The 72089-nt window shown below is 49.3% G+C and overlaps 2 protein-coding genes across 2 annotated transcripts in view; both read right to left on the bottom strand.

Annotated features, from left to right (window-relative positions):
* Positions 1–17836: 17836 nt before the first annotated feature.
* Positions 17837–49642, bottom strand: LOC124661170 (disease resistance protein RGA2-like). Its single transcript, XM_047199029.1, has 4 exons — positions 49244–49642; positions 19545–21860; positions 19320–19409; positions 17837–17953 (listed from the first exon to the last, which is right to left on the bottom strand). Exons 1-4 carry the CDS (start codon positions 49631–49633, stop codon positions 17837–17839), a joined length of 2913 nt encoding a protein of 970 aa, XP_047054985.1. The 5' UTR covers positions 49634–49642.
* Positions 49643–71433: 21791 nt separating this feature from the next.
* Positions 71434–72089, bottom strand: part of LOC124661162 (putative disease resistance protein RGA3) — a 5529-nt gene continuing 4873 nt past the window's right edge. The window contains exons 2-3 of the mRNA XM_047199021.1: positions 71496–72089; positions 71434–71455 (exon numbers count right to left, since the gene is read on the bottom strand). The exon at positions 71496–72089 is cut by the window's right edge and continues 1667 nt beyond it. Coding sequence (XP_047054977.1) covers positions 71434–71455; positions 71496–72089 — 616 coding nt within the window. The remainder of the gene's footprint in view (positions 71456–71495) is intronic.

Genomic DNA, 72089 nt, shown 5'->3' with positions numbered 1-72089 from the left:
TGTAGAAAATTCGAAAAAATCTGCCAATTTACGAGCGTGATCCTCAGATATGTACGCAACTTTCATTAGTTTTGAGTTTTTCCATTTGAGGAAGTCTGGTGCCAGCTTTAAATTCGTCTTTACGGACTGTTCTGTTTTTGACAGATTCTGCCTTTTATTTCGCATTGCCGCTTTTGTTAAGTTGAATGAGTTTCTTTGTTCCATTAACTTTCAAAAGTTATGTGCAATGTCCAGAAGTGTTAAGAATGATTGTGTCACCTCTGAACATGTGAATTTTTGATTATGCACTAACCCTCTAATGAGTTTGCTTGAAGTTTGGTGTGACAGAAGTTTTCAAGGGTCAATAGAAGAGGGTGATATAATGTGATCGAGAAGAGCGAAAGGTCTAAGCTTGGGGATGCCCCGGTGGTTCATCCCTGCATATTTCAAGAAGACTCAAGCATCTAAGCTTGGGGATGCCCAAGGCATCCCCTTCTTCATCGACAATTTATAAGGTTTCTTCTAGTGAAACTATATTTTTATTCGGTCACATCTTATGTTCTTTACTTGGAGCGTCTGTGTGCTTTTATTTTTATTTTTGTTTTGTTATCTTAGTTATCTGAATAAGTTCATCCTTGTGTGGGAGAGAGACACGCTCCGCTGGTTCGTATGAACACATGTGTTCTTAGCTCATAATATTCATGGCGAAGTTTCCTCTTCGTTAAATTGTTATATGGTTGGAATTGGAAAAATGCTACATGTAGTAATTGGTAAAATGTCTTGGATAATGTGATACTTGGCAATTGTTGTGCTCATGTTTAAGCTCTTGCATCATATACTTTGCACCTATTAGTGAAGAAATACATAGAGCTTGCTAAAATTTGGTTCGCATAATTGGTCTCTCTAAGGTCTAGATAATTTCTAGTATTGAGTTTTGAACAACAAGGAAGACGGTGTAAAGTCTTATAATGTTTACAATATGTCTTTTATGTGAGTTTTGCTGCACCGGTTCATCCTTGAGTTTGCTTCAAATAACCTTGCTAGCCTAAACCTTGTATCGAGAGGGAATACTTCTCATGCATCCAAAATCCTTGAGCCAACTACTATGCCATTTGTGTCCACCATACCTACCTACTACATGGTATTTCTCCGCCATTCCAAAGTAAATTGCTTGAGTGCTACCTTTAAAATTCCATCATTCGCCTTTGCAATATATAGCTCATGGGACAAAATAGCCTTAAAAACTATCGTAGTATTGAATATGTACTTATGCACTTTATCTTTTATTAAGTTGCTTGTTGTGCGATAACCATGCTTCTAGGGAACGCCATCAACTATTGTTGAATATCATGTGAGTTGCTATGCATGTCCGTCTTGTCTGAAGGATCTATCATTTTAGTGGTTGGAGCATGCAAAATTGTTAGAGAAGAACATTGGGCCGCTAACTAAAGCCATGAATCATGGTTGAAGTTTCAGTTTTGGACATATATCCTCAATCTCATATGAGAATAATAATTGTTGCTACATGCTTATGCATTTAAGAGGAGTCCATTATCTGTTGTCCATGTTGTCCCGGTATGGATGTCTAAGTTGAGAATAATCAAAAGCGAGAAATCCAAAATGCGAGCTTTCTCCTTAGACCTTTGTACGAGGCGGCATGGAGGTACCCCTTTGTGACACTTGGTTGAAACATGGCATGCAAAGATCCGGTAGTCCAAGCTAAGTAGGACGAGGTGCGGGCACTATTAGTATACTATGCATGAGGCTTGCAACTTGTAAGATATAATTTACATAACTCATATGCTTTATTACTACCGTTGACAAAATTGTTTCATGTTTTCAAAATAAAAGCTCTAGCACAAATACAGCAATCGATGCTTTCCTCGTTGAAGGACCTTTCTTTTACTTTTATTGTTGAGTCAGTTTACCTATCTCCTTCCACCTTAAGAAGCAAACACTTGTGTGAACTGTGCATTGATTCCTACATACTTGCATATTGCACTTGTTATATTACTTTATGTTGACAATATCCATGAGATATACATGTTATAAGTTGAAAGCAACCGCTGAAACTTAATATTCCTTTGTGTTGCTTCAATACCTTTACTTTGATTTATTGCTTTATGAGTTAACTCTTATGCAAGACTTATTGATGCTTGTCTTGAAGTACTATTCATGAAAAGTCTTTGCTATATGATTCACTTGTTTACTCATGTCATTACTTTTGTTTTGATCGTTGCATTCATTACATATTTTTACAAATAGTATGATCAAGATTATGATGGCATGTCACTTCAGAAATTATCTTTGTTATCGTTTTACACGCTCGGGACGAGCGAGAACTAAGCTTGGGGATGCTGATACGTCTCCAACGTATCGATAATTTCTTATGTTCCATGCTACTTTATTGATGATACCTACATGTTTTATGCACATTATATGTCGTATTTACGCATTTTCCGGAACTAACCTATTAACAAGATGCCGAAGTGCCGGTTCTCGTTTTCTGCTGTTTTTGGTTTCGAAATCCTAGTAAGGAAATATTCTCGGAATTGGACGAAATCACCGCCCGGGTTCCTATTTTGCCCGGAAGCATCCAGAACACCCGAGAACCGCCGGAGAGGGGGCACGAGGCCCACCGGACCATAGGCCGGCGCGGCCGGGGGTGGCCCGCGCCCCCTATGGTGTCGCCGCCTCGTCGGCCCTCTGCGCCGCCTCTTCGCCTATTTAAAGCCCCCGCGTCGAAAACCCTTACGGAGGAAGCCACGGTACGCGAAACCTTCCGGAGCCGCCGCCATCGCGAAGCCAAGATCCGGGGACGGGAGTCTCGTTCCGGCACCCTGCCGGATGGGGAAGTGCCCCGGAAGGCTTCTCCATCGACACCGCTGCCATCTCCACCGCCATCTTCATCACCGCTGCTGCTCCCATGAGGAGGGAGTAGTTCTCCATCGAGGCTCGGGGCTGTACCGGTAGCTATGTGGTTAATCTCTCTCCTATGTACTTCAATACAATGATCTCATGAGCTGCTTTACATGATTGAGATCCATATGATGAGCTTTGTATCGCTACTAGTTATGTGCTACTCATGTGATGTTATTAAAGTAGTCTATTCCTCCTGCATGGTGTAAAGGTGATTAGTGTGTGCACCGTGTGGTTCTTGTCGTAGGCTATGATCATGATCTCTTGTAGATTGTGGAGTTAATTATCATTATGATAGTATTGATGTGATCTATTCCTCCTTCATAGTGTAATGTGGACGGTGTGTGCACTATGTTAGTTCTTGGTTTATTTTGCAATGATCTATTATGCTCTAAGGTTACTTAAACATGAATATCGAATGTTGTGGAGCTTGTTAACTCCGGCATTGAGGGTTCGTGTAATCCTACGCAACGAATGGTGTTCATTATCAAACAAGAGTATATGTAGCACAAATGAGAGAAGTTATTATTTATTATGCGATCAATGTTGAGAGTGTCCACTAGTGAAAGTATGATCCCTAGGCCTTGTTTCCAATACTGCAAACACCGTTTACTTACTGTTCTGTTGCATGTTTACTCATTGCCATATTTTATTCAGATTGCTATTACCACTCATATACATCGATACTACTTGTATTTCACTATCTCTTCGCCGAACTAGTGCACCTATACATCTGACAAGTGTATTAGGTGTGTTGGGGACACAAGAGACTTCTTGCTTTGTGGTTGCAGGGTTGCATGAGAGGGATATCTTTGACCTCTTCCTCCCTGAGTTCGATAAACCTTGGGTAATCCACTTAAGGGAAACTTGCTGCTGTTCTACAAACCTCCGCTCTTGGAGGCCCAACACTGTCTACAAGAATAGAAGCACCCGTAGACATCAATGGACTAGATCTATCTCTCCCTTCGGACGAACGTACTAGAGCCCTGCGACAGGAAGTAAACTATGCCGTTGCTCACTCTCTTCATCGGCATGCTGAGAGCTTGGTGAATACTCTGGAGCGTGTCGCGCTCAATGGGGTGCAAGAAGTCACGAAGCACAAGTACTCCCCGTCAGGCCCTGCTCTAGGAACTCACCAAGGGGAGGTACTGATGTCTACGGGTGCTTCTATTCTTGTAGACAGTGTTGGGCCTCCAAGAGCAGAGATTTGTAGAACAGCAGCAAGTTTCCCTTAAGTGGATTACCCAAGGTTTATCGAACTCAGGGAGGAAGAGGTCAAAGATATCCCTCTCAAGCAACCACTGCAACCACAAAGCAAGAAGTCTCTTGTGTCCCCAACACACCAAATACACTTGTCGAGTGTATAGGTGCACTAGTTCGGCGAAGAGATAGTGAAATACAAGTAATATGGATGTATATGAGTGGTAATAGCAATCTGAATAAAATATGGCAGCGAGTAAACATGCAACAAAACGGTAATCAAACGGGGATTCGATGCTTGGAAGCAAGGCCTAGGGATCCTGCTTTCACTAGTGGACACTCTCAACAATGATCACATAATAGGACTACTCTACACTCTTTTGTTGGATGATGAACGCATTGCGTAGGATTACGCGAACCCTCAATGCCGGAGTTAACAAGCTCCACAATGCAATGTTCATATTTAAATAACCTTAGAGTGCAAGATAGATCAACATAATTACACCAAGAACTAACATAGCATGCACACTGTCACCATCATGCATATGTAGGAGGAATAATACACATCAATACCATCATAGCAATAATTAACTTCATAATCTACAAGAGATCATAATCATAGCCTATGCCAAGTACTCACACGGTGCACACACTATCACCATTACACACATGGAGGAGGAATAGAGTACTTTAATAACATCACTAGAGTAGCACATAGACGATATTCAACTAGATCACATAAAGAGAGAGATGAACCACATAGCTACAACGGAGCCCTCAGCCCGGGGGTGAATTACTCCTCCTCATCATGGAGGCAGCGATGGCGGTTAAGATGGCGGTGGAGACGGCGGTGGAGACGACTCCGGGGGCAATTCCCCGTCCGGCAGGGTGCCGGAACAGAGAGTTCTGTCCCCCGAATCTTGATTTCGCGATGGCGGCGGCTCTGGAAGGTTTTTCTCCGTATCGTGGTCTCTCCGTAAGGGTTTTCGATGCAGGGGCTTTATATAGGCGAAGAGGCGGCGTCAGAAGGTCGAAGAGGCGGCCAGGGGGTAAGGCGGCGCGGGCCAACCCTAGGCCGCGCCGGCCACCCTCTCGGTGGGCTCGTGGCCCCCTCCGGTCCTTCCCGGTGTTCGGAAGCTTCGTGGAAAAATAGGAACCCGGGCGTTGATTTCGTCCAATTCCGAGAATATTTCGTTACTAGGATTTCGAAACCAAAAACAGCAGAAAACGAGAACTGGCACTTCGGCATCTTGTTAATAGGTTAGTTCCAGAAAATGCATAAATATGACATATAATGTGCATAAAACATGTAGGTATCATCAATAATGTGGCATGGAACATAAGAAATTATCGATACGTCGGAGACGTATCAACATCCCCAAGCTTAGTTCCTGCTCGTCCCGAGCAGGTAAAACGATAACAAAGATAATTTCTTAAGTGACATGCCATCATAACCTTGATCATACTATTGTAAGCATATGAGATGAATGCAGCGATCAAAACAATGGTAATGACATGAGTAAACAACTGAATCATAAAGCAATGACTTTTCATGAATATTACTTCAAGACAAGCATCAATAAGTCTTGCATAAGAGTTAACTCGTAAAGCAATAATTCAAAGTAGAGGTATTGAAGCAACACAAAGGAAGATTAAGTTTCAGCGGTTGCTTTCAACTTTCAACATGCATATCTCATGGATATTGTCAACATAGAGTAATATAACAAATGCAATAAGCAAGTATGTAAGAATCAATGCACAGTTCACACAAGTGTTTGCTTCTTGAGGTGGAGAGAGATAGGTAAACTGACTCAACATAAAAAGTAAAAGAATGGCCCTTCAAAGAGGAAAGCATCGATTGCTATATTTGTGCTAGAGCTTTGGTTTTGAAAACATAAAGAGAGCATAAAAGTAAAATTTTGAGAAGTGTTTATTGTTGTCAACGAATGGTAGTGGGCACTCTAACTACCTCATCAACCAGACTTTCAAGAGCGGCTCCCATGAAGGACGTTATCTCTACCAGCAAGGTAGATCATCCCTCTTCTCTTTTGTTTACACATGTACTTTAGTTTAGTTTTTCTTTATTTATGGATGACACTCCTCCCAACCTTTTGCTTACACAAGCCATGGCTAACCGAATCCTCGGGTGCCTTCCAACATTCACATACCATGGAGGAGTGTCTATTTGCAAAATTAAGTTGCTTACTGATGAATCAGAGCAAAACATGTGAAGAGAATTATTAATGAAAGTTAATTAATTGAGGCTGGGAACCTCATTGCCAGCTCTTTTTGCAAAATTATTGGATAAGCGGATGAAGCCACTAGTCCATTGTGAAAGTCTGTCAAAAGTAAATGACAAGATTGAAAGATAAAACACCACATACTTCCTCATGAGCTATAAAACATTGACACAAATAAGAGGTGATAAATTTTGAATTGTTTAAAGGTAGCACTCAAGCAATTTACTTTGGAATGGCGGAGAAATACCATGTAGTAGGTAGGTATGGTGGACACAAATGGCATGAATATTGGCTCAAGTATTTGGATGCATGAGAAGTATTCCCTCTCGATACAAGGTTTAGGCTAGCAAGGTTATTTGAAGCAAACTCAAGGATGAACCGATGCAGCAAAACTCACATAAAAGACATATTGTAAACATTATAAGACTCTACACCGTCTTCCTTGTTGTTCAAACTCAATACTAGAAATTATCTAGACCTTAGAGAGACCAAATATGCAAATCAAATTTTAGCAAGCTCTATGTATTTCTTCATTAATGGGTGCAAAGCATATGATGCAAGAGCTTAAACATGAGCACAACAATTGCCAAGTTTCACCTTATTCAAGACATTATACCAATTACTACATGTAGCATTTCCCGTTTCCAACCATATAACAATTAACGAAGCAGTCTCGACCTTCGCCATGAAAATTAAAAGCTAAGAACACATGTGTTCATACGAACCAGCGGAGCGTGTCTCTCTCCCACACAAGGATGAACTTATTCAGAGAACTAAGATAACAAAACAAAAACAAAAATAAAAGCACACAGACGCTCCAAGTAAAATACATAGGATGTGACGGAATAAAAATATAGTTTCACTAGAAGAAACCCGATAAGTTGTCGATGAAGAAGGGGATGCCTTGGGCATCCCCAAGCTTAGATGCTTGAGTCTTCTTGAAATATGCAGGGATGAACCACCGGGGCATCCCCAAGCTTAGACCTTTCACTCTTCTCGATCACATTATATCACCCTCTTCTATTGACCCTTGAAAACTTCTGACACACCAAACTTCAAGCAAACTCATTAGAGGGTTAGTGCATAATCAAAAACTCACATGTTCAGAGGTGACACAATCATTCTTTTCACTTCTGGACATTGCATAATGCTACTGGACATTAATGGATCAAAGAAATAAATCCAACATAGCAAAAGAGGCAATGCGAAATAAAAGGCAGAATCTGTCAAAAACAGAACAGTCCGTAAAGACGAATTTATAAATGGCACCAGACTTGCTCAAATGGAAAAACTCAAAACTAATGAAAGTTGCGTACATATCTGAGGATCACGCTCGTAAATTGGCAGATTTTTTAGAATTTTCTACAGAGAATTGTGCCCAGATTCGTGACAGACAGCAATGCTGTTTCTGCGCAGCGATCCCAAATATAACATCAACTTTGACATAGAAACTTTACTTGGCACAAAAACATGATAAGGAGAGGTTGCTACAGTAGTAAACAACTTCCAAGACACAAATATAAAACAAAGTACTGTAGAAAAATAACACATGGGTTATCTCCCAAGAAGTTCTTTCTTTATAGCCATTAAGATGGGCTCAGCAGATTCAATGATGCACTCGCAAGAAATAGTATTTGAAGCAAAGAGAGCATCAAGAGGCAAATTCAAAACACATTTAAGTCTAACATGCTTCCTATGCATAGGAATCTTGTAAATAAACAAGTTCATGAAGAGCAAAGTAACAAGCATAGGAAGATAAAACAAGTGTAGTTTCAAAAATTTCAGCACATAGAGAGGCATTTTAGTAACATGAAAATTTCTACAACCATATTTTCCTCTCTCATAATAACTTTCAGTAGCAACATGAGCAAACTCAACAATATAACTATCACATAAAGCATTCTTATCATGAGTCTCATGCATAAAATAATTACTACTCCCAACATAAGCATAGTCATTCTTATTAATTGTAGTGGGAGCAAATTCAACAAAGTAGCTATCAAATATAGGAGGTATATTGTAATCATAATCAAATTTATCCTCCATAACAGGTGGTAACAAAAGACTACTATCATTATAATCATCATAAATGGGAGGCAAAGTATCATCAAAGTAAATTTTCTCCTCAATGCTTGGGGGACTAAAAATATCATGCTCATCAAAGCCAGCTTCCCCAAGCTTAGAATTTTCCATAGCATTAGCAACAATGGTGTTCAAAGCATTCATAGTAATAACATTCCCATTAGCATGCATATAAAGTTCCATGGGTTTCTTAATTCTTTCTTCAAACACATCATGTCCTAATTCAAGATAAAGTTCATAAAGATCTCTCATATTTTTGTTGTTTTCCATTATGCCTAACTAGTGTAAACAAGAAACCAAATGTCGCAATTGCAGAGTCTAAAGGAAATAGCTTCGAGTACTTACAACGGCGCCGGGAAATAGCTTAGTAGCCAAGATCCGGAGTGTGAGTACCTTTTACCTTTCCTCCCCGGCAACGGCGCCAGAAAAGTGCTTGATGCTGTCCAGGACTGGCGCGGGGTTGACGAGGGAGGAAATCCCTTTATGTAGCTTTCTGGTCCCCGGCAACGGCGCCAGAAAAGTGCTTGATGTCTACGGGTGCTTCTATTCTTGTAGACAGTGTTGGGCCTCCAAGAGCAGAGGTTTGTAGAACAGCAGCAAGTTTCCCTTAAGTGGATTACCCAAGGTTTATCGAACTCGGGGAGGAAGAGGTCAAAGATATCCCTCTCAAGCAACCCCGCAACCACAAAGCAAGAAGTCTCTTGTGTCCCCAACACACCAAATACACTTGTCAGGTGTATAGGTGCACTAGTTCGGCGAAGAGATAGTGAAATACAAGTAATATGGATGTATATGAGTGGTAATAGCAATCTGAATAAAATATGGCAGCGAGTAAACATGCAACAAAACGGTAATCAAACGGAGATTCGATGCTTGGAAGCAAGGCCTAGGGATCCTGCTTTCACTAGTGGACACTCTCAACAATGATCACATAATAGGACTACTCTACACTCTTTTGTTGGATGATGAACGCATTGCGTAGGATTACGCGAACCCTCAATGCCGGAGTTAACAAGCTCCACAATGCAATGTTCATATTTAAATAACCTTAGAGTGCAAGATAGATCAACATAATTACACCAAGAACTAACATAGCATGCACACTTGTCACCATCATGCATATGTAGGAGGAATAATACACATCAATACCATCATAGCAATAATTAACTTCATAATCTACAAGAGATCATAATCATAGCCTATGCCAAGTACTCACACGGTGCACACACTATCACCATTACACACATGGAGGAGGAATAGAGTACTTTAATAACATCACTAGAGTAGCACATAGACGATATTCAACTAGATCACATAAAGAGAGAGATGAACCACATAGCTACAACGGAGCCCTCAGCCCCGGGGGTGAATTACTCCCTCCTCATCATGGAGGCAGCGATGGCGGTTAAGATGGCGGTGGAGACGGCGGTGGAGACGGCTCCGGGGGCAATTCCCCGTCCGGCGAGGTGCCGGAACAGAGTTCTGTCCCCGAATCTTGATTTCGCGATGGCGGCGGCTCGGGAAGGTTTTTCTCCGTATCGTGGTCTCTCCGTAAGGGTTTTCGATCGCGGGGGCTTTATATAGGCGAAGAGGCGGCGTCGGAAGGTCGAAGAGGCGGCCGGGGGTAAGGCGGCGCGGGCCAACCCTAGGCCGCGCCGGCCACCCTCCTGGTGGGCCTCGTGGCCCCCTCTCGGTCCTTCCCGGGTGTTCCGGAAGCTTCGTGGAAAAATAGGAACCTGGGCGTTGATTTCGTCCAATTCCGAGAATATTTCGTTACTAGGATTTCGAAACCAAAAACAGCAGAAAACAGGAACTGGCACTTCGGCATCTTGTTAATAGGTTAGTTCCAGAAAATGCATAAATATGACATATAATGTGCATAAAACATGTAGGTATCATCAATAATGTGGCATGGAACATAAGAAATTATCGATACGTCGGAGACGTATCAGGTACCGCTCTACACAAGGCCACCACTGCAACACACGTTTGCAGCTCCACAGCAACAAGGTTCACCGGCGTATGTCGTCTACAAGGAGGGAGGTGATCCAGGCGACTACCAATTCCTGTATGAGCCGCCCAAGGAAGTTCCACATGGATACGTGTGCACATACGTGTCGGACTGCAACAACTGGATGACCCAGGTTACAGCAGGAAGGACTATCACGGTAGGAGGAGTCGCTGGAGCAGGAAGCAGTTCTGGAGCAGATGCTGAAAAACAGGCGTGGCTAACTAAATATGCCACCAGTACAAGTTATGAACGATCGGCTTCTGCAGCTCCTACGGTGGATGAGATCACCGCCATCATGAGAGACAAGTTCGGCATATTGCCGAAGAAGAGGATGATCGGCTATTCCAAGCCGTATCCCAACGACTACGACCTGATCCCGCTGCCACCTAAGTATCGGCTCCTCGACTTCACAAAATTTAGTGGATCAGAAGGAACCAGCTCGATCGAGCACGTGAGCCGATACTTGGCACAGTTGGGCATGGTCTCAGCTTCAGATGAGCTGCGCGTGAGGTTCTTCTCGCAGTCTCTCACGGGACCAGCCTTTGGGTGGTACACCTCGTTGCTACCAAACTCCGTTCGGACGTGGAAGCAGTTAGAAGAGCAATTCCATGAACAATACCATTCAGAAGCCACGGAAGCTAGCCTTGCCGATCTAACCCAAGTTCGGCAGAGACGAGGAGAGACGGTATCTGAGTACATCCAGAGGTTCAGGACCGTCGAAGCCGATGTTATTCGGTTCGCCTAACTGAGAAGGAAGCAGTCGAGCTGGCGGTAGCAGGATTATCAGCGCCGCTCAAAGATCTGACCTTCCAAGCAGAGTACAGTTCACTGGCGCACATGGTTCAGAAGTTGACTGCATATGAACAGCGCCATCCAGAATTGTACCAGGACAAATACAAGCGCGTCGCCCTGATCGAGACAGACGAAGATGAAGATTTCGAAGGAGATCAGGAGGTCGCCGTAGCTGAGTGGACTCGGGGGGCAAAACCCGTGTCCTGCAAGTGGGTGAAACAACCAGGGCCTGCAAAGGGGTTCGACTTCGATTTGAGCAAAACGGAGCAGATTTTTGATTTGCTGCTGAAGGAGAAACAGCTGAAGTTACCCGAAGGTCACAAAATCCCCACGCCACAAGAGATGAACGGCAAGCCATACTGCAAGTGGCATCACACGTTCACCCATGCCACCAACGACTGCAAAGTCCTTCGTGGACAGATTCAGATGGCGATAGAGCAAGGCCGATTGCTGTTCGGTCAGTTTGCCATGAGAGTTGACACGCAGCCGTTTCCGGAAGTCAACATGGTCGATCTCAGCCAGTGCATAGAACGCGAGCCAGTTTTCTCGTTTGGTATCAATATGGCAGGGTTTGCGGATCGCTATGAAGGTGATAAGCCAGAGAGTAGTTACTCTCGTGGCAAGGATAAGAAGGAGGCCGATCCACGCGACCGGCCCCAGCCTGATGACAGACGGTATTTAACGGAGAAAGAGGTGATAAGCGTCTGGTACCAACGACCACTCTCCGCACATCTCCTCAACAAGTATGAGCAGCAGTACGACCGACGTCGGCACTACGACGAGGATGATGATAGATATCGTCGGTCTGATGCAGACAACAGGAAATACCGTCGACACGAAGGGTATGAGCGTCACGCTAGAGGGAGGTCAAGAGAGCGAGAGGACGCGGATAGGCACTGGAACTGTCCTTTCTTCAAACATTGCTGGGACTCAGGAATGAGCCGATTGCCTACAATCGAGAACTGCCCAGAATGCAAACAGAAGAGGAAGGGAACAAATGGAGTTTCAGTGTTCGAGCGACTAGGACCTCTCCCACCTCAGAACAAACGAGCTGAGTCATCTCAAGATGAAGACTTCGACGAGTCAGAAGAAGAAGATAGATATCACCGACCAAGGTGGTGTCCTGATGGGCTCAGCCACTCCCAAAAGCGCAGAGTGCAGCGGCTAAGGAACTTGGAAGAAGCCGAGGCGCAGTACCTGTACACATTGAGGAAGGCACGGCCTGATCTGGCCATGAAAATTCAGCAAACGCTGGAGATAGAGGCTCGCCCACCAAAGAAAGTGTGGCGACCCAAGCAGACAAAAGCCGATGCAGGGACATCGGCTGATATAAACATGGTGTTCGTTCTCCCGTCAGAATTTTGTGCTCCGAGAGATGAAGAGGTATCAGTGGCGCAGTTTGATTGCGGTCCACGACCAGTTATCTTCGAGAAGCCAAAAGAAAAGAGCTACAGGCATCTCAAGGCCCTATACCTAAAGGGTTATATCAATGGGCAGCCTATTAGCAAGATGCTAGTTGACACGGGAGCAGCAGTCAACATAATGCCGTATTCCATGTTACGACGTTTGGGACATTCTACTGATGATCTGATCAAGACCAACGTCACGCTAAGCGACTTCAACGGCCAACCGTCAGAAGCCAAGGGTGTTCTGAACGTGGACTTAACTGTCGGCCGAAAGACCATCCCCACGTCCTTCTTCATCGTCGACAGCAAGAGCACTTATGCTGTGCTGTTAGGAAGGGATTGGATCCACGCTAACTGTTGCATTCCATCCACAATGCATCAGTGCATCATACAATGGGATGGAGATGAAGTGGAGGTTGTTCATGCAGACGAGTCAGTTGATATCTCTTTGGCTGCCATGAACATCTGGGAAGCAAACGACCAAGCAGACGACCATGAGCCGCTTTCTGGAATCAATCTGGACGACTGCGAGCGCATCGAAGCTACAAAAAACGGGTTAAGGCTGGTCTTATCCACTGGCCTGACAGGGTAGCGAGATCCGAGTCTACGGACGTACGTGGCGAGGCCGATCCCTGCGATCGGCCCCAAAAAATAAAAAGCAAGGATTTCACCTCAAGTAAGCCACGTAGCATTATCAGAGTACCATGGAAATTGTAAACTCTCAGTAAACATTGCAGTGGGAAAGGAGGCCGATTCTAGCGATCGGCCAAAATCATCCTCACCATACTTTCTGCCGGTGTTCATCAATGATTTGGCAGGCGATAGGAAGCTGGGATATGAGTTTACAACAGCTAACGGACTAGAAGAGATCGAAATTGGTCCTGGGGATAAGCCATGGCCAACATTCATCAGCAAATAGTTGGATCAACAACTGCAAGGGAAGCCGACTCCAGCAATCGGCTAAAATCGGTCTCACCACATTTACTAGTTGCCATGTTTTTAACATGGTAATTTGCGAGACAAGCCTGAATTGGCTGAAAAGCCGATATCTTCAATCACTTGAAGGATTCGGCTCGGGGGGCATACACACGGAGAAGGTACAAGACACCATGAAGTATGTACCCAGCGGAGCCGATTCATGAATCGATCGACTAATAAAAAATACCGAAAATACAAAAAAATTCGGCTCAGCCGATGCTCGGACATCGACTTTAGAAATACAGAGTTTAAGCTGCCACTTGATCAGGCCCCGCGATTGGCCAGGGCTTCAACTGCAGAGTCATCGTCAAGGATGGTGAACTGATCTGAACAGCGAATCATAAGGATGGAGCCAGGAGGAGTTAAAAAGCCGTGGCATGAGAAGCTTCTTGGTTCGGAGAAGGGATTTTCTGGTCCTGTTAAGCCTTTGTGGTACATCAAATCCCGGTGCTTTCCTGGAAGTTACCTTCCTTGCTGCTATTCTCGCCTTGACTGAGCCTCGGGGGGCAGCTGCTTCTAAAAATCCTTTGCTCTTAGGAGCCGATTTTAGTTAAAATCGGCTAGCTCTGCACCACAGTTGTTGTAAAACAGTGGTGAAATATTGAAGAGAAGAACCGTTGGAGTCGGTCTAAAGGGTTTAAAAGGGGAGCCATTATCATTGATAGGCTCTGGACCAGTTTACTGCTGCAAAGGAACATGACGTTATGAGGGAAGTTGTGGGCAAATGGCACCTGGTGTGCAGGCGTATCAACCTCAACGTCAGGATTGTTTCAGCAATGGTCCTGGAGTTCTCCTGAAGGTATTGACTCCGGGATTTTGACCGTCAGGACTAACATTAGGTTCAGAAGGTTGGGATTGCCAAGGTCTACAGTTGCACGATCGCGATTTGGTCCTGTTCAACTGAAATTTTGGGATTTGAACTGACTTATCTCGACATTTATCAAAAGAGACCGATGCGTTGCCATCGGCTCTTTGAGTAGTGACTTCATTGAACAATCGGTCAAATAGACAAGAAAGCAAAGGTGATTGAGAGAAATTTTCTTCATTAATAAGAGAGGATTTTTACAATGAAGAGCCGATTGCTCAAGAAAGGAAGAACAAAAGAAGAGCCGATTGCTCAGGGACTACTAATTCTACAGTACTAATCCTCGCTGGCCTCATCGTCGGCGCCGGAGCCGCCGTCGACGCTGCTTCCGGAGACTTCCTCGTCGCTGCTACCCAGGTCTTCGGCCGGAGCCTCTTCTTCCTCGTCATCATCATCATCCTCACTGTCCGCCCAAGCGCGGAAACGCTTTGTCGGCGGATACCCAGCGGACGAGGAGGAATCATCTTCCTCTTCTTCTTCTCCTTCCTCGTCATCATCATCGTCCTCGCTGTCCGCCCACATGCGGGAGCGCTTCGTCGGCGGGTACCTGGCGGAGGAGGAGGCCTCTTCCTTCTTTATTCTTTTATCCTCCTTGTCGGAGGAGATGGGGTTTGCCCTGGGGTGGAGGCGTCTTCATTCTTTGGCGAAGATTGGAGGGAGAGGCCTGAAGAGGTAGAAGAAGAAGACATTGCTGCGGGGGAAGAGGGTTTTTTGGTGCTGGTGGACAGAACAGAGCAAGGGGATGAAGTGGCGAACCGTCCGGCACAGATAAATAAAGGGGATGCAGTGGAAATTTAATGCCATGACGGTTCTCGAGGACATGATGCCAAAACTGTAAATTATGCAGAGAAGTTGAGAAGGCAAGGCGTCATGATGAGGAAATACTGCGACGGTTCTGCTCTGCCACGACATGACCCCTCGAAGGAAAAACAGAGTGGTTTTGAAATTATCATTACCAAAACCAGGGGGGCATGTGTTACCACCGGATTTTGGCCAAATCAGGAGATGGGCCGTAAGCGAAGATGGGCTTTGAAGAATACACGTGGAGCATCTTTGAAGCGGCCTTGCGCGAAGAGTTTGGGCTTAATTGCCCGTGTATTTGTAATATAGTAGATCGCATTAGATTAAAAGATAGAGTTTAACTCGTGCACGGTTAGGTGCACATCCAAATTAGAAAGTCCCTTGGACTATAAATATGTATCTAGGGTTATCGGAAAAGGAGGACAATCACGTTCACAACAAACACAAATCAGGCGCATCGCCACCCCTTCTTTCGAGGGTTTCTCCTGGTAAGCACCATGCTGCCTAGATCGCATCTTGCGATCTAGGCAAGCATTACGTTTATTCGTTTACCTTGTGTTGCTCGTACTGAAGCGTTGTTGATGGCGAGTAGCACTATTTACCATAGGTGTTTTGGGGCTTGCGTAGATGCTTCTCTTGCATATATCTGCTTAGCTATGCCGCCCCTCAACACCTAGCTGCCCTTACACCTATCTAGGTGTAAGGGCAGCATCTTGCTCGTTCGTGACTTAGTAGATCCGATCTGTTATAGGTACTCCTTGTTCATCAAGGATTAGTTTAATATCCGTATGGTTAGGCCTTGCAAACGGGTTGAATGATCCGGTAGTGCGCTAGGTATGGTTTGCTAGTCCTAAGAGGGATGTTCCGGGAATTAACGTTATGTTGGTTTTTAGGCCTCTTTTAGGGTTAGCTTTCCGTTATCTTTCGTGTCTATTAGGCTCAACTACGCGTAGGATGTTCCGATCATACGGTGAAAACCCTAAACTGTCGTAGATTGGTTTAGCTTTGTCGTGATCAAGCAGGATCCCCATGTCATTGAATATCCAACATGAACCATGGGGCGATCGGCTCTTTGAGCCGATCCACAGGGCAACCTGAGAGCCGATAGGGCTCGTATTTAATGTTTACGTGTCTGCCATGCGATGGAACTAATCGAAGCAATCTACATCTTCCTGGCCAGGTATAGGTCAGGTGGCACGCCCTTGCAGCCGCCAGGTCGTGTGCCGGAGCATTTGCGGGACGACGTCGAGGGACCAGGGCCCACTGCCGCCTTGGAAGCCTCCCGGCTCTTCGTGTTGCTTAACCACTGCTCGCCGGTGGGCTTTGGCAGGCAACCAACTGTTCAGGCTGGCTCACCTGATTGACTCGGTTCACCTCACTCAAGAGCCTGATGATATCACTTGGAGGTTTGGAGCCAAGCCTTATTACTCTGCTGGTTCAGCTTACAGGCTGCAATTTCTGGGAGCTGTTGGGACTGACTTCAAGAAGATAATCTGGAAGGGGTGGGCGCCGGCAAGATGCAAGTTCTTCATTTGGACGCTGATGCTTGAACGAATACTTACGGCTGATAAACTGCTGCAAAGAAGATGGGAAAATGAATATTTCTGCCCGTTGTGCAGAAGAAACCTAGAAACTGCATCTCACATCTTCACTGATTGTCCATTCTCTCTCAAGGTTTGGGAGCATATGGCGGTGGCCTTGGGGTTGGACGCTCTAAAGCCCACCAATTGGTTAGATAAGGGGCTGGGGTTTGGTGGGTAGGCAAACAAAGTCCCAGCGGAAAATCATCTTCCCGGCGTCTAACCTAATCTGCTGGGAGATTTGGAAAGAGCGTAATAGACGAATCTTCGAGAAGAAAGAGCTTCCCTTTACGGGGCTCCTGGTTCGCATTAAGGATGAGGCGGATGTTTGGAGACTAGCTGGAGCCCCAATTCCTTTAGTAACCCAGTATGGAGGAACACCCTTTGATCCGGGTTAATCTTTGTATTAGGACGCTCTCCGAGGGTCACGCTTTGTGACCTTCCTCCCTGTAACCTTTTTCCCCTATCGAAATGAAATAGCAGCTCACCTGCTGTCATTCAAAAAAAAAAGAACAAATTTCATAGTGTAGTCATGCCGATATGCAGGAGGTGTTGTTTGGACAACTTTGTTTGGCATGGATGCTGACGGATGGCTTGCGCAGATTATTGTCAGCAATTGCTTTTTCTCCTCTCAGTTTATGCCTCCATGCTGCCTGGCGAAACTTTTTTTTTTAACGGAGGCAAAATCTTTGCCTCATCAACACACCTACATATATCACAAATCGACACTTACATATATCACAAATCGACACTAACAAACACGTGCGCGATAATCCAACGCCTTGCTGAAAGAGACAAACCATGATAATGGGAGTAACCCGTCAACCGACTGCGGATTCAAGGATGACAATAGCCAAGGTGACAAGGATGACAATAGTCAAGGTGACGAGAGAATCTCTAACCTCTCTAGCGACAATAGCTCTGGTCAGCAACAACCTAGATTTAGAAACCTCATCCTCAATAGAAACCGCTGTATGGTGGACTCAGGCTCCGTCATGACCTGCATGACTGAAGCCTTGATCGACGAGCAGAAACACCCATAAAGGCGCGCTCCGCTTGCGCCCACATTGCTGCGCCCATCGTGCCGCCCACTCAGTGAACTGGACGGTTGTACATCACACTATTTATACTCATCAATACAGAGAGAAGCACTACGGTGCATTACAACCTAGAACTATAGGAGGGTGCCGACGTGCCGTTCAGAGGAGCATCAACACACAGTTCCTAGTAAACAATATAACTGTTTTGTGATCGTAGCAGCAAGTTTTAGACGCACTCTTTTCCTTACTAGGGTACCTAAGAGGACTGGAAGGTTTTTAATGAGGCGGCTTGCTACTTGCTTAATATAGCGATCGTTTAATTCAAAAAAAAAAACACAGTTCCTAGTGGTCAGATGCCGCTACTGTTTGGTCGCCATGGACACGGGGACGAGCCAGCAAAGGTTGAGCTCCTCTCATGGGCCACCTCTGCAATTATCGCCGCTTGCTGCATAAATAGAGAGATAGAGGAGGATGTGAGATGGGAGAGAGAGAAGATACAGAGTGGGAGAGACAAGGAGGATTACCTACGGGCGAGCGCCGCCCTTGCTGGTCGCCGTCCGCGCGCTCGGGGTCGAGGTAGTGGAGGCCGCCGCCAGCCTCCCAGATAGCATTGCCGCCAAATCGCGAGCCTGGCCACCACCACAGTCTGGGTCGAGCTCGAGGTCTAGCCCGCACACCACCTCAACACCTCTGAACTGGATTTGTCGACGAGGACGGAGGGTGATGACGGCGGCGCGAGGGGACGCTCCTCTGGCGGCGGCTAGGGTTTGGACAAGGGGAGGAGGAGGAAGGAAGATAATATGGTGCGATGTTGGTGGCGGCTAGGCCTGACCCTGCCCCTCTCCCCATGGACAAGCGAGGCGCCCTTCATGGTCGTCGTGCCCCGTACCCGCCACCGAAGGGCGGGTCACCACGCATCGCCGATGCCGTCCGCTCCACAAGCAAATGAGGATGGAAAGATGGTTTTGCTCCTCAGGGGCATGCGAATACGGGACTTGAGCCCAGTTTCATGGTTTCACAACATTATTACAGGACTTTAAAAAAATTGAATTCGAGGCTCACGTTATTTAGGACCATAGTCTACGGCCTGTAGGAAACAAATAAATTCGGTATTCTTCATTGGCGTACATCAAGTTTTGCACCGTGTGTAGCTGATGAGTGGAGCAGCACTTCAGTCAGGCAGGTTCAATGGTCACGACTTGACGCAGTAGGACGTCACAGGAAAATGTGACGAGAAATTATCTCGCGCCGTTCCTTCTGGTCTTGTACAACTCCCATTTTCATCGCGCTTGGTTTCATGTCACTATTAGTGCCTAGAAAACAGATTGAGAAACGATCATACCATCTCTTGATACGGGAATCAATAATGTTGTCATGCGAACACGCAAAATGGTAGGAGTATTATACTTGATTTACCTATTGTTACGTAGGGAATGTGCTTAATCTTTTGCCAATCTGGATCTCCAGCTGTTCTGCACGAACTCAGCAACACCTCATTCTTGGTACGGAGTTTGAAGTCCTTAATAGACTGCGGCAGTGTTGGAAGCGACAGAATACCATCGCAATAAGAAATCTTCAGCATCTGCATTGACGTCAGGTGCTCCATGCGACAGGAACTCATCGACAACTCATTGCAGCCATTCATGTGTATGTACTCAAGAGACTGCGGCAGTGCTGGAAGTAACCGAATATTATTGCAGTGCATGATGTGTAGCGTCTGCAGTGACGTCATGTGCTCCATGTAATCTGGCAAGGCGTCCCAACTGCACCACTCAATCGTGAGCTCACGGAGATGAGCGCAAAACCCACCAAGTTCAGGACCAGGTTTGGTGCAGTGTGAAAGCTCGAGGTGGTTCACGTGCTTTGGGCCACCGTTGTGCATCCAGCTTGGATACCTCGGACATTTGTAACCTTCGATAGTCAGTGATTCGAGATCCTTGGGAGGGCAAAGACCTTCTAGTACTTGCGCCTGAGATTCTGGAGTCACGTCAACTCTCTTCCAGGACAGTTTCAGTGTATCCAACCCTTCCTTACCTACCAGATTGGCCTCAAGAGCTTCCGTCCTGCTTTCAATATTTTCCAAGCCTCTGATCCATAGCTGGCCGCGAAGCTTGTTTAGGTTCCCGAGTTGCCTTAACTCGTACCCTTGTTCCTTTCTTGCGTTGAAGGCCGGCATTGTTCGGAGTGACGTTAGCCTGCTGATGGTTGGAATCTCCAAATCATTAAAGCAGACTACATGCCGTAAATGGACAAGGCTGCAAATATCTTCACAAGAGGAAAACACCACTTTATTGCTACCAGAATCTAGAATCTGCATGTGGTATAGCTTGCTCAAAGTGGCTGGTAAAATCATCCTGATAACTGTAAAATAATTAATTCCAGTCCGAAAAGCAAGATACCTCAGGTGCCTTAATTGATCAATACTTGATGGGACTGCCACATCTAAGGGGAAATCAATATTCATGCAAGAACTACTAGTTATGATAAGCACACGCAACTTCCTCAGGCTCTGAAATATACACTCCAGGACTCGCTCTCCAACTGATTGCAGACTAAATCCATCACCAATGATGAGAGTGCGTAAGTTGTACAATTGGTATATCTTCTTAGTAAGCAATTCTTCATCATAGGTCCAAACAAAGATATGGCGGACGTTTGGAGGAACTTCCACTGTTAGGAATTTTTCTTCTTTGAAACTATTTATGATTCTGAAACAGTCACTTCCAGCGGCCTTCTCCGCTAAATCATGCAACAGATCATGGACTAAATAGTAGTCATTCTCACGGGGATCTTTCTTTGCTTTAAGTTGCAGAAACGAGGCTGACACTAGTTCATCAAAGTATTCCCTGCAAACATCTTCCATTTCCTCCCCTTCACTAGTGCATCTAGCAAACCCTTCTGCAGTCCATAGCTTTACTAACTCGTCACGTTCCAACAAATGTCTTCGAGGAAATATACTGCAGAAAGCAAAGCATCGCTTGACCTGCTCACAAAGATGATGGTAGCTCCACCATAGAGCTCCCGTGGTCTCGTTCAAAAGGTCCCGGTTTCGAACGCTTCTCCAGAACTCAACGTTTTGCCTTATACGCAACTGTCCTCCAACTATTCTGGCCGCTAGAGGTGACCTCTTCAGCTTTTTTGCAATCTCTTTTCCAATGTCTTCCAGTGTTCTACGAGCATTATCATCAACAGGTACGCCGTGGAGTGCATAGTTCATGAGCAAACTGCAGAAGACATCTTCATCTAGGACAGATATGGGAATGCATCTCTGCTTCACGGTACCCAGAGCTAATAATGCATCTTCAGTTCGACTAGTTACTAGGATCTTGCTTCCTGCCTCTCCAGCCTTCAGTGGCGAGAGTATCTGTTGCAGATTTTCAGACTGCGTTATATCTCTAATATTGTACCAAACATCATCTAGTACCAAGAGGAAACGTCTTCCACGTAGTTTCTCCTCCAACTTATCTTGCAAGGTATCACGGTTTTTAAATTCAGTGCACAAAGTACCTGTAGCTGCTTCAAATATCTCCATCAAAATGGTACGCACACTAAAATGCTGAGAAACATGAACCCACATTACAAGGTCAAAATGGCTATCCTTTTTCTCACGGGCACACACAAGTTGTGCAAGGGTTGATTTCCCAGAGCCGCCGATGCCATGAATGCCAACTACAGAATAACACGGAGCAGTATTGCTGTTAGGTTGATCATGTTTTTCCTTCTCATGAAGCATTTCTACGATCTTAACACAATCTTCATCTCGTCCGATTATCTTTGATAGAGGCCTCGAAGTAGTGACACTACCCCGTGATTCGGCAGCAACATGGCTCTGGTTTGCACCACTTGTGCTTGGTAAGTTCATCAGTTCCAAAACTTTGCATGCATCATTTATGACCTCTTCTACTCTGTCTAGCTTCTTCTTCAACTTAACTTTTGGCATACCACTCTCCTGCGAAAGAAAATGGCACTTGAGAACGTAGAAGCGAACATAAAGAAACGAAGGAAGTTCATTTTTATAGCTTCAATTGCACTAAAGCTAGTCGAGATCGCATCGCCATGTTCGTTGCAGCTTCTATTTTTAATTTTTGTTAGCGTGTATATATTGTATTTCGTATAGGACTGTATTGTAATTGTACCGGCCACTAGCCTCCTATAAATATATCTGGAACCCCACGGTTTATGTGTGTGGCTTTCCCCCCAAACTCTTCTATGTTAGACAACCGGCCTGGCCCAGCCCAGCCGCCGGCGGTTAGGGTTTAGGATTAGGCTCCAAGTTAACTTGTAACTCAAGATGTACTCCATCTATATATATACATGCTCAGACACGAGGAGGGCCATCGAGTCACCCGTGATCACATTGTTTCATGGTATCAGAGCAGGTCACCCTGACCTAGCCGCCGCATCCTAAAACCCTAAATCCCCTCCTACCTCCACCATGACACCAGAAGAGATAGCAGCCAAAGAACGCGAGCTCGAGGAGCGCGCCCGCGCCCTTGAAGCACGCGAAGCCTCCCTAACCCAGCAGCTCGCGGCTGCGCATACCGCCACTGCTCCTCCACCCGCCGCCAATCTTAACCTCACCACCATCGACACCATCCCTCCCACCACCACCAATAGCTCCAACCCCAACACCTACGCCACATCCATCAAACTCCACATCCCGATCACCCTCAGCCTCGACGACGGCAACTACACAAGCTGGCGCGAGCTCTTTCTCGTCGCCCTCGGCAGCTACGGCCTCACCGCCCACGTCATCGGAGACACCACACCCTCCGACACCGGCCCGAACTCCCCTGGGGCCGCGACGACTACACCGTCCTCCCTTGGATATATGGCTCCGTCTCCATCAACCTCCTCGGCATCATCATGCGCCAGGGAGCCATAGCGCGCATCATCTCGGACGCCATCGAGAACCTCTTCCGCGACAACAAGAAGCACCGCGCCATTCAGCTGGAGGCCGACTTCCGCAACACTCCTCAGGGAGATCTCTCCATCAGCGACTACTGCGCCAAGCTGAAGGCCCTCGCCGACTCCCTCGGCGACGTCGGCCAGCCCATCTCCAACGAGACCCTCGTCCTCACCCTTCTTCGTGGTCTTAACGAGAATTATGCGCACCTCCGCTCCTTTCTTCCGTTTCAGGTGCCCTTCCCCACGTTCCTGCAGACGCGCTCCACCCTCATCCTCGAAGAGACGCAGAAGAAGGTGGATGTGAAGAACGCCGCCGGCACGGCGCTATGGGCCTGCGGCCAGAGCGTTCAGTCCCCCACTGGTGGCCCCAGACCTCCGCCGCCACCACCATCGTCGTCCGGGGGCGCAATGGGCTCTGTGGGCGCTAGCCGTGGCACCGGCCAGATCGCCGCCAACAACTTCTACCGTGGCGGTCGCGGTCGCGGCGGCGGGCGTGGTGGCCGTGGACGCACCCGCAGCGACTCCCCCTGGCAGTTCAATCCATGGACAGGCGCCCCCACACGCGCATATCTCCAGCAGCAGCAGTCGGCCCCCTGTCAGCCTACTACGGCATGGACGCCTCGGCCATGGGCAGCGCCGGCACCTGTCGTCCTCGGACCACGACCCGGCTACGCTCCGCCCCATGCCTACACTGCATACGGCCACCCCGTCTCCAGCACCACGACTCCGACGCCGCCACCGTACAACCAGCCGGCACTGGACCCGGCCCTTGTCAACGCCCTGAACAACATGCAGCTCTTCGGAGGTGACTGGTACATGGACTCCGGCGCATCCTCCCACATGGCATCCGATCATGGTAACCTATCCTCCCTAAAACCCTCTACCTCCCAATTTGTCACCATCGGAAACGGCTCCTCTATCCCCATCACTCATACTGGTTGCAAAACCATCCACTCTCCCTCCAAACCTCTATATCTCAATAATATTCTTGTCGTTCCTAACATCATCGAAAATCTTATTTCTGTTCGGCAATTTACTATCGACAATTATTGTTCCATCTAATTTGATCCTTATGGTTTCTCTGTGAAGGATCTTCTCACCGGGACCGTGATTCTTCGATGCAATAGCTCCGGCCCGCTATACTCCATATGTCAAGCTCTCCATCATGCAGCCTTCATCCTCCAACAGCACCCAGATTTCTGGCACCGTCGCCTCGGCCACCCCGGACACACCACCATGTCTCGCCTCGCTCCACATACCTGCCACAATAAAGCACGGCCGTCCCTGTGTCATGCATGCCAATTAGGGAAGAATGTTAGGAAACCTTTTTACCCTTCTAGTTCTAGAACCTATCGTCCGTTTGAACGTTTGCATTGTGATCTGTGGACATCACCTGTACCCAACACTTCTGGTTTTTCCTATTATCTTATCATAGTCGATGATTTTACTCATTATTTCTGGATTTTTCCCTTACGCAAAAAATCTGAAGTATATGCAACCTTTGTCGCCTTTCATACTCTCGTTCAAACACAATTTCAGCTCTCCATTCTCTCTCTCCAATGCGACAACGGTAAAGAGTTTGACAACTCTAATCTCAATACTTTCTGTACCACAAATGGCATTCTCCACCGCTTCTCCTGCCCCTACACCTCTCAGCAAAACGGCAAGGCCGAACGCGCCATTCGCACAACCAATGATGTCATCCGCACTCTTCTCTTCCAAGCATCCATGCCACCCACACTCTGGGCCGAGGCACTCCACACAGCTACCTATCTTATAAACATTCGCCTAACCTCCTCCAACCCACACACCACACCATACTACTCCCTCTTCGGTCATACACCGCGCTACCAGGACCTGCGAGTCTTTGGTTGCCTCTGTTACGTCAACACATTCTCCACCTCCACAAACAAACTCTCCCCTCGTGCAACTAAATGTGTCTTTCTCGGCTATCCTTCTCAACACCATGGTTATCGCTGCCTCGACCTCCAAACACGGAAAATTATCATCTCTCGCCATGTTACCTTCGATGAAAACACTTTCCCCTACTCCACATCAACCCAAGCTCCCGCCTCTCCATCCACAACCGACCCACTCCCACACTGCCTCGATCAGCTCCACCCCCCCATCTGCCATGGCCGAACCCACTCCTCTATTCTCTGCCGCGGCACCACCTACTCCCTCTGCCGTGGCAGCATCTGCACCATCCGTCCCTGCCGCGGCAGAACCTGTGCCTTTCTCCCCTGCCGCGGCAGCCCGCACACCTCCGACCTCTGCCGCGACAACGCCGACTCGTGCCGTGGCTGCTCGCAACCCTCCTGTGGCTTCCCCTCCTCCTGCGGCTCCACCCACCCGGCCCTTGTCTACACTCGACGCCAAAACCTCCCAGCCCAACCACCACCACCATCGTCACCTCCTCATCGAACACAAAGTACTACAGGATGACTTCCCCCTCCTATTGATAAACTCAATCTTTCAGCCGTCACATCCTCCCCTATTCCCCACAACTATATGCTTGCTCTCCGAGATCCTGCCTGGCGCCAAGCTATGCAGGAGGAGTACGACACGCTCATGCATAACAACACCTGGTCCTTAGTTCCTCCTCCTCCCGGTGCCAACATAGTTTCTGGCAAATGGATTTTTCGTCACAAACATAACGCGGATGGCACTCTCGCTCGTCACAAAGCTCGTTGGGTGGTTCGGGGTTTCACCCAGCAGCCGGATGTCGATTTCGATGAAACCTTCAGCCCTGTCGTCAAACCCACCACCATCCGCGTTGTTCTTTCTCTTGCCCTATCTCAAGGCTGGCCAATTAACCAACTCGACGTCAAAAATGCGTTTCTTCATGGTGATCTAACCGAAGAGGTATACAGCCAGCAACCCTCCGGTTTTCTCGACCCTCACTATCCATCTCATGTGTGTTGTCTCCAGAAATCTATCTATGGGCTCAAGCAAGCCCCGCGGGCGTGGTTTCAGCGGTTCGCTGCTCATGCTCGCACCATCGGGTTCGTTGCTTCCACCTCCGATGCTTCTCTCTTCACCTTTCACAAAGGGGAGCAAACCGCCTATCTCCTTCTCCATGTCGATGATATTATTCTCACCGCATCTTCCGCCCATCTCCTTCGCACTATAATTAACACCCTCGGTTCCGCTTTTGCCATGAAGGATCTCGGTCCCCTTCATCATTTCCTCGACATCTCTGTGACATGTACCCCCACCACTCTACATCTCTCTCAACGTCAATATATCCTAGATATTCTTTCCAGGGCTGGTATGCTTGATTGCCAACCTTCGTCCACTCCCATCGACACTAAACCCAAATTTGCAGCCTCCAGCGGTTCACCATATTCTGATCCCTTCCATTATCGCAGCCTCGCCGGAGCTCTCCAATACATTACTCTCACTCGACCTGAAATTTCTTATGCCACTCAACAAGTCTGTCTTCACATGCATGATCCTCGAGACTCCCACTTTCAACTCATCAAACGTATCCTCCGATATCTCAAGGGCACTCTCGATCTCGGTCTTGTCCTCCACTCCACTTCCTCTCATGCCATGGTTGCCTACTCGGATGCTGATTGGGCTGGTTGTCCGGATACACGTCGGTCTATTTCTGGGTTCTGTCTGTATTTGGGTGATAACTTGGTGTCTTGGTCCTCTTGCCGGCAACCCACTATTTCACGCTCGAGTGCTGAAGCCGAATACCATGGGGTGGCTGCTGTGGTCGCTGAAACTTGTTGGCTTCGTCACCTTCTACAGGACTTACGGCGCCCGGTGCACACTGCCACGATTGTTCACTGTGATAATGTCAGTGATGTCTATCTCTCGGCTAATCCTGTGCAGCATCGACGAACGAAGCACATAGAGCTTGACATTCATTTTGTTCGCGAGAAGGTCGCCATTGGAGCCGTTCGTGTCCTTCATGTACCATCCAGCTCACAGCACACTGACATTTTCACCAAGGGCCTGCCTACAGCTTTGTTCCAGGAGTTTAGGTCCAGTCTTCATGTCGCTACCCCTCCTAGTTCAGACTGCGGGGGCGTGTTAGACAACCGACCGGCCTGGCCCAGCCCAGCCGCCGGCGGTTAGGGTTTAGGATTAGGCTCCAAGTTAACTTGTAACTCAAGATGTACTCCATCTATATATATACATGATCAGACACGAGGAGGGCCATCGAGTCACCTGTGATCACATTGTTTCATTCTACATGGTATCAGCCTCCCTCGATCCTAAACTCTAGCCATCGGTGCGGCCTCTAAACCCTAGCCACCGCCTAGGTCAGGCCGCCGCCGCCCAACCCTTCCGCTGCGATGTCTCTCCTTGCCATCACCGATGGGACCACCAGCCCTCCACTAGTAGGAAACTAGCTATAGGTGGAATGCCTTTTTGTGGCGCACCAAATAACCATGCGCCACCAAAAAAAATTCTGTTGCGCACCCAGGCACGTGCGCCACTAAACTATGTCATTTCTGTGGCGCATCAACTCTCCATGCGCCACAGAATTTGACATTTCTGTGGCACACCAACTCTCCATGCACCACAGAAATCTTGTGGGGCCTGCGGCCAATTATTGGGTTGACCAAATCTAAGTATTTTTGTGGCGCATGGAGCTGGCGCGCATTTTGCCATATGCGCCAGAAAGAAACATTTCTGTGGTCACAGAAGATTTTTTTGCTCTCCACGCAACTCCGCCCCCTGGATTGCCTTTTTTAGCTTTGTAAAATACATAAGAAATAGATAGAAATTTCAAAAAATAAAATCCTTCGAGGTGCCCATGTATTATGTCACCGTTTTAAAGAGAATTAACAAACATGAATTTCGATTTTTTTTTTGCAAAATTGCGTTGTGTATCGGTAAAACTAGATTTCTGGTTGCCATACGAACTCGAAAATACACATAATATATCAAAATAACCGGTAGAAAATTCTACATCCGAATTCATTGAGGTTTACCCGGTTAGCCAATTTTTAGAATCGGCAAATTCGAAAAGAGTAAAACTTTACAGCAAAATCAAGATTTTTTCCCGCAGAAGTAAAAAATTCAAAATAAAAGTTGTGTGGCGCACCAAGTGCACAGGGGCCACAGAATTCTTTGGCTGGAATTTGAATTTCGGTGGCGCCTCCTACTCCTCTCCTCCACTTCTCCTCCTCACCTTCTCCTCCAATTCGCCTCCATTTCCCCTCCTCTCCTCCACTTCTCCTCCCTCCTCCTCCTCCGGCGACCTCCTCTTCCGGCGACCCCTCCTCCCCCACCTCCGGCGACCCCCTTCGTCCGGCCTCCTCCTCCTCCTCCACCTCTGGCCGGCCTCCTCCTCCTCCACCTCCGGCCGGCTGACCTCCTCCTCCTCCTCCACCCACCCACCACCTCCGGCCGGCCTCGTCCTCCTCCTCCTCCTCCACCCACCTCAACTCACCCCACCACCCACCCACCTCCGGCGACCTCCGAATTTTTTTTAAAAAAAATCTGGCGGCCCCAGATCTAGATTTGGCCGCTTTTTTAAATATTTTTTTTGTGGCGCACCACCGCTGGTTGTGCCTGGCTGGTGCGCCACAAAAATGTCACTTTTCTGTGGCGCATGGGTCCCGTGCGCCACATAATTCAAATTTTTGCGGCGTAAATTCTGTGGCGCACCCTCCGTGCGCCACAGAATTCCAAAAAATGGTGCGCCACTAAAGAGCTTTTTCCTACTAGTGCTCCCGCCACCCCGACCGCTCGCTTCATCCCTGCCGGTGGCGCTACCCACCATGTTGGCCCCGTCATCCTTTCCTTCACCGTTGGAAACTAAACCAAGTGGTGCATTTACATGCGCGCCATGGCACCACCACCGCCGCCCCCAACGACGCTGCATGGCGCACCTCTGACTACACCGTCCTCAACGTCCTCCACGCCTCCATCGACGAAGATGTCGCCGACATGATCCTCACGAGTAACCGGACCGCGGCTCAGCTCTGGACCGCGGCTCGCGATCTCTTCACCGTGAACAAGGCGAGCAAGGTGATCTACCTTGACAACGATTTTCGCCAACTTGTGCAATGATCCTTGACCGTCCATGAGTACTGTCGCCGTCAGAAGAAGGTAATCGACACGCTCTCCGACAACGACTCGCCCGTTACCGATCGTGTCCACGTCCTGAACACCCTGCGCAGTCTCGGGCCACACTTCGCCTCAGCCGCCATGGTCATATCCATGAATGACCCACCGCCCAACATTCTCCGCACTCGGGCGATGCCGCTGATGGAGGAGATGCAGTAGGCTAATGTGGAACCCAACTTCGCCCTAGTCGCGCAGACCTGCGGGCCCGCCCCTCCATGCCTCTTCCCTGGCTGTCGCGGCGGTAGTCCTGCCCCTAGCGCGGGTGCTTGCAAGGGCAAGCTAGCGACCAAGACCAAGGGATGCACTAGTGGCCGCCAAGGAGGTGGCGCCACCCAGCCCACTCGCGCGGCAGCCCCTGCCCGCCCTGGGTGTGCTTCTCCCCCGGCGTCGGACAGTGGTGTACTGGTGTGACCTTTCTGGTCCGGGCATCCTCGGACCTCGCCCGCAGGCATACCACGCCACTGGGCCACCTGTCAAACAGTCCTCCGCTCCTTCGACTGCGACGCCCACATGGGACAACTCGGCCCCACTAGTAGGAAAACCCTTATAGGCAAAGCTTAGTTCTGTGGCGCACCAAATTAAATGCGCCACAGAATATTATTTTGTGGCGCACCCAGCATGCTGCGCCACAGAAATAGCTTACTTTTGTGGCGCACCGAGGAACCGTGCGCCACAAAAACATGGTGGGCCCCACCAGCTGACACCCCCAATCATTGGTTTTACTATTTCTATGGCGCATGTACAAAGGTGCGCCACAAAAATAAGCTTTTCTGTGGCGCACGACCACAGTGCGCCACAAAAATAAGCTATTCTGTGGCGCAGCTTTGCTCGTGCGCCACGTAAATAAGGTATTCCGTGGCGCATATGTTCAGGTGCGCCACAGAATTAGCGAACTAGATATACAAAAGTGAGCCAACCTCCCACCTACCACACTACACAAGCCATTCTTCTTCCTCCATCTAGCTCGTCCCCCCTTCTCTCTCATACTATTTTGACTCTACTTTTCACTTGCTTTGGTATTTATTGCACTTAGTTTGGTTGATACTTAATTGGAGTTGAGGAGAAGGCTCTCCATACTCTCTCCTCCTCTCGAACTCATCGATCGCGGTCTCGTCTCGAATCTAGAAGGTGAGTAGTTGGAGGAGACATACATATGCTTGGAGGAGACATGCATATGCTTGTAGATCTTGTGTGGCCGTCGTGTGTATGGATGGTTGTTGCAGGTGAAGCGCTTGTGTGTGTGTGCCGGTGTGGTGCATGGATGTTTGCCGAAATGTTGATTCATTTCCGTTTCGGCATGTTTTGCACTACCCATATGTCCTACTTTGAGGAGAGGTCATGCCGAATTTTTCCGCTCCATGTAATACCTTGAGGAGAGGTACGGCCCATGCATGTGTGTGCATTTGGTGCGGTTCTAATTTCCTGTTCTATGTATACCATTTGCGGGCAAGCATGGTCCTCTCGATGAGTTCCGCTCGAATCTCTAGATACAAGATAGACGCGAAGGAGGACATGATTCGGAACAATAGGCGCCAGATAAGATGTCCGTGTCGATCATGCAAACTCGAGCGCCGGATCAACCCCGATTCCGGACAACCGGAGGAGCACTCGCTGAGGCGCGGTTTCATGCAAGACAACCAGGCGCGGCCGGCCCCATCAAATGGTGCGCATGAAGACCATGTAGAGCGAGATGACTATCATCATGAAGAAGACTATCATCATGCCGACGGGGACTATCATCATGAACAAGAAGTCGGCGGAGAAGATCATCATGAAGAAGAAGATGCCGGCGGAGAACATCATCATGATGAAGAAGAAGATTCCGGCGCGACCCCGCTAATTTCGGCCTTGCGGGACTCTCATGTTCAAGATCTTCTCCTCCAGGAGACGAGCAACGATAGAGTTGTAGCTAGAGAGAGAGCCAAGTCTGTCGCAAATGGAGAAAGACGGGATGACTCCGATCTTTCCCGGGTGTCGTCCGCAGGATACACGCTTGCATGTAACGCTTGATTACCTGCGGATGAAGACGCAGAACAAGTGGACCGATTCCAGCTTCAAGCAAGAACTTAAAATTCTCGGCACGATCGTCTCCCGGAGGGGAACACATTGCCAAGTAGTACCGAGGAGGCCAAGAAAGTCGTGTGTCCCCTTGACCTACCGCACGAAAAATACCACGCCGCATTAATGATTGTGTGATTTATAGGTGCGAGTACAAGGACAGAACCACATGTCCGGTGTGTGGCCACGGACGGTACAAGGTTGGGAACAAGAAGGTACCTCGAAAGGTGGTATGGTACTTTCCTATCACTCCCCGTCCGCAGCGGTATTTCGTGGACCCTAAGGAAGCAAAGCTCATGCAATGGCACGCGGAAAGGCGAAGCCCGAAGAAGATCCGGAGATGGGCTATATGCCGACACACCCTTCGTACGCCGGACGGTGGCAAGCATTGGACATCGCCTTCCCTAGGTTCGGGGGCGACGCAAGGAACATCAGGCCGGGTATGAGCACCGATGGACTCAATCCGTTCGGCAACCGGAGTAGCACGCATAGCACCCGGCTCGTGTTTGTATGGCCTTACAACCTACCCCCGTGGCCGTGCACCAAGCAAAGGTACATACACCTGAGTATTCTCATTCAGGGGCCGAAACAACCAGGTGTCGCCATGCATTTGTATCTCGGGCTGCCGAAAGAGGAGTTAGACATGTTGTGGAAGACGCCACCCCGTACGTGGGACGCCTACACTAGAACTTATTTCGATATGAGAGCCGCGTTGATCACGACGGTCACGGACTATCCCGGTTACGCATATGTATCCGCCTGGTGGGCCACGGATTCAACGGCTGTGTGAAGTGCATGGACGATACCCCGCATCTACAACTACCAAGGGATCCCGGGTCCTCGAAAACCGTCTACCCAGGTGCTCGAAGGTGGCTTCGGTTGGATCACCCGTGGAGAAAACGCGGTGATCTATTCAATGGTAAAGATGAGCCCGATGGACCCCCACGCCCGAGGAGCGGCGCGAAATCGATGATCTTCTCGAAAATTGGAAGGAGTGCCCGGCGCCGGGAAAGAAGCGACCGAAGCCGCAGCCGCTGCTCGGTGTATGGAAAGCGAGGTCTGTTTTCCACGACTTGGAGTACCGGAAGGTCCTCCACACGCCCCACAGCCTCGATGTCATGCACATTACGAAGAACGTTACCGAGAGTCCGCTTGGCACTCTTTGCAACTCGGAAAAGTCCAAGGATGGACCGAAAGCAAGATATGATCTTAAACATTTTGGCATCGGGAAAGATCTTCAAGCCCCGATACCGACGACGACGATGATGATGATGATGAACGGACGAAAGGGACTCAACGTCTCCGTAAAAGGGCCAAGAAGAACGCGGTGCAGCTTCCCGCCGCTCGCTTCACAACGAGTCCGGAGGAGCTCGAGCAGTTTTTCAGGTGCCTCCTAGGAGTGAAAGTTCCTCACGGTTACTCGGGGAATATAAGCAGATATCTGGACGTAGCGAAGAAGAGGTTCACCGGGATGAAGTCTCACGATTGCCACGTGCTAATGACGCAGATACTTCCCGTTGCGATCCGAGGCATAATGGACGAGCACGTCCGTGATACGCTGTTTGGCCTATGCAATTTTTTTGACGTTATCACCAGGAAGTCGATCGGCGTGAGGCAGCTCAAGATGCTACAGGATGAGATCGTGGTGATACTATGTGAGCTCGAGATTTACTTCCCGCCCGCATTCCGTGATATATGCGTCCATCTCCTTCTCCATGTCGTTGAAGACATCAAGCAGCTCGGCCCAACGTTCCTCCACAACATGATGCCTTTCGAAAGGCGTAACGGTGTCATGAAAGGATACGTTCGCAATAGGGCCCGTCCAGTACGCAAGCATGGCCAAGGGGTTTCTAACCTACGAGTGCATCTCCTTCCGCCGAATTATCTAAGCACCGAGGACGACGAGGATCATGTTGGTCTACCCCCGAGACGCACCTCGGGAGGCTCGCCGGAGTCGGTCACCGCGAGGGCTACCGCTCGGTCCATGTCGGCATTGAAAATCGACGCGACGACTTTGACAGGGCTCACCGGGTCGCGCTACAACACTTAAAACTGACCGAACCTTTCGTGCAAGAGCACAAAAGCATGGTCGAGCAGAATTACATCGATATGGGCCGGCCGAGGAAGATGGGAGACGTAACCAAAAAGCACAACTCCAGCTTCACGCGTTGGTTCAAGCAAACTCAACTGGTTGAAGCACAGAGAAATACGCCTTCTACCGAAGATGAAAAACTCATATACACCTTATCACAGGGACCCGCGCAGAACCTAAGGACCTATCAGGGGTACGACATCAACGGTTACAGATTCTACACCGAGGAAAAGGACATAAATAGTGAAAATCAAAACTCAGGAGTAACTATGCTGTCATACGCCGATGACGAGACTAATGTCAAGGAAAGATTTTTTGGAAGGATCGAGGAGATATGGGAGCTCAATTACTGTGGAGAGACGGTGCCAATGTTTCGTGTGAGATGGGCCAAGAAGGTCGAAAAAGAAGGCCGATATTTCACAACCATGGTTATACCCGATGCAAAATCGAAGAACGCATCCGCGAAAAATGAGCCATGGGTACTCGGTAGCCAAGTTGACCAATGCTTCTTCATCACCGATCCGTCGAGGCCTAGCCGTGTTGTCGTGAGGAGGGGCAAGAGGAGCATCATAGGAATGCAAGGAGACGCCAACGAGGAAGACTTGGACAAGAACGGTGACCCGAAGATGGAGGAGGAATTCGACAGGCACTTCGACATGCCTACTACTAGTAAAGTAAGAAGGAAGACCTCCCTACCCTCTAAAGGTTGTCCGTTCACGCGAAGAAATCTCAAGGTGGCCGGCATAAAGTATTCAACTGCCAACAACCGAAAGGGCAAGAAGATTGCGAAGAGACGCTAGAGCTCGGAGCCGGGACGAAGAAGATCTTTTTTTGGTCTATCACATGTGTGTGAGTGTGTGTGTTAGACAAGTACATGCATGTGTGTGTGAGAGAAACAAGAACATGTTTGTATGAGACAAGTAATTTATAATTCTCTCTACTAATTACTAAATAATGTTGTGTTATTTATTGAAATGTAACTAAAATATGAAAAAAAGGAAGAAAAATTGTGTGGTAGCCGTGGTTCGAACCTGGCTACTAATGGCCTAACATTGGCCTTAACCACTAGACTAGTACTATGTATCTGTCAGGACACAGCAGTAACCCGTTTTGTTTGGCTAAGTGTCTAAATTCTGTGGCGCATGCCCCTTTAGGTGCGCCACAGAATTAAGGAATTCTGTGGCGCATGAGAGAGCTGGTGCGCCACAGAAAGCTTAATTCTGTGGCGCACTTAGGGTGGTGCGCCACAGAATTTAGACACTTGGTGAAATAACTTGAAGCTTTCTTCCCCACTCCCCACACGCACTAGCAGTTTCTTCCCCGACAAGAGCCAACCCTAGCGCACTGCTCTCGCAACCACCGCCAAGCGCCGCCACCGCCAAGCGCCGCCACCAAGCGCCGCTGCCGCCGAGGAGGAGGAGGAAGGGGACCGCCACGCCGCCACCGAGCAGGACCCCCAAGCCCGAGCCGCCGCCGCGCAGATTAAGGAGGAGGAGGACCGCCACGCCGCTGCCGAGGAGGAGGACCGCCACGCCGCCGCAGAGGAGGAGGAGGAGGACAACGCCGCCACCACCACAACCCTGAACCGCCGCCGTTCGGTGAGAGCCCCTCTCCCCTGTCCCCACTCCCTTGTCCCCCTCCCCAATCCCTGTCCTTCTTTCTGGTGCTTTTGGGATGCAATGTAGTGAAGATTATTTCATCTTATAGCATCCCTAGAGTAGCATTTGTCCATGTAATCGTCTGATTGAATCCTAATGCAATGTAGTGAAGATTATTTCATCTAAGAAGGCTGAATAAACAAGAAGAAATACTAATGCAGTGTGAATTATTTGTTTATATGTTTGGTATGTTGGTTTTGCAGTAAACAATTAATTGGTATCTTGTGTTTTGCAGTAAACAATAAAGATTTTGAAAATGCCTAATGCTACTTGCAAATGAAGTAGGTACTGGTTGATATAGCAATAAGTAGTATTTTTTAAATGAACAACCATATTGCAATTATCAAGTGCATGATTATGCCAATACTATTTAGTGTGTTACAAGAATTAAACCAAAGGCATGCTTGCCATAAACTGCTATCGCTTATTGGTGCTGCTGTAGGCATGCCGATGCTCATAACAATAATGAAATGAAAAAATGCTTGCTCATGCTCATGCTTGCCATAAATTGCTACTCGGTTCAAATTGCTTGTGATAGCAGCTTTTGTTTTCTTTATTCATTGCTTGCCGTTTGATTTTTGGGTGAGCTGGATGCCGTTTGATTTAGGTTCTCTTGTTCATGCAAATGATGCTACCTGGTTTAAATGTAAATGCAAATGATGCAGCTCAAATGCTATTTAATTTATTGCTTGCTATTTTTTTTAATTCATTGGTTGCTGTTTTTTTAATTCATTGCTTGCACTAGAGCTAATAAAGTTCTTGCTATTTTGTTGGCGTAGAAAATTTAGGTTTAGAAAAAGAAAATGCTTGGGTTAATAAAATGAAATGCTACCGCCTAGGATTTGTTAATAAAATGAAATGCTACCGCCTAGGTTTAGAAAATGAAATTGCTTAGGTTAATTCACCTCCGGCCACCTCTCGCCCTAGCAAGAATATTCCTCTCGAACCAAAAATGCCTCTCGCCTAGCAAGAATGGACAGGCTCTCCTGACCCATTTTGGGGAATATTCCCAATGGCTTGTCTCTGACCCATTTTGGAGAATATTCTCCCTCTTGTGGATTGACATCACAATTCAAAAAAAGAAACTGATGGCATTGTCCTATGTAACACAACTGTTCAGCTTGTGTTCTCATACCCTCTGTGCATGCCCTCCATCCTATATAAATGCCTAGTGTAGTGAACCTGAAAACCACACCAAACATGGACAACCTGTCCCGGAGTGCAAAGAGGAGGAGCACCGGCTCCCTTGGTGCCTCCGGCTCTAGGGATGCCACTCTTTCCAAGACTTTTTCTATGGGTAGGGCAGACAAGGAGTTGCTAGTGTATCGTAGGAGAAGTGTGCAAGAGAGGGAAGCTTCGCTGCCAGTGTTCAGGGAAGAAGAAGCAAGCAGATGGCTTGAACCAGCTAGGTGTGTTCACATACACTACGTAAGTTCTCCCAGCTCCAAAATCCAGACCTAAGGGCAAGATCAAACCGAAAAAGTATAAGCATCGCTTGAGGGAAGGAGGACCCACGAGAGGTGTTGCCCTACTATTTAGAACCAAATCTTGAAGAAAAGGTTAAAGCTGGAGTTATCTTGTGCTCGGTCGAGGAAGGGCATTAAAAAAATCAAAGATTTGGTATCCTAGTTTGTTGTAGTTAGTTGTAGTTTCAGCCATCTAGTTTTAGTGTGTCCTAGGTTTGTCTGAATAATTATGTAATGTAAGGGTTGATGTAATGCTTCCATGCAATGATGAATAAAAGGGTTTATGTAATGCTTCTATGCAGATGGTAGGAAATAATGTATGTAATGTAAGGTTAAATGATGCTCATGCTCAAATGTTGGCGTAGCTACCGGTTGGCTTGCTCTATACTCGCCTTTTTAAATTTAAGTAATTATCTACTAAAATTTGATTAGCTATTGGTATAATTCTCTTTGAATTTATAAAAAATTTAAGTCACTAGCTACCGCCTTTTGTAATGTATATTTATGAGTAATAGCATTTTCATTTGAAGTCACTAGCATTTCCATATGATGCTCAAGCTTCGCTATTTAATTATATCCGGAATAATAGCATTTTCATTTGAAGTCACATGTTGGCAGTAGCTACTGGTTGGCTTGCTCTATAATCTTGTATGCTTGTTTATGCTCTATAATGCTACTAGTACATGAAATGCTACTATTTGAATTCATTTATGAAATGATCATGCTCATGCTCATGCTCATTATCTTGTATATGCTTTTGTGCAGTGTTCTCTATATGCTGTACCAATGGTACTGCCCATATATAATGAATTAATGTTAGCTAAAAACTTGAAGTGCAGTTCTCTGGTTTGAAGTGCTAGCTTTAATTAATGTACTCTGGTTTTTGTAGTGCTCCAGGTTGTGTAGTGCTCCAGATTGTGTACTGCTCCAGGTGGTAGTGCTCCAGGTGGTAGATGCTCCAGGTTAAGAAAGTCATTGTTGTTGTACTGCTTCAGGTTAAAAAATATGCTGAAATAGATGTTCCAGGTTTATGTTGGCTTTTGTTTGATGTATTGTAGATGGGCAAGTTTGTATGGTCGATATATGGTGGATATTTTTGCAGGGATTTCATTGAGTTGCCCATTTCTCCCGAAGCGTTGATTAACTTCCGTTTCGGTTGAGAAATGGGCACTCCTACGTAGAAAAATTAGCAAAAGTCATGCCGAATTTTTTTGGTTGACTTTTGTACTAACTTGTTGCCTCTTTTTAATGAAGTGCAAATAAACATGTCGGGCAACACTTCTAAGCCCAGGAGCCAGAACGAAGAAGCGAGAGAGGCCAACAAGGACTTCTGGGAGGGCTACGAGCAGCCCCGGAAGGCCGCCGCCGAGTCGCCCGATGATGAGGAAGAGGGCCGGGACGCCGCCTCCGAGGAAGAGGTCCGGGACACTGCCGCCGACACCGGCGACGATGACGATACCCGGGACGACGCCGCCCGGACCGGTGAAGAGACGACCGGTGAAGAGAACGCGGCCAACCGCACGGAAGGTGATAGCGGCGGCAACCCTCGGGAGGGTAAGAAGAAGAGGACGGCGAGGAGGCCAAGGAGGGATCGGAGGCCGCAAGTGCTCGCCAACGTCACCGATGCCTGTCACGGTAGTCTCCGAAAGTGGCCTACCGATGGAGCCTTCGTGGGTTGCCAAAGGGTACGGCATGCAACTAGGGTGCATCGTCCGTGAAACCGTGCCGATCCTAACTCAGGACCTCGTAAGCAAGGAGAACGAGGCTATCGTCCAATCCCTCCTCCGAAGCTTCACCAACGATACACGTTCCCGGAGCCGTTCAATAAGAAGGTGGACTCTTTAGCTCTCACGAAGATGAGCACCGCCTTGAGCAAGCTGGAAGAACCGGTCGAAGAGAAAGATCGAGGCCGGTGAAAGCTGGGAGAGGATAAGTAGCAAAGACCCGTCGCTCTCCTTAGAAGACTTTAATGCATTCAAGTCTTACTTAGAGACTGACACTGTTAAAAAATTGACCGCCCGGGGGAAGAAAATGCGAGATTTGAACTTAGGGACCCACCATTGCGGAAGCGGAGGTTACCGAGGAAAACAGCCCAGTTGGGACAAGGAGGATGCCGAGATGGTACGTCTGGGGAAAGAAAACCCCTGGCACAAAATCGAGGATGTACAGGTTAGGAACTTTGTCCGGTCCCGCTACTACTTAGACCGGAAGACGGGGCAATTTATTACGGATCACGAAGTCGTGAGGGATTTCGAGAAGTACCTGGTAAGGATAGTTCTATATTATTTCGCTCATCTTATTAGGCAATGAAGCCAAATGAGCTAACCTTAAGTTCCTTTGTCTCGAAGGATGAAGAGTTGACGAAGGCTGGCCTGTCGTCCCAGGGGTCGACGGAACCGTGGGACACGCCTTTCAACAGGGCGATGAACAAATACAAGGAGAGGGAGCTAGACAAGCCACCGACATCGGGTGGCCGTGTGTCCGGCTTTGGCTCAAGTATGAAGCTATCCGAGTACTACGGATCGGATGCCAAGACGAGAAAGCTGGAGAGGAGGTCATCGGCTAAGGATAAATCCGAGGTTCAGGAGCTGAAGAAGAAGGTGGAGACACTAGAGAAGCTGGTGGCCGAAAAGCCTGTGGAGAACACGGAGATGATGAAGAAGTTATTGGACGAGAAGATCCGGCAGATCATCCCCCCTGGGTTGATGGAGGGGTTAGCTGCTTGGAATGCGGGAGGTCAAGTGGGGCCGATACATGTGCCCAGCATCGCGCGGCAGCAACTCAAGCTTCCACGTGTCGCCGACGGTGCCGCTCCACCCGACGCCGGCGTCGGGGCTCCACCGTACGCCGCCGCAGCTCCAACCGCCGCCGCAGCTCCAACTGGTCGTCGACGCCCCCAACCGCCGCCCTTGTATCGACAGTAGCCGAGATCGACGCCATCAAGGAGGTAAACTCATTAGTTACTCCTTCGCGTCATCTTCTTTAACTATATATGCCTTTCGTGATCGCCATCTCACGATGCCCAACATGGCGCCCCGACTCAGGATGAACCATGCATACTTCTGCAAACGGTGGAGCCCGGCGGCAAGTTGGTGGAAGTTGCTAGCGGCCTTGTCATGGCTTCCCGCGTTATGCACGGCGCTAGATTGGCGGAAGACGTGGCGAAGGTCAAGTTGATAGTGGTAGTGCCGGAGTACCGCTACGCCATCCCCCCCTTTCAACCTCCGGGCACAGACGAAGGCGACGTTTTGCCCCTTGGGGATTGCACCTCATGGCTTATGACATGGCCGAAGAACCGGATTCGTCCGGGGGGGGTCTTCCGAGTGGTAAGAAAAGCACCGGCGCCACCTCCCCTATCATCCGGCCCAAGATCGCCGGCGCCGACGACACCCTTAAGGAAACGGCGGTCGCCGCCCCCACTACCCCGAAGGAACCGGCGGTCGCCGCCGCCACCCGGAAGGAACCGACGATCGCCGTCACCACCGTACGCCACAAACAAGTTGTTGGGAGAGCTACCGCAGCGACCGTCTACTAGACGCACGGTACGCCAAGCGACGGCATCGCAACCGCCACCACCTAAGGTCCAGGACATGGCGCCACTTGATGGCAACGATGTAGAGGATGATGATGACATCGATGCCTACATCAACACTGGCGCCTGCAGCCAAGATATGTACATGCCTCCTATGGATGAACAAGCCTTCCGCACACACAACGATCAACTTAGTCGTCCCCCTACAGTCACGAAGCAGCGCCTGGTCTTCACGGGTCTTTCTCAAGACACTCCTCCGGAGGCTGGCAATCCAGCTCAAGTCAAGCCTGCTACCGTTTTCAGCCCTAACACGCTGCGTAAGACGATCATCGGGGAGCCACCCAAATCAACCCCAAGCAACCTCGTAAGCACCACCAAGCACCCGAAGCACCACCATCAGCACCACAAGCACCCCCAAGTAGGTCAGGTGAAGAAGGCAAGGAAGAGAGGAGCCAAGAAGGGCGCATCTTCGAGCCAGCCTCGCTCCTAAGAGGATCCGGGCCGACGACATGGTACCACCTACACCGGATGGCTTGCCCCGGTGTCATGAAGCTGGTAAACCTATACTGCCTCCGGACATGGAACACCTCGCAAGTGGACCAATGCTCCCTTTGCAGCACTCTATTCAATATCAAGAGAGCGTCCTTCTTAAAGAAAAGGATCCAAATTACCCGGTGTTCTCGGTCAAGGTGCCGTCCGACCAGCACTTCGTCAATGAAGACCCCGCGGATATCTTCTTCATAGCGTTCGAGGACGTCTTCAATCTATTTCACTCGAAACGGCTCGACTATAACTTGGTCCGCCTATACGCGATCAATCTTCAGATGAAGATCAACAGAGAGAGACCCCCCACATTGCGGTAGCGGATCCCTACTACATGCGCGATAGCCAGCTCCAGGACGGCTCAAGCACACGGACCAAGGCGGTGCGGTACCTCGAGAGCTTCATGCTCATGAACAAAGAGAAGAACACCATTCTTCTGCCTGTCTTTCCCGAGTAAGTACACATCCGCTCACGGCCGTCGTAACTTATGCTTTCTTATATATTTCTTCCATTGGCGATCCTTTTCCAACATTCCATTTCAATTGCATGTGTTGAGCAGGGACAAATACCGCACACTCATCATCCTTTGCCCGAAGTGGTCACTAGCCCAAGTATTTCGACTCGTCGAATACGACGACGAAGAAAGACTACAGGAGAATAAGGGGTGTTCTCGATGAGGCTATCCTTGGCTACTCCAAAAATGGAGGCACCTTCGACAAGAAAGGGTAATTTGTCAGGCCGGACACTAAAAAGCTCGGGTTCAAGCACGTGATCGACTTCCCTTGCATCAAGCAGCCAGCCTGGCAGCATTAAGGAGGCCTTCTATGTCCTCCATCACCTTAAAGGGTTTGTCGAGGATGCGGAGATGATGTCTCTGCCACCTAGCAAGCGAGACCCCATTAAAATGTCTGGGGAGATCAACGATGATGATCTTAGAGAAGACTTCCATCGCCTCCAAGTAAAGCTCTCGAAATTATATTACACGATGTATCCAACGCATCGGGGCTCTTATACCAACTCGGAGGGTTGTGTAAGAGGGATATCGAAGAACGCCTACATAGGCAGGGTGATGGAAGGACATGGACGACGAAGGCCTTGTACAAGCCGTTCCCGGAGCCGCTCAAGAATAAGTCTCGTTGACCGAGACCGGTGTGCTTAGCATTACTTTGAATCGATGGACAATTTGTACTGTGTTGTAAACTAAACTTGCTTAATTTGCTCGAAACGGTGGTCGTTTTTGTTGGACTTCAATTACTATTGTAGTCGTTGTCGTTGAACTTGATTACTTATGTGATACCGATGCTATATGTCTTTTAGGTTTATTATTATTTCCTTGCTTTAATTCTTGTGAATATGTATGCATGTGAACTCTCTAACTCTTTCCATTGCGTTATATACTAATATGCCTTGTGTCCATGCATAGAGATGACGTACTACGTCGTGTTCGAGGGGCGGGTTCCAGGAGTGTACGAGGAGTGGGAGGAGTGCAAGAAACAGGTGCACAAGTTCAGCGGCAACTGCTACAAAGGGTACCCGACTAGGCACGAGGCGGTTGCCAAGTGGAGGGCGCACCAAGCAAAGAAGAGCAAGATGAAGACCTTCCTTGTGCTCTCGCTCTTGCTCACCATCGTCGCGGCGGTACTCTATTTCATCCTAGTGTAGGCGGCGGCCGGTGTCACTTCGTTTGTATCTAGAGATGATGAGAACTTTCTTAATTTGCATGCATTATGAGTGTATGGAGCTATATGTATAACTCGATCGGGCTCTAAGTAATGTGATGATGATGTGATGATTATATATGTCCATATTATATCTGTCTATATTATATCAGTATATAACCTGCATGTGGTGTATAAAATCAGTATAAAACCTGTATAGTACACCAGGGAGCACAAAATCGAGTATACCTGTAGATAGTTCTGTGGCGCACCAAAAAATAATTCTGTGGCGCACCTATTTCTGTGGCGCAGCTACATTACATGCGCCACAGAACTACCTATTTCTGTGGCGCACACTAACTGGTGCGCCACAGAAACCTTATTTCTGTGGCGCACGGCCTGGTGCGCCACAGAAAGCTTATTTTTGTGGCGAGAATTCTGTGGCGCACCTCCCATGCGCCACAGAATCGTTTTTTCGTGCGCCACTGATGAGGCTTTTCCTACTAGTGCCCTCATCACCGTCTTCAACAACCTAGCCCTGCAACAAGGTGGTTGGGTCATGGACTCGGGCGCCTCCTCGCACATAACCAACGATGATGGTAACTTAACCCGTTCCACACCTCTCTCTACTCCACACTTTGTCACGCCGGTGACGGCACCACTATTCCTATTTCATCTTCCGGTTTCACCTCTTTTCGCACACCTTCAAGTCACGTACGTCTTTAGACTCAATCACGTCCTCTATTCGTAATTTTCTTTCCGTTCCCAAGTTTACTCGCGTTAACATGTGTTCCATTGAGTTTGACTCCTTTGGTTTCTCTGTAAAATACCTGAAGACCCGTCACGTGATTCTTCGTTGCAATAGTGATGGAGAACTCTAAACTTTTTCTGGGAAGACCGGCCTTCGTTATTGGTCCTCCAACGCTTTTGTCGCCATCGCCACTGCCGGCTTGTGGCACCAGCGTCTTGGTCACCTTGGGCATGATGCCATGTTGGCTCTCCAGCGTCTAGATTTTATCAAGTATAATAAAATTAGTCATACTCGTGATTGTCAAGCCTGTCAGCTTGGTAAGCATGTCCGTCTGCCGTTCACTCAGTCTACTACCGCGTCTAGCATCATTTTTTTATTTCATATATAGTGATTTGTGGGTATCTCCTATTATCAGTACTTCTAGTTTTCGATATTATCTTGTTAATATCGACGACTATTTGCACTTTTATTGGTATATCCCTTTACGTTACAAACCATGTGCTGCACGCACTCTTAAAAACTTTTCCGCTTATATGCATACACAGTTCGGCGTCACTATTTGCTCTCTCCAGACAACAACGGCTCCGAGTTTCTCAATAAGACTACTGATTCTCTCCTCACCACGCACGGAACCACACTCCGATTGTCGTGTTCTTACACTTGCCAACAAAACGACAAAGCTGAGTGTGTCATCCGTACCATTAATGATACTATGCGCACCCTTATGTTCCAGACTCACATTCAAGAGTATCTCTGGGCTGAGGCTCTAGATACCGCCAGATATCTTCGAAACCGCCGTCCTAGCACCGCCATAAACTCCCAAGTTCCATACACATGTCTCCACGGCCGTCCTCCTTCCTACAATAATCTTAGTGTCATCGGCTGCATATGTTATCCTAACATTGCATCCACCGCTCCTCACAAGCTTAGTGTTCGATCCATGAGTGTGTCTTCTTTGGGTATCCGTCTAACCATCGTGGTTATCGCTGCTATAATCCTGTCACCGGCAAAATCATAGTCTCACGTCATGTTGTCTTTGATGAGATTGTTTTTCCCTTTCATTATGCAGCATCGTCTTCCGCGCCGACTCGACCTCCTCTTCGGCACGCCGACCGCGCAGCCGCCGGCCCCACCACCATCATCGCATGCACCCCGCTAGGAGGCTCCCCCTCCCCTCCGCACACTGCCGCGGCTGCCACCATGCCCCCTCGACAGGCTGCCGCGGCAGGAACGGTTGTCGCCGCGGCTGCCTCGTCGTCAACACCAAGCAGGGCGCCTTAGCTCTCGATCATGCGCTCTGGACGTCAAGTATGTCCTGTGGATCAGTTGAATCTCTCAGTCGTCGACCCCATCGTTGGCCCCATTCCCACCATGTTCCGCCAGGCGATGCAGGATCGCGAGTGGCATGTCGCCATAACTACTGGGTACCAGGCTCTCATCGACAACAACACTTTGTTCCTCGTTCCTTGCCCTCTGCGCGCCAATGTTGTCACCGGCAAGTGGATCTATCATCAGAATTCCACTCCAATGGTACTCTCGCTCGCCACAAGGCGTGCTGGTTGTTCGTGGGTACTCCCAACATCCGGGCATCGACTACAACGAGACTTTCAGCCCGGTTGTCAAGCCTGCTACGATCCAGCTCGTTCTTCACGTTGCTTCCTCCAGCTCTTTTGGCCCATCCGGCAGCTTGATGTCAAGAATGCGGTTCTCAACGGTTCTTTGGATGAGTTGGTCTACTGTCAGCAGCCCCTGGTTTTGTTGACGAGTCTCGCCCGGATCATGTCAGCCACCTCCACAATTCCCTGTACGATCTGAAGCAAGATCCTCGTGCCTGGTATCCCCGGTTTGCTACATACTTACCTACTCTAGGATTTTTTTTTGCCTCCGCAACGGACACGTCCTTGTTTGTCCTACGCTCTGGCACCGACATGGCGTACCTGCTGCTTTATGTGGATGACATCATTGTAACCGCCTCTTCGACGAGTTTTCTCCAACGCCTCCTCGCTCGTCTGCACAATGAGTTTGCCATGACTGATCTCGGGGACCTCCACTTGTTCCTGGGTATTGTAGCCATCTACTCTTCTACTGGTCTCTTTATGTCACAACGATATTATGCTTTGGATATTCTTTAGTGATCCGGTATGAGAGACTGCCACTCTTGGCCGACCCTAGATCCCCGAAGCTTTCCGCCACCGATGTTGAGCCTCTCACTGACGCTACCGACTACAGGAGCTTCGCCGAAGTCCTTCAGTACCTCACACGAACGCGTCCTGATATCCCCTACGCTGTTCAGCAGATCTGCCTCCACATGCATGCTCAGCGCACGTCTCACTTGACTCTTGTGAAATTGTAGAATACATATGCAGATCGAATAGTTTCCTTTTCAAATAGTTTAGAGAAGATGAATAAACTTTTGTACTCTATGGTCCAAATTAATTGATTCCACTTTATCTAGATATGAATGTACCTAGATTCGTTTTTAACTAGATACATTTGTATCTAGATAAAGTGAAGTTAATTAATTTGAAAGGGGGAGTATCTTTATTCAAGACATCAGGAATATGTGACCATGACCATTGGATTGCCCACCCTACCGTAAATGGAGCCTCTCCGAGGCCCCGAGCCGTTTACGGTCTCCGTCCCTGTGTGGGGGACGCTGCTAGCCCACCCCGCATTTGATGACCTTTCAGACCTTTGACATGGTGGGAGGGACCCTGTGTGGCAGATCCCAGCCTCTTGCCGGCGAGAGTGTCACTGTCGAAGTATTAAGGCGATGGTGCCCATCATGATGATGTTAGATGTAGTTCCTCCTTAGGCCTTGTTTGGTACTAGTGTTTTAGTGGGGATTAGTGGGGATAATACTCTAGAGTATTGGGTGACAGCAGAATTCACCCAATACCCACAAAACCCCATCCCCAATCCACTAGGTAGGGGTAGAGTATTAGGGATTGAAAAAATACACTAAATTTTTCGGAAAAGTAGGGATAAGTGGGGATTAAACTCGCTCATACTCTAGCACCAAACATGCATTGAGGATAAGTGGGGATTTAAAATTTGGAGCAAATTATCCCTACTAATTCCAGTAAAACTCTAGTACCAAACAAGCCTTATAGTATTCTTCGCCTAGCGCAGCTGGAGGGACATGGAGTTGTTTGTTCGGTGGACACCCTAGGATCAGGGGCGGATCCATGATTAATTTAGATATAGGGTGGTGAGCAACAAGATTTCTTTTATTCCCTCACAAGCCACCTAACTGAATATCCTGCAAGAGCAGTGCCCAGTTTTCATGTTTGTTGGTATGCTTTGTAACGCTCTAGCGCACGTTCGGCTTATTCTCGTGATTGTAATCGTTGTTAGGTGGTTCAAGATATTACATGTGATTTCTATCACTTTTGGTATTTTTTACTAACTAATAATAGATTGGTGCATCTTCAGAAAAAAAAGAGCCATTTGTATCACATAGATTAAGCTAGCAAAATAAACTAATGGATTTACGATACAAAACTATGAGATCTGACTTACTAATAAATGTTGAACCTGTTAAGCTTCATGTACTAGCCAACCAACTAAAAGTTCGGGTTCGGCAGGATCCGCTACGAGGAAACGAGACCTCTCCCTCGTCGCTCCCGCGGGCGACGGGAGAGCCCCCCCCGCGACCCCTTCTCGCCCTCCCCCGACCTCTCCCTCTCCTCGCCCCCGCCCGGATGGCGCCGTCGGCCAAAGGCCGACTGTGGGCGGCAGCGGGCCCCCCTAGCGTGGTGTGCTCGGCGCGGGCCGAAATCGCCAGGCCTGGGAGTCGCGCGGGCTGGAGCACGGCGGCGCAGTTGCTGCGGCGACGGCGTGGCCGCTAGCTGCGGCAGCGGCCGTCGCGGTTCCCCCGGATCGGTGGTTTGGCGGGCCTGATCTGGGCCCGCATGGACCGGCTCGGGCGCCTCTCTCTACGGGCGGCGCGTGGCGTCGGTTGGCCCTGGTCGGCGTTGGTGGTGGTGGCTGGTTGGTGGTGCTTTGGGGCCGGTTACTCCCAAGCTTTGGGGTCGGTTGCTCCCAAGTTGTGCTTCCGGGCGTGGTGTCGGGCATCTCCCCCGGGCTCTTGGTGCCTCCCGGCTAGGTGGTCTGGGCTGGCCCACTTTACCGGTCGGCGTGGTGCTGGGCGGTGGGTGGCTGCCCTTGGTGTGCTTTCCACTGGTGGTCGGTGGTGTGCTCTCTGGTGGTTGCGCGGGTTGTCCACCTCTGTGCTCGGTCATAATCCTCAGCGGGGTGCCGTTGGAGCTGGCTGGTGCCGTGGTTTTGCAGTGGCGACCATGGTGGCGACTTGCTCCCCACGTGGGGAGCCGTCGGGGCCGAGTGTTGAGCCTCCTCTGTCTTGCCATAAGTTTTAGAGGGTGCTGCTCCCTCTGTACTGGTGTGCCCCTTGGTTCTGTAGTTGGCGGCCATGGGTACGGTCTCGCTCTACCAAGGCGAGCCGTGGCAGTGGTGGTGGTGGTTTCTCCATGCTGGTTGCTAGGCTCTTGCGTCGGGTTCTTGTCGAAGCTCTATGGCGTGGCTGGCGTGGCTGGCGCGGGTGGTCTTCGCTCGTGCTCTCGGCTTGCCCACCCTTCGGGTATATCGGACCTAGGTGGAGTTGGGGTTACTCTCGATGGTGCTATGCCTTTCGACTACGACGATGACCCCCACGTGCGGTGAGGGTGCTCCGTGCGCGAGTGCTCTTGGTGTGTCTCTGCTCTGTGATGCCCTTCGACTCCAGCTGGTAGGCACACAGGCGTCGTGGCATCGTCTCGGTCGCACGCCCCTTCGGCACCCCCCCCCGACACATGTGATGTCGGCGCGCCGGGTGGTCTCGGATGCGCGTTGCCTTTCGATTATCGGGATGCCTCAAGCTGTGATGTCCCTCCTGCTGCCGTGTCGCTGACTCTTCCTTGTGATCGTTGTGCTTGTGCCGCGATGGGTTTTCTCATCGGTCAACTGTCTCCTAGGTTTCTCGGAGTGACCTCCTTGTCTTTCTTGCTTTTGTGTTGTTGTGTTGTTGGGTGTGTTATTTTCCTCTTTCTTTCTCTTCTCTTGTATCCCCCGTAAAACTGTGGTTCACTTGAACCCTATTTTGTAGAGGATGAAAAGCCTCATAGGCAACTTTGAATGAAATATATTCAGGTGGGGACCCGTTCCCCGCGGGTGAAAATTCAAAAACATAAAAAAACTAAAAGTTCGAACTGATGAAAAAAACTAGGCCATCTACTTATAAATTTCAACAGTCCCCTCACGTGTGACCCGGAAAAGATGGGAAACAAGTCAATACGTGTAGAGTCAGAGGCAGACTCAAGACGTGCCTATACGAGAACTCTGAAGGGACAACAACAATTGTAGGTGAAATTGCGAAACTCAGGATTCGAACTCGAGACCCTAAGCTCTGATACCATGTTAAACTTCATGCACTAGCCAACGCTACTAGAAGTACAAACTAACGGAAATAGATAGACAATCTATTTATATACTTCGACATTCGTGTTGTTACCGCTATTACAGGGAAGGTTATGGCCGCAGAGTTGTAAAGCTAGTGTGCCCAAATAAACCAGAAAAATCGAATGTTTGGCAATAGCAAAAAAAATTTTGTTATTCCATCCGGAAAATTTAATTCAGCTCATGGGTGCGTATGAACTTGTTGTATGAAAATATATTTTAAAAAAATTAAAAATTGAAATAAATTTTGCATATAGATCTCGACGTTATATGCTCATACATTTTTGGGAATAAATACTTTTTGTCCCATGTAAGAAAAGGTAATTTTGATGATGCAACATATGACTATTTACGTGACAATTGTTTTGGTATTTTTTACACAGGCCACATAAAATGTTCATTTTTTTCCGAAGATTTGTGTGCAAACATAGAATATCCAGACGTACACGTAAAATTTTATTTCGATTTTTTTCTATGTTTTAGCATATTGTTTTTAATGCATTTTCCATAATAGGTTCATGTACATCTATGAGCCAAAACACCACATCCATTCCATCTGGTCTATAATATAAGTATTATGGCTTTAATTTAATTTTTGATAAAATTGAACTAAAACCCTCACAGAGACACTTAGAGCATCTCCAGTCGCGTCCCCAAACGGCATTTGGAGGACGGCGGACAAGAAATGGAGAAAATCGCGTTCCAGTCGCGTCCCCCAAAGCTAAATAGCGCCTCATTTTGTGTCCGGCGTCCCCGGTAGAGACTCTCTCTACCGGGGACGCCGGACACAAAATGAGAGCCCATATGCATGCAGCTCCTAGTTCCCACATGTCATTCTCTTTCCCCACACTTTCTCTCACTTACTTTTCTCACATGGGGTGGTCCCTTCTATTAAAATGCATGCATCCGGACGCTGTTTGAGGGACGCGGCTGGAAAGGGTCTCTTTTCTGTACAGATTTTTGATCTCTTTTTGTCCGGCGCGGTCCTAAACGTGCCCCAAATCATTTGTGCCGGACGTTTTTTAAGGGACGCGACTGGAGATGCTCTTACTATGAATAGGAGGAAGTAATACTTTGCATATAAAAGTACTTTTGGAAAACCGAGAGAAATACAAACACATAGAGGCAGGAAAGGACCTTGTGTTTTAGTGGAGAGCTCTTCACGGCAGACCAGATCTGCTTCAAGCGATGTGAAGGCCCGACAACCTTTGCCTTGAGCCTGTCATCTTGTATCTTCTCAAGACGGTAATACTCAACATCATCTAGGATTTCCTCTGCTTCATAGAAAGCAGATTTAAGGTTGCTGTACAGCCCCTCTAATCGAGGCCTGTAAGGGCTCTCCTCGACTGCTCCGATCACCCGCTCCAACAATAAAATGTTTGGCTGAAGCTCACTTAGCTTCTCCGATGCATCAAAGCCAAGATACGAGGATGCTTTCTTGTATAGATCGGAGATGACGGGCGAGGCGACCCACCCTGCGGCTTGCATGCCCCACCCTATCGCAACAGCAGCAGCAACTTCCGCCATTAGAAGTCCCAAGTTCTTCTTAGCAGTGCCGAGCGATTTCTTGCAAGTCTGTACTAGATTGTGAAGGAAAGATTTCTTGGAATGCCTAAGGACATGTCTGGGCGGCGTCAACTAATTTGAAAGGGAGGCCGTACCTATAATTAAACTGTATAACTTTTTTGAAACTAATTAAACTGTATAACTAATCATATGAAGTTAATTCAAACAAGCAACCACGAGATGTATATTGGAATTATTGGCCAATGGGCCTAAAAAAAAGAGAGGGGAAGGCGACGCGGGAGAATTAGAAAAAGAGAAAACGAGTGAGGAGGCTTGGGAAGAAACTTCGTCCTGGTTGGAGGAAATAGCATCTAACACCACATGTTGGTGACTTTTTTGCAAGGAATCACAACATGCGTTTGTTTTTGCATAGAACACCATATTTTGCTTGATCATTTGCACAAAACACATAGCCAATCATTAAAAGTTTTAATAGCCAGTTAGTCAGTCTAGCCCGCTGTCACAAAGCGTAATGTGGTATTTTCTCTCCTTATTCAACCAAATTGGTATGTCACCAGATTTTCATTCATATTCATAGCACATTACATAAACGAGTCTTTACAAAATACGGCTCATAGGGAGCCTACCTAAATGATCGGGAGCAGCAAAAGGCGGCAATATCTACAAAAAAGAAAAACAAAAGAAAGTACAAGTTGGTCTACTTGAGCGGCGCGTGTCGAGTTATGCCAGTATCCCGAGTTCGAGTCTAGGGACTCGAGCTTGAAGTGGGTTTATGCGGGTTTGCCACAAGAGCAGTTAACTAGTACCTGATCCGTCAGATGAACCAGCCCCATTTACCATCATCCATGTACAAAATAGATGCTGAGCAAAATATTTGTTATGATTCGAAAGTTTTACGAAACATGTGATTCAGTTTTACGATGGAGATTTTACTCGACTCTATGATTCAAGCAAAATCCTCGGGGGCTACTGACATAGGTATGCCTAGCAGCTAGACGAACCGGCCTGAACATACCGGTTCAGACGATAATGGAGATTAATTGTCCATTAAAAACTTTTAATAATGGATTATGTGTTTTGTGCAAGTGATTACAACAAAATGTGGTGTTCCTTGCAAAAACAAACACATGTTGTGGTTCTGTGCAAAAATGCCACCAACATGTGGTGCTATGTGCTATTTCCTCTCCTGGTTGGAAAGCTTTCTTGGAATGACAAAGGACATGTATGGGCGAGGTCAACTAATTTGAGATGGTGGCCGTACCTTTAATTAATTTATTAACTGTTTAGTAATCATATGAAGTTAATTGAAACAAGCAACCCCGGAGATGTATTGGAATGATTGGCCAATGGGACATACCGGATAACGTTTGCCAGTGCTTGAGCCTAAAAAAAATTAGGGGAAAGCGACGCGGGAGAAGACTTTGGAAGAAACTTCGCCCTGTTTGGTCGATCGGCCCTCGATGGGGAGAGAGTCGATCAGCTCCCACGCCACGTTGCTGGCTTCAACCTTCAAGCAAGGCACGCAGCGCCTTGAGGCATCCAATCCAATCCACCCTCCATCTGCATCCAATGGACAACAACGCAAGACGCGATTCAGTCCCGAGTCAACCCTCTCTCCTCACGCGAGCGCAAGGGGAACGAGCACAATGCTGATAGGAAGAGGTCGGGCAGCTCTTGGGCGGAGCTTGCCGCCGCCGCTGCGCTCACCTCCGGAAACGAGTCCGCTCTGAAGGTGACCCACGCCGTCCCATCCGCCCACCTGCAACGACGGAGCTTTGGAGGTGACCCACGCCGGTCCGGCCGCCGTCGGTTGCTCGTTCCTTCCACCTCCGTCGAAGCATTGGACTGCTCTACGACGCCCCCGTATGCCCTTCCTTGCTGTTGGTAGCCAGGAGCTGAAGATCGATTACGCAGACGTCCAGATTGCACAGCACACCACAGTTTTTCAGACTGCCAGTAGCAGAACAAGGAAACTGAATTGTGTTCAGCTATTAACACTCAAACGGCAGAACATCAGGCCAATTTCAGTTCAGCAAAACAACAACAAAGGGGCAAAACAGCAGTATGTCAGGGACTCAGGGAGAGGCCGCAATCTGATGACGAGCTTGATGGCGCCCAGCGACGCGGGAAGGAGCCAAGGAGGACGGCTGATCGAGGGGTCTGAAAGGGGGTCGTCGGAGGGAGCTGAACTGCGGAGGCGGAGGTGGCCGGCGCCGGCGGGCGCGCTCGTTCTTTTCCGGCCTCAGTGCTTTGCCTTGCGCTCGCGTGAGGAGGAAGGGTTGACTCGGGACTGACCCGCGCCTTGCGTTGCTGTCCGTTGGATGCAGATGGAGGGTGGATTGGAGGTCTCTCAGTCCCTCTTTTTTCCCCAATGTTTATGACATCTTCCAGCTGCTCCAAAGATTCAAGTTGGTGTCTTCTCTGCTACCATGCCTCCTGAAACCCTTGAGATCACCCGCAAGTTCATGAACAAACCTGTGAGGATCCTTGTCAAGAGGGATGAGCTTAGAGCATCTCCACTCGTCTCCCCGACTAGGCCCCGAACGAGTTTTTTCCATCCGGACAGCGAAATTCAGCCCAGTCGCGCCCCTGGTTCCTCGATTTCGTCCGGATTTGGGCCTAAATTCATCCGGCGATCTCACGCCATCCCCGGCCCCCCGGGGAGCTCTCGGGGATTCCAGACGAAAGAAAAGCGCGCGAAACGGCGAGGAAACTTCCCGCGCGTCTGGTGGCCCCAACTTGTCGGCGAGAGACACCGATCGTCGTCCTCATCGCATCGTCTTCCGCGCGCTGTAAAAGCCTGCCGCCGGTCGGCGATTCGCCGGCCGCGTAGCTTCCACGCGGCGAGTTAATGCCGTCGCATCGTCTTCCGCGCACGCATCGTCTTCCACGCGGCATTAATCGCCGGCGCTCGCCGCGCCCGCCGCGCCTATTTAAGGCCACTCCGCTCGCCGCGACGCCCCTGCTCCACTCTTCCTCCATTCTCCCTCCACTCACCCTCCACCTCCACCTCCAACGACGATGGCGTTCTCCGACGACGACGGCGCAGCCTCCAATGGCTTCCCCCGCCGGTCGCTCCACCAGTGGGAGGGGCACCTCCTCCACCAGGCGGGGTACCCCTGCCCGCCGTACACGAGGCCTCCCGGCGGCGGGTGGCGGCTAAGTCGCGGCGGCGTACCAATCCCGCCGCCGTCTCGGGGCTAAGCCCTCGACGTCGCCATCGAGGAGGCGCGGCTCACGATGACGGACGAGGAGCTCGCCGACCCGCGCCACCACCCCGACAACTACACGCGGTGGAACTCATACTTTCTCCGGCGGTGGGAGCGGGAGCTGGCGGCCTACGACGGCCCGCCGCCTCCGCCTGCGCGCAACAACGCAGCGGGCCGCCGACGTTGGTGGAGCGCGCCGGGCCAGACGCTGGAGAACGTCCTCGAGCACATCGAGGGCGGAAACTTCCCGGTGCTGACGATGCCCCCTGCATCGAGGGCATCGGTGAGCCGCCGCCGGGGGAACGTCTGGCAGCCACGGCGCATGGCTGCCAGCTCGTCGTCTTCCGGATCGGCGCCGAGGCCGTCCCGGCGCGCGTCAAGAAGGAGCCGGCGTCTCCACCACCGCCGACCAGAGGGCGCAGCGGCGCCCTCGTCATCCGCGAGCCCTCCTCCCCGCAGCGTGGGCGGAAGAGGAAGTCGGCGAAGGAGGACGGCGCCGCCGCCGCCAACGCCGCCGCAAACGAGGCTCGCCGAGGAGGAGGCGAAGCGCGCGGAGGAAGCCGCCGTTGCGGAGGCGATCGCCGGGTCGCTCAAGGACCTGGTGCCCGCCGACAACGCCCTCCCCGAGGACGCCGCCCGGAGTGGTCGGCGCGGCCGGGGAGCGCGAGGAGGCGGAGCGGCGGCGGCGGTCGATGGACCCGGCCGCCGCGCGTCAACTCGCCGCCCGCGGCCGCCGCTCCAACCGCCGCCGCCGGCGTCGCTCGCTACCGCCGGCCTGCAACACCTCCATCCGGCGTCGCCGCCCCGTCGTCGACCTCGAAGCCTCGGACGACGAATGGTACAAGCCATCGCCGCCTCGGTGGGGAGACGCCGGCCGGGGCGGCGGCCCGGGCCGCGCTGCCGTAGTTCGACGACGACTCCGACGACGATGGCGACGACGGCGGCGACTACACGGTGTTCTACCGCCAATTGGGCATGTAGAACGCCGTGTTTTATAATTTAAGTTGTATTCCCCTAGCCGACTTCGAAATATAGTCGAATTCGGCCTCTATGTATGAACTTCGCCCTCTATATAGTAAATATCATTAAATTTAGTCTAAATTCGCCCGTTTTTAGCCGTAGTTTGTCAAGTTTAAGTTTTTCAAATTTACATCGTCGTCTTCGCCTGAGGACGCGACTGGGAAACAACTCCTCCCCACGCCAAATTTACATCCAATCCGGACGTAAATTTCCCCGAATTTTGGCGTGGGGAGGGCAAACGAGTGGAGATGCTTTTACCCTTGAGGGTATCAAGCAGTTCTATGTCAATGTGGAGAAGGAAGAGTGGAAGCTTGACACACTCTGTGACCTGTATGAGACTCTTGCCATCACCTAAAGTGTCATCTTTGTGAACACCCGCCGCAAGGTGGACTGGCTCACCGACAGGATGAGGGGCAGGGATCACTGTTAGAGATATATTTCGTGTACGTATAAACGGATAGTGTAGGATAGAGATAGGACTCTCGTGTCTTGCCTTGCACTCCAAGATGATCCCTGTACGCCTATATATACTCGCCCATGAGGCTCAATAATACATCCAACATATTCCGCCAATCACTCTCCCTCTCTATCGTTCAACATGGTATCAGAGCGGCGCCGATTCTAACCTAGCCGCCCCCAAGCTTCCGCGCCGCGCCGCCCCCGGGGAGGTCGATCTCCATGATCTACTCCGGGGGGCGCGCAATCCGTATGAGGGTTCGTCCGCCGATCCGTTGATCCGCTCCCTCGAGTCTTTTGTTTCCAATCCGTAGATTGGTTTTTCTTTTTGCTCTGCCAGTCGCTCGACCGGCGTTTTCTTTTTTTTGGTTTCGCCGATCCTCGATCGGATTGAGTCACCCACCGCCGTCGTCATCACGCGCCTCTACTCCAACCTCGGCGTCGACTGCACCGGCCATCTTCATCAACCGCGCGGCACGGCCGCACGCATCACACACGGGACGCCTACGTGCGACGCAGCATGCTGTCTCGCCCGCGCGGTCTCCATCGTTGGTCCGTCTTCGCCGTCATCGCCTGGGACATGACCGACAACGTCGCCAACGACTCCAATCTGCGGCACGTCATCCACGTCATGGCGCGTACAGCACCGTCGTCGGTCTGATCAACCGACCGCGCGCACGTCTCCGCCAAGCACGTCCCCGAGCACGCGCCTACCATCGATCGAGCTATGGGTTGCCGCTGCGTCGCCCCTTCGGGCCACAGCACCGCCGCCTTAGGTCCATGCTACCGGCCTCCGACGCACCTTCCAAGGCGTGTACGTTGCTGGTGGCCTCCCGCCGCTGCATCGACTCGCGCCCTGCAGCTACGCCGGCCCCTCGGGCCGAGACGTTGCCGCACGCAGTCCACTTCGCCGTCCCCCGCGCACCGACGTTCTAGGCTACTACCGCGCCGCCCCATCGGCGCAGGTCGCCACCGTCAGCGCAAGGTCTACGTCAAGCCGCCGGGTTCCTCCTCGCCAACTTCGAGTACCGCCGCCGCACCTCCACAGGTACCCTGCATGACCACTCTGGTCGTCGCAGGCCTCGCCGACCACCTCTACAGTCTAGGCATCCAGCATGGTCACTCCTGGTCACCGCTGGTTTCGCCGCCTTCTACGTCTCCGTCCACCACGACCTAGCAGTCCATGATGGTCCCTTCCCTCGCACGCCCGGTATTGGCAACACCGACGCGTGCCTTCATCCCCGACGCGCCCCCGAGCACCGGCAAGCTCGGGCCGGCGCCTCGTCTTCATCGGCTTCGACAACGTCTTTATCGGCATCGACTCTTCTACGACTGCCTCGACCGTGTCGCCGACTTCGTCTTTGCGTACTCGGTTACGGCGAAACCGGAGTATGCCTTCGTCCCCGACGTGCGCCTAGTTCGACAAAACTAGGGCAGCACCTCGTCCTCGACGGCTCGGACCGCATCGACTTCGGCATTGACAACCTCCACGACCGCCTCGACGCGTCTCCGTCACTCTCCTCGCGCACTATGCGCTTGCGGCTTCATGTGCGGCTACCTCGACACCGGCACCCGACCACGACATCGACCACGGCATCCCCTCGCGCGGCTACCCCGACCAAGGTTGCAGCACCCACGCTCTCGGCTACCTCGACATCGGCACGAAGGGCTATCACCTCGCATGAGCACCTCAGCTTCTTCTACAGTCCAAGCATCTGCGACGTTACACCGTCCACGACGCTCCCGCTACGACTGCGGGGGAGTGTCAGCCTTCTGGGGTCCACTTCGGTTTATCTCAAGTCTGACCGTCCACGTCGTTCATGTTGTTCACGACGCTCCCGCTACGACTGCGGGGGAGTGTTAGAGATATATTTCGTGTACGTATAAACGGATAGTCTAGGATAGAGATAGGACTCTCGTGTCTTGCCTTGCACTCCAAGATGATACCTGTACGCCTATATATACTCGCCCATGAGGCTCAATAATACATCCAACATATTCCGCCAATCTCTCTCCCTCTCTATCGTTCAACAATCACACAGTTTCTGCTACTCACGGAGACATGGACCAGAACAGCCCCGTCGATGGCCACGATCGAAGAGATCGATCGATCCAGGCCCCCAAATTCGAGGGGCCCCCGAATTTCTGCAGCCCAGTAGTGTTTCCTCTGCTATGTCACTGGTGGAAAAAAGGGCTTCGGTCGCGGTTCGCAACTGCCATTGGTCGCGGTTGCGCAACCGCGACCAAGCAAGCGCGACTAAAGCCCACCCCCTTTAGTCGCGGTTCTTTACGAACCGCGACTAAAGGCGCCTCCACGTGGCCGCCAGCACTCCTTCGGGGCGGAGGACCTTTAGTCGCGGTCCTCTCGGCCAACCGCGACTAAAGGCCGCCGCGAGGTTTAGGGTTTTAGCCCCCCCCTAAACCTGGTTTCTTTTTAGTTTGTATTGTTTTATTTTCTTTTCTGTTTTATTTTAATTTTGAAGGAGTTTCACATATTCTACGGTACTACATATACATGCATATGAACGTACAATTTCAAACAAATTTGAAATTAGAACCAAAAAGAATTCAAGAGGAATTGACAATATATATTCAATATCGATGACCATATACAATTTTGAACTAGTTTCCATACATATGATTTACTGCATATGAAGTTCTACATCCTCTACATAGTGTTCTCCACTAGGATCGATGACTTGCTTCGCGATCCATCCAGCTAGTTCCTCTTGAAGTGGTCGGAAGCGAGCTTCTAGACTAAGCGTCTTCCGAAGGTTATTCCTGCTAATGTTGTTCGGACACGAAATCCGCTCAGAGGTGTATCTCCGGATCATCTCACAAACATAGTATCCACATAGATTGGTCCCCTTTGGCTGAATATCTTGGGTCGCAGACACTACCCTTTTCCACTCGTAGCTCTTTTTTGAATTCACCGACCTTTGTGTCTACGAACCGTGTCCAAACCCTACGAGGCAAAGAAAATTAAATGAACAAGAGAGTTATTAGTTACTTGATATTAGGAAATGAACAAAATAGGCCGATCGATATAGAGCGCAAGTGAATGAAAATATATAATTACTTCTGCATCATTTTTCTCAAGTCGGCCCAAAGCTTTGCATTCAGATTCGAGAGTCGTGGATGAGAACTGTGGAGTCGTGAAATTGAATTACTAGCGAGAATCCGGTGGAACTCGCGGACACGATACATGCACGGTCATGCATAATTAACTCATCGATTATAGTAAACAAAAGAGAATGTGCTCAAGACAGAAACACTCACCCAAAATGGTAAGGAAATAGAATATCACTTTTGAGTTCCCGACTTGATAAAAACATCCACAGGTCGGCCTCCATGTCGGCGGGAAAATGTTGTAACACATATGAATTAACGATATGTGGGTCAATGAACCCAACATCATGGATGTTCCTTATCATGCATTCCCGCTTCTTCATTCTCGCATACACAACAAGATAGTTAATTAGGACAATATATATATATATATATAGTGCGGGCAATGAACGAGATGGGGTAGAAATAAATCACTTACGAACGTAGCAACCGATGATAGATTTGTCGAGCTCGCGCAGATTGAAAAAGCTGGAACAATTCACTCCGATGAATTTGTACATAGTAATGTTTGAAGTGATGCTCAGGTCTAACTTCCGCATAAATATAGTCTTTGGCGTTTTTTAATTTTATGTAAGCCTTGTACCAATTTAGCGGACTTGTCATTTGCGGAGGTAGATCCTTTTCCTGCGCAGGCTCGACGAGAGGCCCATTCGACACATATGTAATTACTACGTCCTTCATTGTTGCCTCATCAAGGCCTAACACTGCACGAAGAGTCGGACCTAAGTTGGCCGCTTGTTCTATGGCACTCGCTACGGTCAATCCCTGTCTTGCCGCAGCTGCTATGATTTCGGGGTCATCCGGACCGGCGGCTTTCACTATGAGAGGGGCGATGGATTGTTTACTCGTGCCCCGAGCTGGGCAACTTGTTTCCCCTCTTTTTTACTTTCACTATGAGAGGCTTTCTTCTCCTGCTTCTCCGCCAACTCTTGCTTCTCCTTCAAGATGAATGCTTGCCTACGAAGTTCATGTGAATAGTAGTCGGGCGGATTCTTCGCGGCTTGGGACGGTTCGGTCAAAAATGACTTAGCCCACTTCTTTTGCTTGTCGGAATATACCGGCTTGGGCTCGGGCTCTCTTTTCTTCTTGCAGTCCGCCTGCCATTTCTCATGCTTGAGCAGCCACGACCGCTGCATTTTCCTCCACACTAAGGTCATAAGGTCTCGGGGTGAGAGGCTTCAGTGATGGCCCCGGTATCTTTGTGGTCCTAGGTACATAAGGGTCCGGGTTAATAGTCCAGGACTGCTTCCTCTTCTTTGCCGGGGGCGGCTGCTTCTTCGCCGCAGGTGGACTGGGGGGCGGCGTCTGCTTACCCGCCGGAGGTGAATTGGGGGCGGCGTCGGGCCGACGTGAAGGAGGTGTAGGTGAACCACCACCATCGCCGCCGCCGCCTCCGCCACCACCACCGGAGGGGGTGGACTTGTTCGCCTTGGCGCCTCGTCCGGAAACTTGATAAACTTCTTTTCCGGAGAATAAACTGGCGCTTGACACCTCCAAGTCTTCTCTCCCCTTCGGGTGTAGCAATGTCAATCTCCAGGTCCTCAAACCCTGGGACTATTTCCTCCACCGTGACACGAGCATAGCCATCTGCAATGGGATTGTTGTGGTGGAGTGCTCCAGGCTCACATGGCAAAGCACTGCCGATGGCTACCTTCGTGGACATGTTCCCAGTAGGATAATGCAGATGACATTGTTTCATCTCCTTTACATCGTCCACGGGGTAGCGAGGAGGCTCCGGTGCGGTAATTTGGATCTCCGGTGCATCGAGTAGCCGGCTGGACCTCCGTGGAAGCCACGCTCGCTTCTCCGCTGCTGGCTTCCGAGATCCGCTGGATGATCTTCATGCGTCCCAGCTGCCGATCTCTCCTGTACTAGTATAGACAGGGTTTTCTTCATCTCATCGAGATCCGATGCCAACCGCGCCACAACATCGTCATCCCGATCCGACTTTCTCTTACGGCTTCTGTAACCGTACGGGTCATCGTCTCGGGAGAACCCTTCTTTCCACGTAATGTTCCCGGGCATGCCTCGTACACGTCCTCCGTGTTCGGGATTCCCGAGGGCTCTTGTCGGCGCGTCGTTCTCTCCGTTGAACTTGATCTTCCCCTCTTGAGCATCCCTCATTGCGTCAATAAGGGCTTGGGTGGGTTTAAACATTTTGTTCCCGTAAACACACGCCCTCGTCTCCGGGTCTAGCGTTCCCCCATGCCCGTACCACCGGCTTTTGGCCCTTCGGTCCCATCCCTCCGTACTCGGACGGATTCCTCGCCTCCTCGGCTCGTTCTCCATCTTCTCCCACTTAGGCTCCCAAAAGCGATACCCTCCTGGCCCCATAACATGATTGTACTCCTTCTTAGCCGCATTTTCCTTATTTTTTTTCGATATTTCAATGAAATGCTCCGATTTCTTACGCTTCACAAATTCTGGCCAATCATGTTCAAGTCTCTCATACTTGTCCTTTGAATTCCGGAGTCTTGTTCGGTTGACATAGTCACGGGCTAGATTCTGCTTGAATTTCCGGAATGTATCGGCCATCTTACCAAGAGCGAAGTGTTTGAGTAGCCTCCTCCTCTCCTTGTTTTCCTGAATCTTGTTACCCGCCTCATCGAATTTGTGGTATTCCGGAGGTAGGATGAAATGCTCCATAAGCTTTTGAAAGCAATCCTTTTTAGTTCTCTTGTCAACAAAAGTGAAACCAAGACGTGCCTTCTTTGGCTCATTCCACTCCTGGAGGGTGATCGAGATGTTGTCTCTAACAACGGCTCCGCATTGGTTGATAAACTTGGTGGCGTACTTCGGGGGCTCCAGCGGCCTGCCGGTTGCACTGGTCGACAACCTCGATGGTATATGTTTCTCCTGGTTTGAGCGTCTTGGTTGCGCCACGCTTTGACGACGACGTACTCGATTTTTCGACGATCCGGCCGAGGGCTAAAATAAGAAAGAGAGTCGCGCGTGTTAGTACACACATATTTATTCAAATCAGGTAAGTTTGTATCACCGGAGGAAAAATGTATATATATATACCTCGGCGCCGGAGCTAGTTGCTACTTGCAATTGAAGATCGTCGTTGATCGACGTTTCTTCCCCATCATCTTGCCGACGGCCTTCATCTTGACCGTCAAGATTCGGATAAGAAGAAATATCCTCTTCATCTTGTTCGCTCGGCACATAAGGAATATCGCCTTTTATGATGCCAAATAGCTGTTCTTCAATTTCTGGATCATAGTTCTCCATAATCGGGTCAGCTCTATCGTCCGCCATATGTCGATCCCGAAAACATGTAGTAAAAACTAAGTAATTGTGTATATGCCAGCATTATCACATCTCTTACGTACATATAAACAGAGATGGAGACGAGGGAGGCGAAAGGGCGGCGGTGGCGAAAGGGCGGTGGCGGTGCCGAGAGGGAAGCCGCGCGTATACGAGGGGCTCGCTAACGGAGGGAGGTGGCGGTGCCGAGGAGGAAGCCTAACGGCGTCGCTGCGGAGCTCTGTTCGATCGGCGGAGAAGAAGAATGGGGCGCGGTTGTTAGCGCGAGGGTACGGTGTATTTAATTAAGTCAAAATTGTTATGTCGGCATGTGTGGCGGCGCGGTGCGTGTGGCGGCGGCGGCGGCGCTTCGGGCCGGCATGCATGTGCAGACGCGCGCGGCGAGACGAGGAGGGCGCGCGGCTCGACGACGTACGGCGAGCAGAGAAGGGCGGCGACGGCGGCGGTGACGTACACGGCGGCGGCGCTTGACGACGGCGACTTGGACGACGACGGGACGGCGCAACGGCGTCGTTGGCGAGAGGAGCAGATCGATCTGCGGGGCGGCGGTTCGGGCGAGTTGGAGAAGAATGGCGGGCGCGGAAAAGCCGCGCGCTTTTATAGCCCCCCCCTTTGGTCGCGGGCGAGTTAAATATTTTGTTAAGTTTAAATTTTTGTTTATATCATATATTCATGTTTAGTTATTTTTTTGATAAGTTATTTCTTTAAGTTAAAAAAACAAAAAAACAAAAAAAAATTAGTTCATTTTTTTGATAAACTTTTGTTAGGTTATTTTGTTAAGTTATTTTTGTTCATTACAATTTTGATTAACAAATTTTGCTAAATTAATTATTTCGTTAAGTTTAAAAAAAACAAAAAAAAATTAGAGGGATCGAGGCAGGGGCGCCGTGTACTGGCGCGCCCCTCTGCCTCTCTCTCTCCCACACGCACGCACGTCGACGCGCGGCCGCCGGCCGGTATCTGGCGCAGCCGCCGGCCGCGGTTCCTCCCTCTCTCTTCCGCGCGGTCGGCGCTCCTCTCTCTCCATGCCGGCGAGGAAACAGTGCGGCGGCGCGGCGCGGCGAGGAGCAGGGCGGGGCGACAGTTACGTACGGCGGCGGGGCTTCTCGGCGGCGACGGCGTCGACGATCGAGGGGGCGCACGCGTGTGTGCGGCGCGGCGGAGGTCGTAGAGAGGAGGAGGGGCCGGCGCGCGAGAAAGGGCGTGTGCGGCGGCGGCGTCGAGGAGCGGCAGCGGTCGGCGTCGAGGCAGCGTCGCGGCGTCGATGAAGTCGATCGGAAGATGAAGTGAAACCGCCGAGGGAGGCGGGCGCGTATTTATAAAAAACGGCCTTTGGTCGCGGTTGGGCTCACCAACCGCGACTAAAGGGGTACCTTTAGTCGCGGTTGGTGAGCCCAACCGCGACCAAAGGGTATTTTCGCCGGGTTTTTCGTTTCCCGCGGAAAATACCCTTTAGTCGCGGTTGGTGAGCCCAACCGCGACCAAAGGTTATTTTTCAAATTACTTTCTCTTTTTCAAATTTTTAAAAATACAAATAATATATCAAAAAATTCAGAAAAATAAAACTAATTCATTTCAAATCCTTAAAAATACAAATAATATATCAAAAAATTCAGAAAAATAAAACTAATTCATTTAAAAATATTAAAAATACAAATAATATATCAATAAATTCAGAAAAATAAAACTAATTCATTTAAAAATATTAAAAATACAAATAATATATCAAAAAATTCAGAAAAATAAAACTAATTCATTTAAAAATATTAAAAATACAAGTCTCTGTCTTTCCACCGACCCCCTCTTCCCGCCTCTGTCTTTCCGGCGCCGGTCCCCTCTTCACGCCTCTGTCTTTCCGCCTTTAGTCCCGGTTGCACCCACCAGCCGGGACTAAAGATTAGATGACCCAGCTCTGGATTCCTCTTCTTCCCGCCAATTTCTTCCCGCCTCTTTCTTCCCGCCTCTTTCTTCCCGCCAATTTCTTCCCGCCTCTTTCTTCCCCCCTCTTTCTTCCCGCCAATTTCTTCCCCCCCGCTCTTTCTTCCCGCCTCTTTCTTCCCGCCATTTCTCACTACATATATGTTGCCCGGCTTGGCCAGCATTATCACATCTCTCCAATCTCTCATCACTCTCTCATGGCTTCCACCGCACCCACTCTAACCTACCGAGCAGGTGGAGGAGCTTTGCGCCTCGAACTACCCTTGCCCACCGGGCTACCGCGTCCCCGCCGAGCTGGAGCCTAAGCGCCGGCGGCGTGCCGGTCCCTCCCTCCCTCGAGTACTGCGCGCCGGGCAGCCATCACGAACCACTACTACCTCGACCTCACGCCGGAGCAGCGGATGAATCCCCGCTGGCATCCCGATAACCACCATACTTGGGACGCCTTCTTCATCAATCGGCGTGAGAGGGCGCTCGCCGAGTGTGAGGAGGACGGTCCGCCTCCCGGGAACTTCCACGAGGCCGGCCGTCGGCTATGGTGGTACGGCCGGACTCTGCGGAGCGTCATGGACTACATCACGGCCGGCGATATCCCCCGCCTGCGCTACCCTCGGTTCGAGCCACGAGCGCCGCCCGACGACGGCGGACGACGAGCAGCGACGACGACGGCGGTAACTTAGAAGGCGACGACTACCGGTACAACGGCGGCGACTATGAAGACTACGAGTATGCATATTATACGCCTAGGCAGGAGTATGACTAAATCACTCCAAATTTCATGTATCATCAGTGCTATCTCTCGAATCAATCGAATCATTCGAAAATGGACACCAAACACATCACAGGCAATATAATTCACATGATCCATTCAACAAAGTTTGGTACAATAAATTAGTACACATCATTTCTTCCCTTGTGTCCCTGCTTGCTTACGATTGGGCCGTATCCATGGAGCATCCTCATCATTTAACTTAATGCTTGGATCGGTGTTCACTTTGAAGGGCGGAATTTCACCAAACATATTATAATCTTCTACATGTCCGTCTTGTCCTCCACTCCCACGATGTTTCTTTTCCCTGAAAGAACAATGTGGCGCTTTGGATCATCGCATGATGTACTGATCGTTTTCTTATCTTTCCGTTTCCTCGGTTTGCTACTCATGTCCTTGACATAGAAAACCTGAGCGACATCTTTCGCTAGGACGAATGGTTCGTCAAGGTAACCAAGATTGTTGAAATCCACCATTGTCATTCCGTATTGCTGGTCCACCTTTACCCCACCTCCTGTTAGCTTGAACCATTTGCACCGGAACAAAGGGACCTTGAAGGAGGGTCCATAGTCAAGTTCCCATATCTCCTCTATGTAACCATAATATGTGACCTTTTGCCCATTCTCGGTTCTTGCATCAAAGCGGACACCACTGTTTTGGTTGGTGCTCTTTTTATCTTGGGCGATCGTGTAAAATGTATTCCCATTTATCTCGTACCCTTGGAAAGTCGTTATAGTCGAAGATGGTGTCTTGGCCAACATGTACAGCTGATCTACAACCTCATTGTCACTCATGAAATGTTTTCTCAACCAACCGCCGAAAGTCTCCATGTGGGCCTTCCTAATCCGGGATTCGAGGCTTCCCGGGTTGTCCGAGCGTAAAATATTCTTGTGTTTCTCAAAGTACGGAGCCACCAAGCTGGAATTGGTCGAAGCTGTGTGGTGTGCTTCGGTCGGAGAATGGCCGTCCATACATATCGTTGATTTCCTTCCGATCGTGCCTTTTCCACTTAGTCTCCCCTCGTGCCGCGATCGAGGAAGACCAATCGGCTTAAGGTCGGGAACAAAGTCAACACAAAACTCAATTACCTCCTCATTTCCATAGCCCTTGGCGATGCTTCCTTCGGCCTAGCACGGTTACGAACATATTTCTTTAATACTCCCATGAACCTCTCGAAGGGGAACATATTGTGTAGAAATACGGGACCGAGAATGGAAATCTCTTCGACTAGGTGAACCGGGAGGTGCGTCATAATATCGAAGAAGGATGGCGGGAACACCAACTCGAAACCGACAAGACATTGGACCACATCGTTACGTAACCGTGGTAGAACTTCCGGATTGATTACCTTCCGAGAGATTGCATTGAGGAATGCACATAGCTTCACAATGGCTACTCGAACATTTTCCGGCAGAGCCCCTCAAAGCAATCGGAAGCAATTGCGTCATAATCACGTGGCGGTCGTGAGACTTCAGGTTTTGGAACTTTTTCTCCGCCATGTTTATTATTCCCTTTATATTGGACGAGAATCCGGACGGGACCTTAATACTGCTCGAGGCATTCAAAAAAGATGACCTTCTCTTCTTTGGTCGGAGCGTAGGCCGGCACGACCTTGAAACCGTTCCGGATACAGGTCATCGGGGTCTTTCAAACTTTGCTTGGTCCTGCCGTGCTTCCTTTGTATCATTTGACTTCCCATACACGCCCAAGAAGCTTAGGATGTTCACGCAAATATTCTTCGTAACGTGCATCACGTCGATTGCGGAAGCGGACTTCTAGGACTTTCCAATATTCTAGCTCCCGGAATATAGATTTCTTCTTCCACATGGCTACGTGCTCCGTCGGCTCCCTTCGGAACCGATTGTCCGCCGGGACCCTTTCCAAAGATGACTTTCAAATCCTTTACCATATCAAATACCTCAGCACCGGTGCGTTCCGCGAGCTTCGGCCGGTGATCTGCCTTGCCGTTGTAATGCTTGCCGCGCTTTCTTACGTTATGATTTTTGGGAAGAAATCGACGATGCCCCATGTACACGTTCTTCTTACAATTTGGCAAATGTACACTTTCAGTCTCATGTAAGCAGTGCGTGCATGCATTGTATCCCTTATTTGACTCGTCCCGAAAGGTTACTAAGAGCAGGCCAATCGTTGATGGTTACGAAAAGCAACGCTCGTAGGTCAAATTCCTCTTCTTTGTGCTCATCCCACACACGGACACCAGGTCTGCCCCACAAGCTGTAAAAGTTCATCAACTAATGGCCTTAGGTACACATCGATGTCGTTGCCGGGTTGCTTCGGACCTTGGATGAGCACCGGCATCATAATGAACTTCCGCTTCATGCACAACCAAGGAGGAAGGTTGTAGATGCATAGAGTCACGGGCCAGTGCTATGGCTGGAGCTCGCTCGCCGAAAGGATTCATGCCATCCGTACTTAGACCAAATCTTATGTTCCTTGCGTCGACTGCAAAATCTTTAAACTCTCTGTCGATCTTTCTCCATTGCGTTCCATCTGCGGGGTGTCTCAACTCCCCGTCCGACTTACGGTCCTCTTTGTGCCATCTCAACAACTTGGCATGCTCTTTGTTCCCGAACGGACGTTTCAACCGTGGTATTATAGGAGCATACCACATCACCTTGGCGGGAACCTTCTTCCTGGGTTTCGGCCCTCGACATCGTCACCGGGGTCATCGCCTCGATCTTATAACGCAATGCGGTGCATACCGGGCATTCATTCAAATTCTCGTATTCACCGCGGTAGAGGATGCGGTCGTTGATGCATGCATGTATCTTCAGTAACCTCTAAACCTAGAGGGCGAGACAACCTTCTTTGCTTCATACGTACTTGGAGGGCAACTCGTTATTCTTTGGAAACATATTCTTCAACATTTTCAGCAAGTTTTCAAATCCCGAGTCGGCTACACCTTCCTGTGCCTTCCATCTCGGCAAATCCAGTGTGCAGCCCAGCTTTTTCAGACCATTATCGCATCCCGGGTACGGCGACTTTTTGTGATCCTCTAACATGCGATCCAAATTCTCCCTCTCCTTTTCAGTTTCGCAGCGACTTCGTGCATCAGCAATGGTCCGACCAAGATCATCAGCGGGCTCATCACGTGCCTCTTCTTGATCACCTTCCCCTTCACCTTCCTCACCTTCAGCATCATCCATGAAAGTATCACCGAAATGATCAAGATAGCTCTCATCGATGTCATCTCCTTCTTCATCTTCTTCCATTATAACCCCTCTTTCTCCATGCTTGGTCCAACAATTATAGCTTGGCATGAAACCATGCCGAATCAGGTGCACGTGAACTTCCCTTGAGGAAGAGTAACCCTTCTGATTCTTACAGTTAACACATGGACAGATAACAAAACCCCCTGCTTGTTCGCATTAGCCACTACGAGGAAATCTTGCAAACCCGTAGTGAATTCGCCGGAGAGTCGGCTAGCGTACATCCATTGCCGATTCATCTGCATTATTATAATACAAAATATATAATTAACCATCGCATATGCATTTGTTAAACTAATTAAATAGAAATTAAACAATGAACTACACACATATGCATATTTTATCAATGACACATATATATATGAAAGGTTCAAGTGTTGTTGCTAACCGCGATCGAGGAGGAAAAAATAAATGAGGAAGCTCGATCAAGTGTGGCTCCGACACTTCATATCATGTTTGTTTCATGCTCTTGGGACATTTCATCAAACACCTTGTGTGCATAAGAAGAGCCAAAAGCAAACCTACACCCCTTGTGAAGTTTGTGAAGAGAAGTGGGCACCAAATGGCTAAGTGCTGTGGGCTGGCTGGTATATATAGGGGAGGGGCTTTAGTCGCGGTTGGCCCGGCCAACCGCGGCCGAAGGCCTTTGGGCCAGGCCCGAGGACATTTAGTCGCGGTTGGCCCGGCCAACCGCGACTAAAGCCCCTCCCGTCCACCAGCCTGGCCACCGAGCGCGCCGGGCCCGAGCCTTTGGTCGCGGTTGGGCAACCGAGCCGCGACTAAAGGCCCCATTGGTCGCGGTTTTTGCATTTCCGCGACTAATGGGGCTGGACGGAAGGCCTTTTTTCTACCAGTGTGTGCTTGTTCGGCCTAGGCCCAAAAGGCCACGATCGATCCCTTCCGTTCCCGATCGATATCTTTTCGTCTTCGTTCGTTCTCCGCGCCGCGCCGGCGTGCGTGTTCTGCTCTGATCCAGACCGATCCGATCTTTGTCGCTTTGCCGGAGTTCACCATTCAGGGGTTGTCCACTTGTATTTGATCTTGCCGGCGTGTCCCTTCCTCACTTGGCTGATTAGGTTTACCAGGCCCTGAGATTCACGCCTAAGGACAGACTCTCAAGAACTTCCAAAAGCCTGAAGGTAAGATCACTGCCTTAACTCGACCTACCTAGTCAAGTAGTCAACAACTAGCGCCTTACTTTGTTAATTTAATAATTTGTTAAACATGAAAAATCATGAGAAAAATAAAGTGTCAATCCGGTGCTGAAAAGAAGAAGAAAAAACGGAGATTAGATGCAGCAACTCGGTCTCAAAAGTTACTGAAATCCTACATGCCTTCTACTATGACACAAGAAAAAAATTAAGTGTATTGGGGACAATAGCACTTGAGAATGATATCTTGGAGAAGATTATTATAAAGATACGATTGAAGATTTTATTTCATGAAATACTAGACGGATGATGCTTTTCGGTAGAACGTGAGGTTCGTTTATTACTTTATGTGCTATATTTACTCATTCGGAATGATTATTTGATAAATTTTTGAGAATTTTATGGAATATCACATGTTAAACTTATATAATTAAGTAAACATATTTTTTTTTACTAATGATTTTGAACCCAAAAAATTAGCCACATTTTCTAAGTCGCACCGGGGCCCCCAAATCCTGGAGACGGGGCTGGACCAGAACACTAGGGACATCATCATGAGGGAGTTCAGATCTGGTTCTTCACGTGTGCTCATCACCACTGACCTGCTTGCTCGTGGTATTGATGTCCAGCAAGTATCCCTGGTCATCAACTATGATCTTCCGACCCAGCCAGAGAACTACCTCCATCGTATTGGTCGTAGTGGTCGGTTTGGAAGGAAGGGTGTTGCAATCAACTTTGTGACCCGTGAAGATGAGCGTATGCTGTTTGACATCCAGAAGTTCTACAACGTTGTGATTGAAGAGCTCCCAGCCAACGTTGCCGACCTCCTGTAGATCAAAGCTCTCCAGAACATATGGTAAGGAGCCTGACAGAGCTTTGTTTTTGTTGAAACGTCACCAACTTTCTTTCTTGGGGGGGAAGTGATAAATGGTCGGTGGTTCTACTCTAAGGTTGTGGTTATGGACAATTTCGGATTTATTATGCCTTGTTTTGGGGATTTTTGTAGTTGCTAGGCTGTGCTATGTGCTGCTGTGTTTAAGCTTGAGGATGAAGCTACTGTTGGAGTCCTCACTTTATTATTTCTTAAGAAGACTATGTAATGACCGAATGATGTTGTCATCCTTGACTCTTCACTGCAATTAATCATGCAAATCGGTTCTAGTATACTCCTGCCATTATGGGTAAAAACTGATTGGTACCTGCAAAGATCAGTGGTCGGCATCTGGTGTTTCTGTTAGTTATTCCTATTGCTATGTTGGCTATTAATAATATTAAGCGATGGCTAGGGAATCAGTTTCTTCTCTAACAATGTGCAACATCAGATAGATCATGTAAAAAAACTAACTTTCTCAATGCTCTGCAACATCTTTGCTGAGGTGACGCATACCCCTTTAATAGAACAAATTTCATAGTGTAGTCATGCCGATATGCAGGAGGTGTTGTCTGGACAACTTTGTTTGGCATGGATGCTGACGGATGGCTTGCGCAGATTATTGTCAGCAATTGCTTTTTCTTCTCTCAGTTTATGCCTCCATGCTGGCTGGCGAAACTTTTTTTTTAAACAGAGGCAAAAACTTTGCCTCATCAACACACCTACATATATCACAAATCACAAATCGACACTAACAAACACCTCATCAACACACCTACATATATCACAAATCGACACTAACAAACACAAACACGTACGCGATAATCCAACGCCTTGCCGAAAGAGACAAACCACAATAATGGGAGTAACCCGTCAACCGACTGCGGATTCAAGGATGACAATAGCCAAGGTGACAAGGATGACAATAGTCAAGGTGACGAGACTACGAGAGAATCTCAAAACTCTCTAGCGACAATAGCTCTGGTCAGCAACAACCTAGATTTAGCAACCCCATCCTCAATAGAAACCACTGTATGCTGGACTCAGGCTCGGTCATGACCTGCATGACTGAAGCCTTGATCGCCGAGCAGAAACACCCATAAAGGTGCGCCCCGCTTGCACCCACATTGTTGCGCCCATCGTGCCGCCCACTCAGTGAACTGGACGGTTGTACATCACACTATTTATACTCATCAATACAGAGAGAAGCACTACGGTGCATTACAACCTCTAGAACTATAGGAGGGTGCCGACGTGCCGTTCAGAGGAGCATCGACACACAGTTCATAGTAAACGACATAACTTGTTTTGTGATCGTAGCAGCAAGTTTCAGACGCTCTTTTCCTTACTAGGGTACCTAAGAGGACTGGAAGGTTTTTAATGAGGCGGCTTGCTACTTGCTTAATATAACGATCGTTTACTTCAAAAAAAAACACACAGTTCCTAGTGGTCAGATGCCGCTACTGTTTGGTCGCCATGGACACGGGGACGAGCCAGCAAAGGTTGAGCTCCTCTCATGGGCCACCTCTGCAATTATCGCCGCCTGCTGCATAAAGAGAGAGATAGAGGAGGAGGAGGATGTGAGATGGGAGAGAGAAGATAGAGAGTGGGAGAGACAAGGAGGATTACCTACGGGCGAGCGCCGCCCCTACTGGTCGCCGTCCGCGCGCTCGAGGTCGAGGTCTATATGGTTCATTTTATATATAGCATAACAATCTCGGGCAGTGGAGGCCGCCGCTGCCCTCCCAGATAGCACTGCCGCCAAATCGCGAGCCTGGCCATCAGCACACTCTGGGTCGAGCTCGAGGTCTAGCCCCGCACACCACCTCAACACCTCTGAACTGGATTTGTCGACAAGGACGGAGGGTGACGGCTGCGGCGCGAGGGGACGCTCCTCTGGCGGCGGCTAGGGTTTGGACAAGGGGAGGAGGAGGAAGGAAGAGAATATGGTGCGTTGTTGGTGGCGGCTAGGTCTGACCCTGCCCCTCTCCCCATGGACAAGCGAGGCGCCCTTCATGGCTGTCATGCCCCGTACCCGCCGGCGAAGGGTGGGTCACCACGCATCGCCGATGCCGTCCTCTCCACAAGCAAATGAGGATGGAAAGACGGTTTTGCCCCTTAGGGGCATGCGAATACGGCATTTGAGCCCAGTTTCATGGTTTCACAACATTACTAGGACTTTCTACGTTATTTAGGACCATAGTCTACGGCCTGTAGGAAACAAATAAATTCGGTATTCATCAGTGGCATACATCAAGTTTTGCACCGTGTGTAGCTGATGAGTGGAGCAGCACTTCACTCAGGCAGGTTCAATGGTCGCAGTAGGACATGAACAAGTGACGATGAACTATCTTCTGCGTTTCGTTCTGGTCTTGTACAACTCCCATTTTCATCGCGCTTCCTTCTATGTCGCCATTGTTGCCTAGAAAACAGATTGAGAAACGATCATACCATCTCTTGATACGGGAATCAACAGTGTTGTCATGCGAACACGGAAAATGATACTCCGTATGAGTATTAAACTTGATTTACCTATTAATACGTAGGGAATGTCCTTAATCTTTAGCCAATCTGGACCTCCAACTGTTTTGCACGAGCTCAGCAACACCTCATTGTTGGTACGGAGGTTGAAGTCCTTAATAGACTGAGGCAGTGTTGGAAGCGACAGAATACTGTTGCAAGAAGAAATCATCAGCGTCTGCAGTGACGTCATGTGCTCCATGCGACAGGAACTCATCGACAACTCATTGCAGCCATTCAGGTGTATGTGCTCAAGAGACTGCGGCAGTGTTAAAAGAAACCGAATATTCCGGCAGTACATGACGTGCAGCGTCTGCAGTGATGTCAGGTGCTCCATGTAATCTGGCAAGGCGTCCCAGCTGCATCCAAAAATCGTGAGCTCATGGAGATGAGCGCAAAACCCACCAAGTTCAGGACCAGGTTGTGGGCTGCAGGTCATGAGCTTGAGATGGTTCACGTGTTTTGGGCCACCGTTGTGCATCCAACTTGGATACCTCGGGCCTTTGTAATCTTTGATAATCAGTGATTTAAGATCCTTGGGTGGGCAAAGACCCTCTAGTACCTCTGCCTGAACTTCTGAACTCGCTTCACCACTCCACCCCCAGGACAGTTTCAGTGTACTCAGCCCTTCCTTACTGGCCAGATTGGCCTCCAGAGCTTCCGCCTTGCTTTCAACCTTTTCTAGGCCCCTGATCAACAACTCTCCGCGAAGCTTGTTTAGGTTCCCGAGTTGCTTTAACTCATGGCCTTGTCCCCTTTTTACATCAAAGGCTGCCATTGTTCGGAGTGACGGCAGACTGCCGATACTTGCAAGATCCACATCTCGGAAGCAGATTACATGCCGCAAGTTAACGAGGCTACAAATATCTTCACAAGAGGAAAACACCACATTC

This window comes from Lolium rigidum, chromosome 1 (assembly GCF_022539505.1).
Source record: "Lolium rigidum isolate FL_2022 chromosome 1, APGP_CSIRO_Lrig_0.1, whole genome shotgun sequence".
Lineage (NCBI taxonomy): Eukaryota > Viridiplantae > Streptophyta > Magnoliopsida > Poales > Poaceae > Lolium > Lolium rigidum.
This window is presented reverse-complemented; position numbering and strand designations above follow the sequence as displayed.

Coding starts and splice junctions, on each gene's coding strand:
- LOC124661170 (XM_047199029.1), bottom strand. CDS start 49,633: ATGGCGGAAGTTGCTGCTGCTGTTGCGATAGGGTGGGGCATGCAAGCC. Junction 21,861..49,243: donor GCTCTCCACTAAAACACAAG/GTCCTTTCCTGC, acceptor TACGTTCTCAAG/TGCCATTTTCTTTCGCAGGA. Junction 17,954..19,319: donor AGATTAAGCACATTCCCTAC/GTAACAATAGGT, acceptor ACAACCGTCCAG/TTCACTGAGTGGGCGGCACG.